This window comes from Epinephelus fuscoguttatus, linkage group LG2, assembly GCF_011397635.1.
Source record: "Epinephelus fuscoguttatus linkage group LG2, E.fuscoguttatus.final_Chr_v1".
NCBI lineage: Eukaryota > Metazoa > Chordata > Actinopteri > Perciformes > Serranidae > Epinephelus > Epinephelus fuscoguttatus.
The window spans coordinates 38,178,173-38,235,562 of NC_064753.1; the positions used below are offsets into that span (position 1 = coordinate 38,178,173).

The 57,390-nt window shown below is 40.3% G+C and overlaps 4 protein-coding genes across 5 annotated transcripts; 2 read left to right on the forward strand and 2 right to left on the reverse strand.

The window, feature by feature from the left end:
- The first annotated feature begins 2,847 nt into the window (after positions 1-2,847).
- On the forward strand, positions 2,848-7,375 carry LOC125902841 (uncharacterized). Its single transcript, XM_049599477.1, has 4 exons — positions 2,848-2,927; positions 4,690-4,867; positions 4,949-5,190; positions 5,481-7,375. The coding sequence occupies exons 1-4, from the start codon at positions 2,904-2,906 to the stop codon at positions 5,784-5,786; spliced, it is 750 nt and encodes a 249-aa protein (XP_049455434.1). The 5' UTR covers positions 2,848-2,903; the 3' UTR covers positions 5,787-7,375.
- A 335-nt stretch (positions 7,376-7,710) lies between these two features.
- On the reverse strand, positions 7,711-9,916 carry LOC125903309 (hyaluronan and proteoglycan link protein 3-like). The gene is made up of 5 exons (XM_049600161.1): positions 9,787-9,916; positions 9,472-9,694; positions 9,235-9,380; positions 8,384-8,686; positions 7,711-8,127 (listed from the first exon to the last, which is right to left on the reverse strand). The coding sequence occupies exons 1-5, from the start codon at positions 9,914-9,916 to the stop codon at positions 7,838-7,840; spliced, it is 1,092 nt and encodes a 363-aa protein (XP_049456118.1). The 3' UTR covers positions 7,711-7,837.
- Positions 9,917-13,049: 3,133 nt separating this feature from the next.
- Positions 13,050-27,419, reverse strand: LOC125880612 (EGF-like repeat and discoidin I-like domain-containing protein 3). 2 transcript variants are annotated; one of them, XM_049563224.1, is made up of 10 exons: positions 27,181-27,419; positions 23,253-23,378; positions 23,037-23,168; positions 17,655-17,768; positions 17,076-17,257; positions 16,830-16,985; positions 16,077-16,221; positions 15,118-15,302; positions 14,865-15,020; positions 13,050-13,987 (listed from the first exon to the last, which is right to left on the reverse strand). In XM_049563224.1, exons 1-10 carry the CDS (start codon positions 27,254-27,256, stop codon positions 13,844-13,846), a joined length of 1,416 nt encoding a protein of 471 aa, XP_049419181.1. In that variant the 5' UTR covers positions 27,257-27,419; the 3' UTR covers positions 13,050-13,843. The 2 variants fall into 2 exon arrangements, with proteins under 2 accessions (XP_049419181.1, XP_049419175.1); XM_049563218.1 differs by having other exon boundaries at positions 13,052-13,987; positions 15,118-15,320; positions 27,181-27,418.
- Positions 27,420-29,876: 2,457 nt separating this feature from the next.
- On the forward strand, positions 29,877-56,109 carry LOC125880687 (monoacylglycerol lipase ABHD2). Its single transcript, XM_049563397.1, has 12 exons — positions 29,877-30,078; positions 32,163-32,240; positions 32,673-32,714; positions 32,994-33,209; positions 37,366-37,541; positions 39,581-39,748; positions 40,352-40,535; positions 42,432-42,524; positions 43,875-43,976; positions 44,167-44,236; positions 44,338-44,422; positions 52,192-56,109. The coding sequence occupies exons 4-12, from the start codon at positions 33,001-33,003 to the stop codon at positions 52,398-52,400; spliced, it is 1,296 nt and encodes a 431-aa protein (XP_049419354.1). The 5' UTR covers positions 29,877-30,078; positions 32,163-32,240; positions 32,673-32,714; positions 32,994-33,000; the 3' UTR covers positions 52,401-56,109.
- The last annotated feature ends 1,281 nt before the right edge of the window (positions 56,110-57,390 follow it).

Consider the following 57,390-nt stretch of genomic DNA (forward strand, 5'->3'; position numbering starts at 1 on the left):
CAAAGACACGGCGGTTGGAACCAGAGATCTCAAATTTGGACTCATCAGACCAAAGCACAGATTTCCACTGGTCTAATGTCCATTCCTTGTGTTTCTTGGCCCAAACAAATCTCTTCTGCTTGTTGCCTCTCCTTAGCAGTGGTTTCCTAGCAGCTATTTGACCATGAAGGCCTGATTCGCGCAGTCTCCTCTTAACAGTTGTTCTAGAGATGGGTCTGCTGCTAGAACTCTGTGTGGCATTCATCTGGTCTCTGATCTGAGCTGCTGTTAACTTGCGATTTCTGAGGCTGGTGACTCGGATGAACTTATCCTCAGAAGCAGAGGTGACTCTTGGTCTTCCTTTCCTGGATCGGTCCTCATGTGTGCCAGTTTCGTTGTAGCGCTTGATGGTTTTTGCGACTCCACTTGGGGACACATTTAAAGATTTGCAATTTTCCGGACTGACTGACCTTCATTTCTTAAAGTAATGATGGCCACTCGTTTTTCTTTAGTTAGCTGATTGGTTCTTGCCATAATATGAATTTTAACAGTTATCCAATAGGGCTGTCGGCTGTGTATTAACCTGACTTCTGCACAACACAACTGATGGTCCCAACCCCATTGATAAAGCAAGAAATTCCACTAATTAACCCTGATAAGGCACACCTGTGAAGTGGAAACCATTTCAGGTGACTACCTCTTGAAGCTCATGGAGAGAATGCCAAGAGTGTGCAAAGCAGTAATCAGAGCAAAGGGTGGCTATTTTGAAGAAACTAGAATATAAAACATGTTTTCAGTTATTTCACCTTTTTTTTGTTAAGTACATAACTGCACATGTGTTCATTCATAGTTTTGATGCCTTCAGTGAGAATCTACAATGTAAATAGTCATGAAAATAAAGAAAATGCATTGAATGAGAAGGTGTGTCCAAACTTTTGGCCTGTACTGTATGTAGCTATAAAATGACACAGTCTGCTCCTTTCTTTTTCCATGTAACTTTTTTCCCCCGTGATAAGTTGCATTGACTTCAGTAAGCCTTAAATAAACCTTATTAGTGTTTCCACTCACACAAATATTGTGTCACACACTTTCAGTCATGGGTGTGGAGGTCGGAGGATGAATCTGTTTCCTTTTCCAGTTGTTGTGGCTCCATTGTACAGTCTTATTCATGTGTGTAATGACTCAATGTTGCATCAACACTTCACATGACACTCGCTCACTGCTAATGCAGCTCTTCAGTCTGTCTGTATGGCCATTTTGTGTAATCTGCTTATCGTAATAGCCCACATGAACTTAAATTGCCCGTACTGAAATTCAGTGACCGTTCAGCTGTGACTGGTTTTATAAGTGGAGATTTTCTCGCTGTTTTTCCTGACATGAAGACCTGAGATGCTGAATCAGCTGCAGAGCAAATATTACACTGTCCCACATATGAATGTCTCATAAACCTGAGAGATCCTGCAGGGTCTGTGAACATACTGCAGTGACTGTACACTCTGTTCTCCTCTGCTTTTTCCCCCCTCAGTGTTTAAACATCACATTTCAGCTCAGATTTTTTGGCATTCACATTTCCATCATTCTACATTCTTCACATTTAATCTGACTGTCTTTCCATAAAGGCAAAATTTTCTGCATGACTGTAACTTATTCACACTAAACTCGTGAAAATTGAGGACATATACTGTCCAATTTGGCTGTGTTATACAGTTGGTGGATCATGTCAAATCAAGTTGTTGATTAGGACATAAAACCTCAAGTCACTCTAGGGTGTTGTGATATAACAGAGTGAGTTAGTACAGTTTAATAGTTACTGCACATTTTGTTCTACTCTCATTGTTGACTTGAAGCATCCAAACATCTGACTGCCATCTGCTGGCTGTGATGAAAGCTCAGTTTGAGAAGTTAAGGTCATGTACAGTATGTCCTCTCGGCCAGGTCTCCATTTGGATCCAAGGACAGTTGGACTCATGTGCCTTCATGCTATGTTGTTTATGTCTTTTTTCTGTCCTGAGCTTGAAATCTCATTAGAACATGATCAAAAACTTAGGAAATTCCCTTATAATGTTATCAGAAGTTAACTTTCAATAACTTTGTGAGGGCATTTCACTTTTCAGTAACATACATGCTTGATGGCAATGACATTTTAAGGAATAATAAAAAGAGAAAGAAAAAGAAGAGAATATTGTGTGTGTAAAAAATGTTCAGACTTCATTTCAACCTTGCTTTTATTGCGTGTAGCTTTGCCAACATATTGGTTTGGCATGACAATGATGTATGTATTATAACGTGTATTTTCATTTAGATTTATAAAAGTGTCCGGATTTGAATGGCATAATGATGTTCACAGTATCAAGATATTTTATTTGATATTCTTTAGTTTTGGTTTATGTTCTGTATTTTTCCTTTGTCAGAGTCTGGGTGCTGCTTTCATTCTGATTCAGATTTTAAGACGGAGAGAGCAGCTTTGCACATGCATGGAAAAAACACAGGAATTAAATAATGAAAGTCTCTGAAACCTCTTCCCTCTCTGAGTCACTGCATTAGGAATAGAGGCATTACCAAAGTCTTTTTTGTCACATGCATTAACAAAGAGCAGCACGTGAGTGTATGACAATAAAGAACAAGAACGTTTTGAAGTGCAGTAAATATCATACAAACATGCATTTAGGACTAACGTTACAAAGAGAAAAAACACAAGATAAATGAGAGTAGCGAGGGTATTATATAACATACATTTGGAGGCGTAACTGCTTTTCCATTGAAAGTTTTAGCAATTAACAGTTTATTTCCCTAGCTGTCCAGTTGGCGGCGGTAATGCGCCTGTATGCTAACTGTGCACCCGCCAACAAGGAAGAAGAAGAATAAGAATAAGACGAAGACAGCAACAGAACTTTGTAGATGCTTTGAACTTTTCTGCGCGAAAGATGAACAAGGATCTACACCTTAAAGTAAGCTAAAACATGAATAAACGACAACTATTATGAACTATTTGCAATCATATTAAATCACATAATTTGTGAGCGCTGTGTTATTTAATTTTACAGCCATGTAGTAGACTAATTACCTCAGAGTAGTCTTACTGTTAGCTAATTGTCTAGCTAGCTTTGTCTCGTATGTAGCAAACTAACTTGTGCTAACGTTAATCATAATAACGTCTGTTAACTTGGTGTTAAAGCAGAAATTTTACTCCAAACTGAAGAGTAATTTTTGGAGATCCGGAGAAATAACTTTACCCTTCAGAGGTATCAAAGTGAAATACTTTTTACGGCTAACGTTAAGCATTTTAGAGTTAGCACGGCTAACCGAGCTAACAAATGTCTATTTAAAAATTAAATCCGTGTATTAGTTTGTTTGCACTGACTGTGTTAATTAATACTGTTTAAAATAGTAGCTAGCTCATATTGTTCTTTTGCAGACGTTTACATCATCCCAGATTAATATCATAATATGTCAGTGTATTTCTGCGATAACGATATTCTTGACTATATGACAAATTAGTAAAAAAAAAAAGTATTATTAATTTAAGAACATACATTTGCAACAAAATAATTGATATAGTTTTATATGTCAGCCTAACAGAATGTCTTCTAATATTTAGTAAGAACTAAACAGAAATTATTTCTCATTTCTTTAGTTTGTAAACAACAACAGTAACTCAGAGTGATATTCAGATTCTGTATACAATATTAATAGGTAAAAAAAAAAAAAAAAAAAGACCTCAAATTACACATTTAAACAGCTCCCAAATACTAGAAATGTACCCTGGGATCTATATATATAAATCAACAGGTGGTTTCTTTCTTTTAGTAAAATCCTACATGATTGAGTTGAGTTGTTTTTTCCACTTGGACCTTTATGCTCTGCCATTTCTCCTCTAATCATCACGCTATAACCTGTGACAGGCTGTTATGCTGCTATGTCATGTTAGTTGATCTTGAAGAAGGCCCAAAGGATGAAACGCCATCAAAATAAAAAAAAAAAGAAAATGCATATGGAGCCAGAGTGTGCAACACTTGATTCCTGCAATTAAGTCTATTGCCAGTAATCAGCACCCCAATATAATTCTTGGTGTGCGTTACTTTTATATTTAAAAAAAAAAAAGGCTGTGATGCTACCATAACTATTGCACCTTCACATATATGTAGTTTTTTTCATGTAGGTTTACATCACCAAAGGTTGATGACAAAATCACCTGAGACACCGACTCCAATGTGTGCGTGGTGAGAGAGGAGAGGGGGAGATGCTGTGTTGTTGCCGAGGGAGCTGCTTTGAGCAGTAACTCGCTGAAAGAGTCTGAGAAGTCCGGGGCTGTTCATAAAACACTCAGGACTCCACAGTTTATTCCACACTACTGAAACTGCTCCTTGTTTTGAAACCACCGCAGAGTCAGTAATACATTCACTTTCAGCCGTGCTGGTTGTTGCCGTGGGTAACAGTATGACGTCTATATGCCAACAAGTCTAACTATCATGAGTATCACGATATGAGTTTTTCATATCATATCAACAATATACTGCTATTATCGTGAACTAGATGATATGGCACACTCCTAGTTTCCAGTTTAAATCACTTGCATTTTAACTGTGCTGTATTTCACTCCTAAGAAAAGCAGTCAACAAGACTTTTATTCGTCATTCCTCATAAGTGGTTAATGGACAGTGGATGCCTCTGAGGCGGTTTTGTTTCTAATGACTTACTTATCTGTTCCAGGTTCATGTGTCTATCCAGAAAGGATGCTCCCTGCCAGCTCTGCAACGATGCAACAATTGCTGCTTTCCTGCCAAATATCATTGTCCGTTTTGTTTACCATCCTTTTTCAAACCCACCAAACCCTCCAGAGCTAGGATTCATCTGACCAAGCATCTGAAGAGAGCCATTACTATTGGAGGTAAAGTTTTTCTATTTTCTATGTCAGCAAAATAATTCATCGCCTGTTCATTCATAATTAGATATGTTATTCATATTTCAGAGTACACAATCCACAAATGTGCACTGGAGTGCAGAAACCAGCCACATTACCACTGTTTGTACTGCACAGCCACACTGATAAGGACAAGTGATTTCACTCATCATCTATCATTCTGCGGCAAGGGGAGAGCTGAAAAATTACCTCAAATAGTACAGACGGCCACGACACAAAGAGTCGAAACTGAAGGAATGATTGCCCCATCGCTGACCCCTGGACGGGATGACATCCCTTCATTTGTCATAGTAAGGCTGTTATCATGTATAATGCACTGTTAACACCTTCAGTGATTTGTGTTGTCTTCTGGTAAAAGTTTCAAAGTAAAATGTTTCAATGCTTCAATTCAGTGGTGTTTAAATGTCAATATAACATATTCAGTGTCTACTAAAATTACATTACTTATGTATCTTATTTGCCTATAAAACATAATCTTTGAATGTTAGTGTGGATGGACGAAATCTAGGAAAATATCTGTAACCACATTTAGTCAATATTTGAAGTGTTATCAGTCACAAACTGCATTATCTTTGAACAGGAGAGCAATGATGACAGTAGCGATGGCAGCGACAGCGACAGTGAAGACATAGCCATCATCTTGGATTCAGATGACCCAAACAGCCAAGGAGCGAGCAGCAGCAGCAGCAGCCGCCGGTTAGCGACTCCCATCGTCGACTCTTCTAAATGTGACCGAACTGCACAGACAAACATTGAGAAACCACAGGACTGTGATGAGTACTACTTCATGAGCCTTGTGAAACTGTTTAAAAAGTTGTCCCCTCAGAAAAAGTCAGAGGTCAGGATGAAAATTGAGAGGCTCCTCTTTGAAGCTGAGTTTGAGTAGGAAAAGGTTTACACACTCACACTGTTACTGCTTATTACATGTTTTATTCAAAGAATTGTAAGGAGCAGAGTTTTAGTATCTTTACTTTAATATGCCTTTTTTAGGGGGGGGGGCAAACCATGGAATATTTTTGATGATATCTTTGTACTAGCCCTCTACATCTTAGGGAACATGGTGACTACTCACTCTGTTGAGACAATCCGTTGCCTTCTGGGACCTGTTTCACCAAATTTGCAGCATGCAAGAGGTGATTTGCAACATGACTGAATATTTTATTATAAAAAAAAAATGTCACACATATGACCCATACTTTGGCATGCAAAACCTCAGGAGGACTAGCAAATTCACCTGGAGTCTGTTAGCAACAATCATTTTTGAAATGTCTTGCCCATAAGCAGTGTTCACAAATCACCTTTGTGACAGGGGCCTCTGGTTTATTTGATATACATATAGATTTTATATACATGTTAGAAGTGTCTTTAAAGTAACTATGCAGTAAAACTTCCCAAGAAACAGCAATATATAGACTCACACAAAAGTAATCCCTCGCAAGCATCACTTTTTACCCACTGGCAGTGTATGGTGGTGTCTGTATCTGCAGAGAAGCTGCCCTCTGCCTGTATATTCTTATTTTCTTCTTATTTTGGTTTGTTTGGGAAGTTTCTGGGTGTCAGCGTTTGGGTAGCGGTGTGTAGCTACCAGACATGGTTTGGAATTCTGTAAAGGAGAAGCAGCCAGGTGACACTGCTGTCTTCATCTCCTCTGCTCTGTGGATGCGAGCTGCACCTCTGTTTGTCTGTTTAATCAAGGGTGAAGTTTAGACGCACACACAGCTGGAATAGCCAAGTGGACAGGATGAAGCATGTGCGTCAGGTGAATTCACACACAATGCAGCACCTTTCCAGCAGGGTTGTGCAGAGGTGATGGTGTGTCAATTTGTATTTTAGAATCTGTGAAACAATCAGAAAATATTTTATTTCTCTGATTCACTGCTTTGTTCTCGTTATGCCTTTCTCTTTCTTCATTCATGATCACTGCTGCTGTCCCAGTCACATTCATACAGTCTATGGTCTCATTGAGCCGAAATTGAATGATGTGTTTACAAACAGTAAGCGACAAATCCTGCATAGTATGCCTTTAAATGTGACAGTGTGAAGGTTGGACTGGACTAAAGGACAACAACTTACACTGGATGAATATTTAGTCCACTCTGCTGCAAACAGGTGCTTTCTGTGATTTGTTATTTCTTTTTATGGAGCATTAATCTGTATGAAAACACTTATTATGCTTTAAAGTAGTTACGAACAGAAGAGTTATATTTGAAAATGTTTTGTATAAAAGGGAATAGTTAACACATTTTGTTAAGACTTAAGACACTGTAACTGACACTGTAAGACAAAAATATGTACTGTATGGTTAATAAAGAATAACCAAAACCTACCTCAGACAGATGCATAGCAGAAGTCCTGAGTATTAATAATACTCGGGCCAGTTTATCCGAATGCACAAACTAAACCAAGCTGCCATTGGTCATGTTATAATATGAATTGTTCCTGTTATGCAAATAAAGTTCCTGCAAGTTGTGTAAATGTGGGTGTTCAATTTCTATTCGTAGAGACAGAAACATGAATCTTCTGTACAAAGGTTTTAATGTTCAGGAAAAGCTTTGTTATACAAGTTAGATTTCTAATTATGTAAAAATTGAGTGATGTGAAAATCACCTGAGGTACATGGTTATACAGTAGATTTTTTTGAGAAACAGAATTATCTCAACTCAAGTCTGCAGAGTAATTTCAATAGCTTATAGCATCAACAGTGAGTCAACATCGTAATAACGGCATTACACATGTCCAACAAGAGAATTTCATACAGAACATAATAGAAAAACGGAATGAAACCACAAGAAAAAAAAATGGGGCATATCTGAAAAAGTAGCCTAAATATAACTTTGTGCCGTGTTTTCCTGCTTTCCTCTTGTGTTCATCATCTTCAGTTTCCATATTAACACATGAAGCAGCTCATGAGGAAACATATTTGACGGTTATCTAGATTCATTCATCAGCCGACTTGTAGCAGTAGACTCCATGTTTATGGTGAGGAGGTGGGAAGCCAAAGCTGCGCACCCCCGGCTCAGAGGGACCACAGTTTCTTCTTGGTCTGGTGATGGGGTACCGAACACTTCCATCTGCCAGCCAGCCGGCGTCACAGCGGTCCAGGCCTGTGAGTCTCCAGGCGGCATAGAGCTGCCCGACTTTGGCGACCTCGGCTCCGTCCTCCTGACACGCCTGCTGAGCCTCAGTCAGGTTCATCTTGCGAGAGGGTTGAAGATAGTAGACTTTACCTTTAACAAAACACATTTATTGTGATATTTAGAGAACTTTCTGCAGGTTCTGACACATTTTAGTGTTTCAGACAGACATTAGAAAACATTGTGCTCACTGTCAGGGCCCACTGGGACACTCAAATAAAGCCCTCGTTAATATTATTGTTAACACCTGTGCTCTCCCTGCTATTGGAAGTCAAACTCTGCTGTGAAAAACCCCTCCTCCAGGACCAGATTTTGAACCTGTGACATTGTTGGTCTCACACTACCTCACCTCTCAGCAAAGAGGAGAAGCAGAAGACATCATAGTGATGAAGCTGCAGGTGCCGCCTGCCGTAGCTCCGGACACCTGGGGCGAGGCTATGCCCCCCACAGGGCACTCTAGGCCGGGTGATGGGGTACTGGACTGTCCCGTCAGCCAGCCAGCCTGCACTGCACCAGTTAAGACCCTCTTTCCAGGACTGGAAGAGCTGTGTGAAGGTGGCCAGCGTGGAGCCCTGCTCCTCACAGGCCTGCTGGGCTCCCAGAAAGCTGAGCTGATAATGACCACGAGGGTGCTGGTAGGGAAACACCACACCTGGGTGGATGAATTAATTAGACAGTGTTACACAAAGGTATGTGGGCTTCAATGGTTACTCACTGGGGCACTTGAACACAGCAGGGACATTGTTAATGCTATAAGTAACACCTGTGCTTTGTCTATGATGAGCCAAAATGTCTGCTGTGAAAAAGGCCTTATAATAATGAAATAAAAGAGCCCCTACTTTTTACAAAATTTTATACTGAAGTACTTCTGCTTCTACTATTACTACACACACTATCAGTGATAACAATAATACTTCTAATAATGCAAGACATGAACACATCTCTATGTCAGAGAAGAATGGAATATGTTAGCTGCATGGATGGATTACTGAACAGGCCTAGTGTGCACAGGTCCACGGACAAAAAAGGACCTTCAAGAGACTCAAAATAACTGCAAAGAGGTGCAAAACAACCACAGGGAGACACAAAATGCACTCAAAGTGAAACAACTTCATCCATCCATCCATGAATTGTGAAAAGTTTGGACCCTTGTCTCTGAGAATAGAAGTCATGGTATCAGTGTAGGTGGACATATTGTACCTCGTAACTCCAGATAAACTGAAGAGCTCCTGTCCTCCAGTCCGTCCACCACCTCACAGCGGTAACGGCCTGTGTCATTCAGCTGGAGGTCAGTCATCACAAGTGCAGCATCTCCTGGGAAATCCTGTCTGAGCTGCACACGACCACTGAACGACAGATAACAGACATACTGGCAATTAATAAAAGACAGACAAATTCATACAAACATCAAAAACATTGTATACAATAAGTTACAACCTGAAGGCCCCAAAACTGTGACAGCGAGGGCCCAAAGCCACCAGCACGTCTGTCTCATGTCCCCCAGCAGCAGGCAGCCAGGACCACTTGACCCGCACATCTCTTTGCGAGCTCAACTCAGGCTCATACCAAAACCTGCATGGCATGGTGGCACTGCCCCCCCTGACTGCAGACACTGAGGGCTGAGCAGAGTCCACATGGAGCTCCACACCACTGAAATGAACTGTAGATAATACACACCTTACATCAGTGACCTGAAGCCAGATAAATACACCTGGGTTATATCGGACATTATTTTATTTATCATGTGCATACGTTCTTTGTTGCCATTTCCACTGAGGAAGTCATGGTAGAAGAAATTGTTCTGTGTTGTAGGGGCAGTCAGGGCCAAGCCCGAGAGCCTCAGCAACAGCAGCAGCAGAGTTTGTAGACAACACATCATCATCCTGGCTGTGAGGACGAATCCTGATCCTTAAATGCTCTCTGTGCAATCCCCAAAGCCTGTGGAGAGAAATCTGGTTGGCACGTTAGTGCCTCAAAGCACAGTGGAGTAATTACTTTTGTATGACTGCATTATTTTTGCAAGAGTTTTCAATTGACACACAACCCTGCGAATTTGTACCTCTGGGAGTTATGGCAGGACAGGGCCAGTAGAGGGCAGTATGACACCATGTTAATGAGCTCTGTCTAATGAACAGGACTGACAACTTTGGTGCGCTTTTAAGACAGTGAAATAAAGGTACAGATTTATTAGGTTAGAGATTGTTTTTAGGCTGCAGCCATTTCAGTAACTGGTATATTTTGTATCTTTAGCATATTGTATACGTGCAACACCCGTGACAATGGATAAATATATTTTTTTAGTTTGTCATGCAAACAATTATGCCTGGCCCATAGGCTTGCAAAACACCATGAAAATCAAACAAGCCAGAACTAGAATCCAACGTAGGCCCAGCAAAGCCACAAACGCATCCTAAATAACTAGATCATCATTGTGTAAGACAGCTGGATCACTCACAGAGACATTTACTGCGCAGCACTGAAACATCAAAATATATTCGAGCCCAATTAAACATGTATCTTGCCTTCCTTTCTAGGCTTTTGCCACAAAAGTATTCCAGCGTTTGCTAATCTGAGCACCAGAATATAGACGAGCCATTTCATGACACATGAATCCTCTTAAATCATATTTTGTACAGTATCAAACAACATGGGGCTCATTTTCCACTTCACCAAAATCACACACATCACACACTTTGCTCCAATATGTCGAATTACCCAGCCTCAAGAAAAACATGACAGTTGTTGATTAAATTTATCTCACTTTTATCTTAAATTTATCTCACTTTGACGCCAGGTGAGAACAAAGAACTTAAAAAAGTCAATTGAAAAATCGTACAGTGAATTCAGATGCTCTTTAGAGCAGGTGATTCGCGTTATAAAGATTACAGACCTTATTTGACGCCCAGTCATTTTTAGATACGTATTTTCTTCACTTACCGTTAACACTTCGATATTCTGCCTGCGTAATTTAAAACCCCTCGAAAGGAAATCTTTGATGCTGTTGGAAAGAAATCATCTGTGTGTCCAGGAGCTCTGATGCACTCAGTGGGATCCTTGTCAAAGAACATGAAGCATCAATAACAAATTTGGTCTCCTCTTTGTCGATAATCAATCAGGTGCAGCTATATGGTCACAGTTAATAACTTTTCACTGAAGAGTAGCAGAGCTGCTGCTGTCAGGCTACCTGCATGCAGCCAGTGAGTGAAAGGAGGACGGAGGTGCCAAGTAGAGAAGTTCCCACTTCAGTTCATCAGTATTGTACATTTATAGTTTAAGTCGACCAATGCAAATTAAAAATAAAAAACTTCTGGTGTAGCTTTGCTTGATTGTATTTTTTTGTATTTTTTTTTTTTTTTTTAATTTTTCTTTCAATGTTAATTTTAGCAGTTTCCCAGATTGTTTTTTGCAAAATTACCAAAAATTCACAGATTTAAAAGTCAAATTATTTAACTGAAAAGTTGAATCTCAAACTCAACACCATGTTATTTATTCTACCAATCACTGATTTTTTAAAAACTTTATTTTAGGGTTTTCAATATCAAACAAAGGCTCAGAACATCATTTTAACAATTCAGTCACAAATATCTTCACAGGTAGAAAAACGGAAAACAAGTCATAGGACTTCAACATTACTATTAAAATAAAATACATATACACAATGATAGAAGGTACACTGCTACTCAGCTACCCTAAATCGATATACATTACTTCACAGCCCAACATTTGATAGGATTTTGCTTCAGGGACCTTAGTCTGAAAAGATTACGATTATTAGATATGATTAAGACTTACATCTTAATAGTATAAATATTATTTTATCAAATGATGTTATACACAGAAAAGCTGCTGCCTCTACACTGAAATCACAGCACGTTGTCCACCACTCAGCTCTAATGTTCATTACAGGAGATTCTTACAGCACCCATCCCTGCCACCTTTACTGAAAGGTTGGCAGGCCACATTTGGCTGTGAGGCGGGAACAGCATTGGTATTTGTTCATTTATAAAGCTCAGACCTCACATAATCTTGGTACTCGCTCACAGAACAGGCTTCACATTCCCTTCATCAGAAGTGAACTAGGAAGAATGCCATTCTCTTACAGTGCTCCTTATACATGGGATAATCTGCAAAAGACCTTGAATTTAGACACTCTGCCACTCTTATGGCTCTTTGAATGACTTATTTCTGATCTTGGACCAATATCTTGGGAGAAAACTTTGCCTCCCTCCTTAACTCTCAGAAAGCAGATGTTTGTTGCAGAGCATCCACACTCTATCTCTCCATCACTCCATCACTCCAGCTGGTAGATGTGTTTTCCTGTGAGCACTGTGATCTTTGACAATGCTCTGGTAAAACATACATGAAACACACATCCACATACAAAATGCACAGACATACACAGTGAGGACAGACGTGTTAGAGACACTCCATAGTCCACTGTATTCATCTCATAGACATGAAAGCAGTCGCCAGGGGCCAAACATACCAGGACTGTGAGCTTAGCAGGGAGATGAGTATCTAAAAAGGTGCAATTACTCTTGTAAACAGCAGGCCCGGAAGTCCAGCATGGAGAAGACTCACAACATCTCGGTGTGGGTGGGGCAGTTTATTCTTCATGTAAGAAAGCAGAAGGTAACTTACAGCAGGTTCTTCTTCGAAACATTTGAGTTTAATTCTCTTTTATTCAGAGAGCTATAAGTTAAATATACAGGTCCTTCCTTTGATGTTAGCTTGTGGCAGCAATATGCTCCTGAAGATCTACTTTGTGGACCAGTGTGTTCATGCAGAAACCAAACACCAGCAGCCACTCCTACAGGGACAGTGTCTGATCAGATAAGACTGGGATATAGACTGTTATCAGCTCATAGTAAAGCACAACAAAGACTTGTTTTCTATCTCTTAACTGGTAAGAAACACACACAAAGATTTCTTTTTTAACATTTAATAAATGATCTCAGTTCAAGACCAACAATGAACAATAATAATAAAAAAGAATGTAAAACAATGCTTATTTTCTACACATCTTTCTTTTCACATTTGTTGTAAAAAGGATTAAATTACAATTAAATTAACTGTAAGGATGACGTGGAAGAAACTGCTAAAATGTGTAAACATCCAATGTCACATGAATCTCTTCGTGCAATAAGCTCTACAGTTTGTAAGTCCATCATTTAACAGATCAGTGTGCTGCAGTTTAAAGCTACTTATTATCTCTTCCAGGATAGTTTTAGATGTCAAAACATGCTAAATATTGCGCAGGCCCTGCGTCGTAATGCTAGTTTTTGCTCCAGTAACAGTTGGGTGTTTGTCATCTGTCGTCTGCAGACTGTTAAAACCACAAAAAATAGCAGGGCTGTTGACCTGTGTGGGATTGCAAAGAAAGGACTGAAAAAGTTGTATACCTGCAATTTAGCTTGAGCACAACTGGAGGAGGCGAAGAGCACTGTTATCAAGTGTCCAGACTTTAATTTGAATTCTTAGACGGAGCAAATATGGACTATAATACGGGCTAAAAGCAAATCTAAACAACTTTTGTTTATATCCGAAGCTGTTAAAATTCAAATCATTGATACTTCATAGAAGATTCTTTATGAGCAATGTAAAACAATGTTATTAACATAAACATAAAAAAGTCAGAAAGTGCTACAAGTGTTACAGTCCAAGCAGCCGACAGGATCTTCATCCAGAGGAACAAACAGATGTGCAGAACAGATGATTCTGTTCCAGATCCGTTGCTCTGCTGCGGTTTGGGGAGATGGAGCGATCAGATGAGGATGGAGCACTGTTAGATGAGTGAGTGATGAGTTTATTAGTCATCGCAGCCCAGCAGCTCCATGCGTAGAGTGATGCGCTCATGCCACTCCCAGGGGACGACTCGGACGTATTGGGCGTAGAATGGAGGCTCGAATACATTCTTCTTGTGGGTGTTGTTGTCCACGTTGCCTTGGAAAAGCTGTAAATAAATGTTAAAGTTGTGTTCATTATTTTTTGAGCAGAAGCTGCTGTGTATAAGCACGTTCAAAGGTGATACAGGTAATTGGAAAATACATTCGCCACATGTGTTACTGACCAGTTGTCATCAGGGGCTTCTGACAACCTTACAACTCAGATCCTAACAGCCCCACCCAGATGCTCAGAGCATAAAGACAAAGCCTGGCTAACATGCATTATGTCAAGACACCACGTGAGCCCTGTGCTCAGTAAAAACATCAAAGCTTGTTTTCCAGTTTTATTGGATCATCTGAGTGCAGCCAGACATGTCCGAGTGCTCTCAGAGAAAGAGGCTGTGATGAGGAAAACATGAAGAGAAAGAGAGAACAGGAAGGGAAGCTAGCATTTTAAACTTCTTTTTCAAAAACTTTAGGCTTTGCGTGTTGCTTTTTAAAGAGTAAATCAGTAAAGAAGAATTAAATTATTTTAAATTATTGCAGAAGTCCTGAGAGGCAAGTCAGGAAAAAAGGTGATCCATTTTCTGAGTCTGATCTTAATAGTTTCTTTCTCTCCTGTGTTGATGAGGGTGGCAGCAGCTCAATTTTGCGGTGGCAGTAGCTCAAACCATAGGGACTTGAGTTGGGGACTGGAGGGATGCTGGTTCAAGTCCCATCCAGACCAAATATGGAGTGGGGAATGGTAGCTGGAAAGGTGCCAGCGATATAGAATAATTTACATCAGCTTTAGAAAATGGATTTTTTTCTCTCACTTGCCTCACAGGGTTTCTGTATTATTCCACACTCTAAGGGCCTTTATAAAAGCTCTGCATTTAATTGAGACTCATTTACTCAGACATATACAGTATACTGTGTTAGAGAATGTATTCACATAAGTCTGACCTTATCATTGCCAGTGTTCTCCTCCTTCACCATACTCCACGTCTCTCCATCGTTACTGTAAGCAACTTTAAACACGGACACAAACTGCACCACCCCGAAGTCTTTGGCCCCCTGAGTGATGATGCCTGTGAGGCGCTTTGTCTTCTCCAGATCAACCTGGTGAAGAAACAAAGAGTCACACTGTTAAACACAGCTTTCTACAACAGACATATTTACCAATAAAAACATGTTACAGCTGAGGGTGGCCCCTCACCTGGATCCATTCTGAGCGGTTGCTATGTGCAGGAGACCAGGCGTTTGTCTTTCCCTGCTTATCCAGTCGGGCGAACTGAGGGTGCCACGTGAAGGTATCGATGCCCCACGTGCGGAAAGAGCTGGAGGCTGAAAGTTGCCCATCTGAGATGAGGCGAGACTTCATTCCCAGAGGCTCTGAGCAACCTGCCGTGTTTGAATAAACTGTGAATCGAAAGCAGACAGGAGGACGGAGGGAGGGGAGACCAAAGCGACAGAAAGGGAAGAGGAAAGAAGAGAAGAATACACCCAAAGAAATTAACTTCACCCATCATCCATTTAAAGATCATTAGAAATATTTGAAAGGCTGATTTAAAAGATTTTCACACCCATGAATGACCAAGAGGAAGGAACAGAAAGAGACGCACAGAGCAGAAGAATGCATGCAATAAAGCGTATAAAGCTAAATATGCAGAGTGTAAACATTCACCATGTTTCTGTGCAAACATTTTAGCTGTTATGTTCAAAGAAGACAAAGGAAAAACACCCACAAATTTGTGTTTCTGTCTTTGCATGATTGCTATAAATTGCTGCTTTTATTGCTGCACGTTGAGGTCTAACCACAGAATGCTGTTTATGCTATGCATTTTCTATCTAACCACGGCTGGATGGAGGCCATGTTATGCAGTTGAAATAAACCCGGTAACCACAGCAAGAAGAAATCAACACAGTAAAACAGGAGACAGAAGGAAAGCTAAACAAAAGACTTTCCTCACTTTTCCCCGCTTCAGGAATTTGTACATATTTATACAATTTTTTCTGCCTGAGTTCACAGAGGCTATGGCTTGCTTGACTTGAACTGACTTTAGGTCATTCATCCTTTTGTATTGACTTCAAATTTGTTTTCCTATCCACCATCATTATCTGCCAAGCTTCTGAGCTTGCTGCGTGCGTTAAAATTTGTGTTTTCTGTGTGTTTACCATTGAGTTCACAGCCCACCAGCTCCATGCGCAGTGTGCAGGCCCTGCGACAGATCACAGGGATGATACGGATGTACTGGGCCACGATGGGAGGGTCAAAGAGGTTGGTCTTTGTGCTGTCGTTATCTGTGTTGCCCACGAAAACCTGCAGCACATAGACATGAAAAAAAACAGGTGAGTTATGTGAAGGAAAAGACGCTCGCTGCTAGTACATAAATAAGTAATATATATATTTAAAAGTCCAGTGTTTAAGATTTAGGAGGATGCATTGGCAGAAATTGAAAATTATATAATAAGTGTGTTTTCTTTAGTGTATAATCAGCTGGAAATAAGAATCATTGTGTTTTCGTTTCCTCAGAATGAGCACTTATGAGCATCTACACAGGGAGTGGATCCTTGTCAATAGAGATCGGCATGTTGCACTGCCATGTTTCTACAGTAGCCGAGAATGAACAAACTAAACACTTGCTCTAGATAGGGCCATTCATGTTTTTGTGGCCCATCCACGACGAGAACATCGAAAAATTATGTTTTTTTCAGTGTTTTTACCGGTTTGAATCACCAGGTTTGTTTGTTTTCAAGAGAAGGAGACCTCTGCGGATAATTCTGCTCTCAGTAAACGCCTCCTGAACAATGAACACAGAAAGAATTCCAACCAGGAGAAGTTTCAGCTGGTTGTAATCTGCAATCCTCACCACTAGATGCCACTAAATCCCCCTAAATCTTACACACTGTTCCTTTAAGTTCACTTACCATGTCTCTTCGTTGTCCATCTGCTCTGTAAGTGGTATAAAGGGTTCCATCAAAACTGCTTGCCACCTTGAAGGCCTTGATGTACTCAGATGTGCCCATGCGACTGGCCCCCTGAGTGATGATGCCCGTCAGACGCATCTTCTTCTGCATGTTAATCTGTTGTTAACCAGTTAACAAATCATTAGTTGGATTCACAGTTGTTATTCATCAGCTCTCAGGATTTGAAAGTGTTCACTTCTCTCTTACCTCGATCCAGGGGTTCCTGTCGTGGACGGCTGATGTCCAGGCGTTGACGATGCCTTGGTTGTTGAGTCGAGCCAACTCCGGACCCCAGCGCTGAAGGCCCAGAATGCCGTAGTGCACAGAGGAAGCTGAAATCTGGGACTCCACGATTGCTCCTCCCTCCATCCCCAGCAGAGAAATGCAACCTGGGACACACAGCCATTCAGATGTTATCAAGGATGAAAGCACTTTAATGGTGAGTCTCTACAGTTTAAACAACAAAAATTACAACTATTTTTTTGTTGACCATCCACTGAAAAACCAAAAATTTATTGTGGTGCTAAATCTTGTTTCAGTTTAAGTGTTTTATTTTTATTTTATCTTTCACTTAAAAGAACAACCACTCTTAAAATAGTAATTATTACATTTTATACACACATAATATTTTGTCTTGTGGCCAATTCCAGAAACACAATATTTGATATTGTTTACAATTTTTGCACAAACTTATTGAAAAAGGCTTTTGAGGAAGAGCAAAATACATAAGCGTATACATATTTGAGACAACTGTGTGAAATATGACATGGTGATTGGTGAACGTACGTAGCTGGCACTGCTTTCCCACATATGGCGAGGGGCACTGGCAGGTGTAGTCTCCATCGAGATCTCGGCACATCCCTCCATTCTTACAGGGCTGGTTGGCACAATCGTTCACATCTGAAAAAGATAACCACTCTCTGAATTATTTTCAACTCCTCAGACTAACTTTAATAAGGAATTACAAAAAAGCTGATTGTTAGAGACGTGGTGCACACCTGCCCACAGCGAGGCTGCGGCAGGTGGAGGACCACAATAGCCTCACTGTGTCTCCAACATACAGTTGCTGACAAGTAGTTTCTCTTAAATCAAACATGATGACAGAAATGCCCCTGAGGGTGACGCTGTAGAGACGGGAAACTCTTGGCAGCCAGTTTACAGGCCACAGCAGGTTAGAGGTGAATGGTCATAGTTGATAATTGTATTTTGTGTCATTACTTGATAAATGTGAACAGTTACATGAGATTTTGGGAGGCTATATCCATGGAGTTTGACCAGTAGTTAGCCCACAAACTAACTGTGTACTGTGGGAACTGAATAATAATAATAGCTCTAATATCCACAAAGGACAAACGCACAAACTGGGCTATTAAGAATTCAATTTATATTTCAGCTGATAGTGAGATTTGACAATGAATGTAATATGTGAGGTTTTCCAGCCTTCTCTCCTGCTTTTAAAAATCCAGTTTTACAGATAAAAGCCTTCCTTTCCTTCACAGTAGCCATGGCAACAGTGCAAGTCTGGATAATTTCCTGTATCCCCCTCTGAATGCTGCAGATGTAATGCTCATCGACCTCCACAAGGTGGCGTGCTCACACAGCCTGTCGAGCTATGATATAAGATGTTTAGCTAGGTTAGTGGGATGTATGCATTTTCTTTTCTTTTCATTCATCTTAAAAAGGACTGAAATATTTTCACAGAGGGATGCTGAATCAAATGGTTAGAGAAACTCATACAATCAGATTCACATAAGAAAAATAATACCTAAACAATAATAAGTCATTGCTATTGAAGCAGGTACCGAAAAAGTGCAGGCTGTAACTTTATTGCACATACCTTGCCCTAATTCGAACACTATTTAGACATTAGACCAAAAAACATAACAGACCTCACGGTCACTGTGGTTTTCTATAAATAGCTGGGGTCTTTCAAGGACACGGGGTGACTGCAGGTAACTAATAAGACAGAAAACCAGCAGTGTTGTTACTAGAGGAGCTCTATTAATGTGTATCTTTGTATATATACAGGATGGTCTGGTCAAAGATAGTAGTTCTCTCTGGGAAAATTTGTAATTTTAACTGGATCTTAATGTATGCTTATGAAGCACTTGAAACCCACAGCTGAACACAACAAGCCAACTAAATCTACCAATGTATGTATGTACATATTGGCTGTAACACAGAGCTTCAATTTGTATCTGTTTACGTCACAAAAGTCTGCTGATACTGGAAGTTGTTATCTAATCTGCTACTTTTTATTCATTTATTTGCATTAATATGTTTTCTATATCTAATATATACACAAAATCTTAGCTGACATTTTTTTTAACCATGTACCTGAATTAATCTAATCATAAAATATATTTGGACCCCACTTAAATTAAAAAAAAAAAGTAATCCTAAATTCCTGAACTGAGTCTAAATATGTAACGGTTAATTGTCATTGGAAAATAAAAGTAGAAATAGAGCTGGACTTTTGTGAAAAAGCACAAGTCATAATTTCATTGGCCCATATTACATGCTTTTGTTTTAAACTGAAGGTGTAGGTTGTGTTTATAATGGCTGGAGACCAAAGAAAAGGAAGCTACTGACAAAACAAACAAACAAAGTCATAACAGCTCATGCGGCCCTTCTGTATTATTATCTTTGTGTGTGCATGCAATGGGAGGAGGTCAAGATTAAAATACATTTACTGTCTTCCATCAAGTCATGCTGGGCCCTGTTTTAATTTCTGATCACAAGGTAAAAACACCACCTGTGGAACATCAGTCAGCTTTATGCTACACTGACTGTCAACAATACACTGAATTTATCCTCTGCTGAATGTCTGAGTATTTAACTTTAACCTACTTTACACCTCTGTGTTTTTAGCCTGTAGCCTTTTTGTTTCCATTCTGGTGCATCTGTGTCATGAAAAGTCCTGCTACTTTGGTTTCTAGCAGTACAGACAACAGTCACCTGGACTGCTCTTGATACAGAAGAAAACATATTAATCTGATGATTATGAGTCAAAGTCTGACTAAGTTTAACTCTGTACAAACTACAAAATAAATTCCACAGCAAAAACACACATTAAATGTAATGTTTGTCCAGCCTCATGTCACCGGTCTTTTTAGCTCTACCAGACTTCAGAACTAAAGCAGATGACAGGTTGACGTAATGCCACATGGTTCGCTTTAATTCTTGTTCCCGTTAACACTAAGAGGATTGGTCACATCTTAGAAACAAATGCCTGTTTGGCTGTGACAACAGTGGCACAACGCAGCTAATAACACTGAGAAACAGGTGATCCTACCAAGAGGAGGGGCGGGAAAGCCTCACTGATTTGATCTGAGACGACTGCAGAGTAACTTTACCTTAATAACCTCTGCAATACTATTTAACCACTATCACTGCATTAGTTCTAACTGTGATGTTATGTCTGGATTTACTGTACACAGTGGTGGAAGAAGTGGCTAAAATACGTTTTGCTGTTAACCCTCAGCAATCCACAGCAATGCAGAGGTGAGCTTCATGGGTGATAGTCCTGTCTGTTTCTGCAAACAGGGAGTACGCCGACCGCCATCTACTGTGTGAAATACACTGACTATAGATAAGTATCTCATACAGCCCTACTTCAAAGGTCCTGAACTATCCCTTTAATGCTGCATTTAACTGCTCATTTTTAGTCTGGGGCCGTTAGTAGCCGTTTTGGTAAGGAAATGGAACCAGGGCGAGTGAGACAGGATCCGGAATTCGATGGATGTGCCTTTCCGTAAAAATAAAAGTACCAAGCTAATAAAAATGCGGTGATACTTTTAATTTAAAGAATATAATTTACAAGAAAAGCCCCAAGCCATTAAGTTAATCGATTTTCTTACACCCCTCATCACCCCAAATCGATGGTGCGCCAGAATTTAAAGTTTTACTATGGTGAACACTTTTAGTTTGGTGAATTTGGTGAATACCGCATCCGCTCCCTAGACTGGAACCAGAATCCAGACAAAATTCAGAGTGAATAGACACCAGGCTCTTCGCTTGAAGAGCCTGGGGAAGCGAGGCTAGCTCATTTTAGCTCTTTATATACTCCAGTTGTTTCAGCAATGTCTCATATTTTATGAGATCATCATATGTTTATAGCATGGCTGTCCTCTGAAAACCATGTATCTCTTAAAAGTCAGCTTTTCATGGTGTCAGAGAAACACCTGTTTTCAGCTTTGTACATTTTCAAGCTGATCCAAGAGGGTTTTTAAAAAGTTTATTTAGCTTCAGAAGTGGGAGAATTTTCTCAAGGCAAGGCAAGGCAATTTTATTTATATAGCACCATTCATACACAAGGCAATTCAATGTGCTTTACAAGAGAAATACGTTAAGATAAAACATTAAAGGAACAATAGATCATTAAAAACAAAAGCTAAAAGCAAGAAAAACAGTGCAGAAAATGCATTTAAAAAGCAAACATAAAGCAAAAGCAACAGCAGACAAATATAAAAACAATAGCTACAGATTATCCTAACAATAAGTTACATATCTAGTTCAGTGGTAAGCTGCAGTAAATAGTAATGTTTTAAGCCCTGATTTAAATGAGTTGACAAACAAAGGACACACAAAGGAACATGCCATCCTTCAGCTGATCAAGAAAATCAATAATGGCCAATCCGGAGGCCTGCAAGCTAGCTCATCTCACCCAGGATATCGTTTGGTTATATAATAAAGGGAGCCAGTTAACAGTGTGTGAAGTATTTGTCAGATAAAATATTGTTTTTTTCCCCTAGTTCTCATCACACAGTTGTCTCATGTTATTTTGAGCTGCAGCCATGGAATCAGAGTGTAAGCAACACTGTCAGCGATCACTGCAGACCAAAATAAACTCTACATAAGTTAAAATACACCTAAAATCATGCGTTTATTGTTGTTAACAAACTCTCTGTTTGTTGGAAGCTTTGTTTTAAAACTAGTGGAAATAGTGCTCTGAAACAATGAAATGATCTACAATTACTACTGACATGTAACAATATGTAGGTGTTTTTTTTTTACCTAAGAATCTGGACTTACATCCATGGGTACTTTTTCTTCAGTGATCTGACTGCTTGTAATCTGAAAAGTAACTAAAGCTGTCAGACAAATATAGTGGGGTAAAAGGAACAATATCTGTACAAGTGCGTCAGGTTTGTACTTCAATAATTGAATATATGTACTTAGTTACATTCCACCACTGACAGTACATGATGTATGCGACAGGTTCCACCCGATTTCTGCACCTCGACACCAGCCCGGCCTTTGACGTCTGACTGACTCAAAATTAGAAAATGTTTTGGGAGTAGACGACCAGACTGCATGAAGACTGCAATTGGTGGTCAGGCTGTGGGCTTCGAGTGGGAGAGCTGTTCATTCACAAAAAATGCCTCTTCAGTAATAGTATGAATTAAGTTTAGCTTACAGTAGTCATATACACAAAGCTTATAGTTATTTTAGTTCCATATTATGGGTGTGAGTCAGAGTTCAGAGGATTATGATAATCAGATTCACACTTGGGGGAAAAAATCCACCATTTGCTCCCTTTTCTAAGTCTTTCCTCTGCAGATAAACGTGAACTTTAGCAAAAATTCCTAGTCATTACATTAAGAGGATATGATGGAAATCACTCTTATCAAATTCTTCATCTGATTTGGTGGAGCCCGAGCACAAACAGATGCAGTGTTGAACCTGCGTGGAGGGCGTCTGCATGCTAAGAGACTTGGAGTGGTCTTTCACTAATTAGCCAAACAGAATGACCGCAGAGCCCGCTGAATGAGGCCCTTTCATGGAACTGCTGAGCTGACTACACATCTCTTCTAGCACCGGGGCTATGACAGGATGGAAAAACCTCATGTGTTCACACTTACAGAGAAATCTGCTGAACGTGGAGCCTACTCTGCTACTTGTATTACACTGCCTGTCAGACAAAATTTGACTTGACTTTCCCATTTTCTCGCTTTTTCATTCAATTTTTTTGTTATATCTAGATGCTGTGCCTTTTATGTAGGCCATACAACCTTCCCTGAATGATGGATCCTTCATGTCAACACTAAATAAGTAGCACAATATCAGTGTACAAGTATGCACTTGACTGATGGTAAAATTCTGATATATTTATGTTGTCTAGCTCTTCAAGTGTTCAAGGTAAGAGAAGCAGCTCATGTAACTTACTGATCTGACAGTGCACTCCCTCGAAGCCGGGCTGGCACTTGCAGACGTACTCATTGAAAACATCTCCCCGTCTGGTCGGAGCAATGATCTCGCACGACCCATCGTTCTTGCAGGGGTTAGGACTGCAGGGTCCTGAGAGAAGGAGGAAAAAAAGAGATGAGTTTGAAGTGTATGATTAACTGTGCCTATCCTCCAATATGTTGCACTTTTCCGTACCTATCTCTGTCAGGTTGCAGGTGTCTCCACCGAAACCATCCACACAGATGCAGATGAATGGATCCTCTCCTATCCCTGTCACACATGTTCCTCCGTTAAGGCAAACGTTCACTTCGCAGTAGTCACCTGAGGAAATGAGAAAAACAGGAAGTGGAAATTATAAAATCAATCCAACAGCTATGAAAAATCAATCTTACAACACCTTAACACAGTGAAAAAAAATTGCTCTGCCAATGGAATTCACATTTAACCCATTTTGTTGTCCAATGGTGGTGAATGTAACCTGTTACCATGGATACCAGACATCAGTTTCTTCACTGCCAACAGTACAGTGCAGCTACAACACATGTTTTGAGTGTTATGCTGTTTCTTGAATGGGTAAACTAATAGCCTCCTGATCTTGTTATGTTATCACTGTCAACCCATCTAAGGTCTAAGCCTCAGCTGAACAGAACAAGCTCCCACTCCTTCTCTGGACGTTGTCACAACTAATTCTGGTTTTGCAAATCAATTCAGTATGTGTAGTAGAGGAAAATAAAGTTGGATTGGGCCGAAAACAAAGAGTATCATAAGAAAATTATTCAGGAAAAACATTTAAAGTAGCTGTAAGAGCATATCTGTGATTCAGAGTCTGAGCTCGGAATGTCTGCACACAGCTCTCAACATGGAGATGGCTGCACCGGCAGCTAGCAGCTAACGGTGCTAACAATGGCAACAGTGCTGACGGAGCTATTAGTGGCCCCTTTACACTGCTTGTACAAGGCAGAAATGTTGCACTGTTAGCTGGCTCACTATTCTGCATAAAAGGTGCAATCGCAGAATAGGGGGAACAGAGTTGTCTCGCCTTTAAGCCAGCAACAGAGGTAGCAACAGTGACCTCTTTTTAAAAGGGACAACCAACAGGACTGGATTTGTGTGACGTCTTGACAACAAGTTCTGTGTGCAACACAGCACAAGGAGATTTAAAAAGCAGCTGTTAACAATTAGCAACTAACTCAAAGAAGGAAAGCAACTGTCTGGAAACTGTGGAGACAATGAGGTCTGGCAACCCCTTGGACTAAAAAAATGAAGCCAACACAGAAGCGCCAAAAGCTGCAGTTCTCTGGACAGCCATTCAAGGCTGGCTCCAGAAGTCAGTTCAAGACCATAGACAGTCATTTCAATATGCCCAGCTTTACAGCAGAAATAAACATATTTAAAGCTGGAACTTTTATTAAGGCTTGAAGTTACACATGATAAAGGCTGGCTGGTATTAGTGACAGGCTGTCTGCCAATAGTGTTCTCTGCTTCTTAGTCAGATCCACCTCTCGCTCCACCACAGTGCCAGCCTCTCAAATATGGTCACTTCTGGCTCTAAAAAAACAAAATGGCGACGGCAGAGATGCCAAACTCGATGCTTCACAACTGGAGTCCACAAACCAACAGGTGATGTCATGATAGATACGTCCATTATTTTTACAGTCTACACACACAGGGACTCACATGCACTAACATGCATGCAGAGCTTACCACAACAAAGAACAATCAAATAGTGCTTTGCTGCAATGTTAATGCTCTGGATGTCATATACAGCTCCTTTAGAAGGTGCCATCTTGCAATTTAGAATTGCGTTCCCATCAAGTTGGGGTATTTACAAGAGGCTGATTTAAAAAAAAGCTTCTCATAATTCAATTCAACCCTGGTTAATAGCCATGCCTGTCAAACTCCACATCTCCAGTTTGTTTTCTGCTAAAAAATTTCAGTCTCCAAGCCCAAGCCAAAAAGATCCTGATGACATTAACAGGCGTCTCACAGGCTGAACAGTACACTCTGTGACAAAAACAAAGGAATGTCGTGTAAAATTGGTTGGGTGACTCTTTAATATCACAATGATATTGTTAAAATAAAGTGCTGAGTTTGGGGTACATTTGTGCCACTGTTTGATCTCTTAGAGCTCAACCAACACACTGAGTTTTAATCAGAATCTCTACTGAACAGAGAAAAGGAGAGATCTGTGTTTCCTCTTTGTCACTGGAGCATCTGAAACACCAGTGGTGCCGCGGCTTCAGCTGTGAGGCCCAAAGTGCTGAGTCACAGATCCTGGCTGGATAAGGAAAATGATGGCATTGCCCTCAAGTGGGAGCGGCAGGACACAGATTTATGAGTCACACTGGAACTGTCAAAACTACAAAACCTTAATTTATAATCTTTGTGTTGTTATGTTTTTGACCAGCCAGTTGAGTCACTAGATGCCACGTCAGAGTTGTCATTAAAGCTCTGGGCAGTGCCAGGTGGAACTACTGGACTTTGATGTTATTTGTTTTTGGCGTCTATGAGGTAAAAACCTGTAGGACATGTGTAAATACAGCAGACTTTCCCTTTCTATGCCTCATCAATGAGGCTCAGATTTATGACACTGAGTCTATACTCAAACAGTTTCATACCAAAACTCATCTGACAGTCACACCTTGAGGAATTTGGCAGACTGGCTTTGCTATGGAAGTGACATGTTGAAACTTGAGAACAAATCTGAGTGTTTTGGCAGACGATTCAATTCACAAGAGGGAACAATTTATGCAGAAGAATGTGTTTTATATGGTTTCATAAAATTGGAGTGGAGACAAAATCCTTGTAGGCTAAGTGTCCTACAAATAAGTGTTGGAATGTAATTAGTTTGTCTTTTACAGCTCTGTATTTAAGGAATGGTGTCTTTATGAGCAAGAAAAGAAGCCACGAGAACCGTTAGTGTTTCCTACTGCATAGATACTGAAAATAATATTTGGTAACAGATATATTCTAATGGAAAATCTGCTTTCATACAGCCAGCATTGACAACAGAATGTCTCTACGTGCAGGATTAAGAGCTTGCAGGATTAGCCAGGTTGCACAGATGCATGCAGCTCTCTCAGGAATGAGCAGTTACACAACATGACGGTGCAGCAGCTCCCGAGAAGCTCAGGACACGCAGCACAACTGACTGACAGGTGGGTAACAACGAGCAAACCAAAATAGACCCTGATGAACATCATGGCAGCAGACGAATGACCGTCACATACTGTCATAAAACACATCTGAATCGAGGCATTTTAAGTGCTCCCAAATGGGGGCACATTTCCAGGTTGCATTAAACTTAGGTGAGTGGACAGCTGGTTCAGGTTGGCTCCAGACAGGAGCACATATGGTGTTATTCTCCTCCCCATCTGCACTTCCTCTTGGTGTGACCACAGAGACGTCCTCAGGGACAGTAATATATTAAAATATAAGCACAAATAAAATGTGTACAAATCTGTTGTTTACAGGAAATCCCCCCTGGAGATAAATCATTACATTTCACTGCTGCAAATGACACTTCTTTGTCAAACCTGTCTCTCACAGTATAATCAGTGTGTAAAATAGTAATGACAGAGTCTCATGTGTAATAACAGGGTGGTCTCACATTTAATTACCTGTTCTACCATAACAATAAAAAATTGCCATGTTGGAATAAAGGATTTACAAATTACATACTGACTTTTTGCAGGGGAAAACATATTTTCATGACTGAACACTGAAGTCAATTCAAAGATGATTTAGTGATGAGAAATGATAGAGAATATTATAATTATTATCTTAAACAGCTCCCCTTTTTGTCATTCATTAAAGCCCACTCTTTTCCCACCACCAAGAGACACTGACACACAGTAGGGAAAACAAAACCAGACTTCAAGACTCAATAAAGCCAATAGCCCTGGGTAAACTGACAGCGTAGGAAGAAAGTGGTGCGGAAAATAAGACTATGTGGCATATTTCTGTGTCAAAGTCGTTTTATGGACTGCATGGAAAGAAAATGAATGAAGTCTGCAGAAACCTGTGAGGATCTATACAAGTCAACAACACAAACAAACAACGAGTTCTGTATGAAAGCGATTAACCAGATTTATGTAAGTGGTTTAAAAAGAAAAACACTTACCTCTGACTGAACACACGCAAAGTAGAAGAATACATGTTGTTAAAGTCGCTGTTAATACATTTCCGGGACGTTTCATATTTGTTTACCCTCACTTTTTTTGTTTGTTCCGCACTGAGTTGTTTGTTCGGAGCGACGCGGCGTCTCTAAACTTCTCACCAATGCTGCCTTTACGTGCTGTGGGAAATATCGGAATCCCTACTGGGATTTAAAGGAAGGACGAGGTGATGAATGAGGGAGCTGGATTTTTAATACCCGAGTTAAGGACATGTGACGTTGTAGGGGCGGAGAGCTCGAGGCCAGGTCAGTAAACAGACTGAGACAGTAAGATGTTTCCCAGCATCTTAATTCATGGTATTGTTTGATCTTTGTGCATTTCTTTATTTTTACTCTTTAATTTAGCCTAAAGGTGTCTTGCATTTTTTTGGTCATTCTTACAACTTAAAACAAAACCTTCAAATTCAGTTTATCTAGGATGTTTATTTTTGGCCTTATTTTATTTTATTTTCCATATTTTTTTTACTTGTATAAGTTTAAATATCTTAACCTAATCATACACCACTTACAGTCATCATGCACTAAGTTATTTCTCTTTAATATAACTAAGATCTAGTAACTGGGGGTCAAAAATTAAAGTCATTGCAATCGATCACACAGTCTAATTAGACTAGTTGTCATTACCCATCTTAACGCACGATAAACAATTGAGTTATTAAATTGCCTGTTTTATCATAAGCATTTGAAGGCACCACTTCTCCCCTATACTGCAGGGTATAAGGAATTTGAATGAGCCCCTGTCTATCTATATTTTGCGCACTGATTCAAAGAGAATATGAAAATACCTGCATCTCATAATGACATTTAAACTCACATTCATTGAATTATTGTCATGTTTCACCTACAGCGTTATCGGTGAGATCCCACCCACTCCCAACATCCAATCTGGAAGAGAAGCGTGAAAATTGGGGGGATTTAACAGTTTGGTACTTTGCATTAATCCCCGTGGGAAAACTCTGCATTTTACCCTTGCCAACTATTTAGAAACACAGCAGGCAGGCACAGCTCTGGGGCCACTAATTCCTTTGGTTAGGGAAGGATTACTAATGCCACACATTAGGATATAATAACTTTGGATTAAATGGAAAGAAATATAATTTGAAAGTTTATAACTGTTAGACTAGTTATTATATTATAATGAAGTTGCACAGGTATGGTTCATCTTGTTGCCAGCTGGAGGAATTTAACTCTAATGTCACATTTTTTGGCAGAAGGGTTTATGACGGTTATAAATAGACATATTTAGGTCATATAGCCAACTGCAGGCTATATGGGTAGCATATAGACCTATGCGCTGAGAGTGTAGACATAGAGAAATTGCATTGTTTTTCTATTTTCTTAGGGAACCTATGCATGATTAAACTGGCCTGGGAACCACACGAATCTGCTGGCTCATTAATATTTGCTCTAGTAGATCCTAGATAATTGGCATTTGCGTATTGGTGTGGTGGTGTTAGGGTAAAACTTGAGGCTACATCACCCAGATCAAGAGCCTCATTAGAGAATCTGTTCAACTCTGTCGCCGTCAGGTGGATATTATAGGGTACTGTAATGGCAACAGGGGCTGCATGTTCTCGAGTTTGTCCAAGTAGGACTTTACTTATGGCCATAGAGCGTTTAAGACTAATTGGTGCCTTTAAAGCTATGATGAATTAAATATCTAGCTAAACAGCAGTATAGCTACTTTACACACAGTCAGTAAAATACAAATGGATTTAAGGCTGTCTGAGTCACCAAGTCTCTCCTAAAAATGTACTTCTGCAGGAAAGCATGTCCTGATTTTATCTTGGGTGTCTATTTAATTGCTATCTCAGTGATTTCAATTCTCATATGGCCTTCTTTTATTTTATCTTTGACCTTGGTGACATTTCATGACATTTTAGTTTGTTTCAGTCTTGTGTTTTAAAGGTGTTAAGTTTTATTGTAAAGTGCTTTGTAACTGTGTTTTGAAAGGTGCTATATCAATCGTTTTCTTTTTAAATCAAGAATATTTTATATTCAGTTTTAACAGGATTACACAAAGTATATTCACAACAGGTACTAAACGTAAAGCAGATGTATGATGGGGAACAAAGCTTGAAATCAAATCACAATCCTCCCCATTACCTAATCCCAAATAGGCTCAATATTAAAAGAGAAGAGGAAGGATGTCTAAGTAAAAGGCGGGATCAGAATGCTGGTTAAAGTTTTTTTTCCCACCTAATTGCCATATCTTAAAATGTATGAGGAAGTGTGAGTTAAACATCAGCTGTGTTTTTTTTATTAAAAAATTCTAAAGATATTTTGCAAGCCAACAAAATATGACATTACCTGCTGGTAGATGCCAGCACATGGAGGTCTGTGTTGTGTAACATGTTTCAGCTCACGTTTCTGTCACGTTCAGGAAAAGACTTAAAAATGTGTTCAGTTTCCGGTAAAGCACTGCAACATTTATCTCTTAGACACTGTCATAAAAAAGGAAACACGTTTTAATACAAAAAGATATGATATGAACAAAGGATATATTAAAAAACAAAAGAAATGTGAATATGTGAAAATGACATTCTCATATAAGGGGCGTGGCAGTTGAGCCATCTCGTTACGTCATAGTTATATTAACCAATGAGAGAGCCGGTATGCTAATTCCAGATTCTTCCAGGACATGTCAGTGCTGCTGTTGCTGGTTCAGCTAGTGTGGCTAGCTTCCGCTCTGTGAACCAGAGGGCGTCCCACACATCCAACAGCTATGGTTTAAAGGCACACAAAGCAACACAAACACAACAAACAGACGACATGCCACGAATATAAAATAAGAGGTGTCGCTTTTGAGCAGCAAGGAGGCGATTCATCTCTTCTTTAGCCGAGGTAAGTGAGCTAAAGATGCTGCTGCTGTGTGGTTTGGTATCGCTGCTCGGAGGATGCTACCTCATTAGACCGATAATTAACGGCAGAGAAATGGACCGTTGGGCTCTCTCTGATGCTGTGCTTGTTGATACAGGCTTCATAGCAGTATTTTTTAAGTAGAAAACAGGTCTAACTGTGCTGCCTTTTTGTCTGTATAGTGATTTAACGTGAAGTTACTGCGCAAAAATATTCAGGGTGGCCAGCAAACTCGTCAAAAAGGCGACATGGTTTTCATTTTCTGGACCAGCAGGGTGAGCGAAGATGCGGCGGGGATTGTTGGCCTGCTCCCAGACAAACATAACACAGATGCACAGGGTAACTTCTTATTTTTTCGCGTTTAGAAATGCGCCTATTTATAACCATTTTCTCGCCATGTTAGCTAGCTATTGGGAACTAACGTCAGTGTGCGCCCTTGTGTCTGTAAATTCCTCTCTGGCTTGTTGTGAGTCGTGACAAAGAAGGAAGAGCTAATGTTAGCAGCTGCTGTGATCCCAGAGAGGATCGTTATATTAAGTGACACGGCGTGGCTTTAAAATACACACACTTTCTCCAGGCATTAGCTAACACAACTGCCAGATATAGTTACCTTACACAATGGATGTGTTTACAGTGGATGACACGGGTATTAGCTGTGTGTGGATGGTTATTTAATTAACCCTAATTGTATGTATGATCATTGTGGCACCATGGTTGCATGGAGCTGAGTTGTGTTTACAGGTGGTGTTTGTATAAATCCATTGCTTATAGAAGACAGAGGCTAAATTTGGCAGATAATTATCTTGAAATCAAATTGTATGAGAGCAGTGGTAGCTTCCTCTCTGTGGTAAATGGAGCAGACACTATCAAGTACTCTGACATGTGTATTATGTGTTATTATTAACATGATATATGTGATTATTTACAAGACTGGCAGAATCCAACAAACACTTTATGGCTTTATAGGAACAAAAACATGTTGGCAGATAGATATACCTGCCTGTGATACCACATCAGGTGATATGAGGTTAATGACACTTGTGTTAAGAGATAATACAATCAGACAAACTGAATGTCTTGGAGTTTTATGATTGAGCTGAACAAGTTATTAAAATTAGAATGACCTGAATGGAGAAAAGCAAATAACTGATCACATTTGAAACTTAAAATAGTGTTTTACCTGATGACTAAAAATGAATCCATTTGCAATACCAGTGATGTGAAATATCTTTCTGAATGGCCTGCGGGTGGAGTTTAAATTCTTGTATTTACTATACTTTTTGTACTTTGTATACCTATTTGTGTACAATTTATCTTTTACTATTTGTCACCTGTGTATTTCTGACTTGACTCTGAGTGTTTGCGTGCAGGTGTACAAATGGCAAATAAAGTGTTCTGATCTGATCTTATCCAATACCAGAATCCATAATCAAGTGAATTACTGTGATGATGTGTGGATGAAAAAATAATACAGGTCGAATTCTTTGGCTGGTTCAGATGAGTTTACTCAGTGGAGGTTCACAGCAAAGGATGTAGACTTCTCTCTGAAGATTAACATCAGAGCAAGGTTTTATAACATTACATCAAGGCTAGCTTAAAACAATGGGTTGTGGGCTTCGCTAATCAAGAGGTCTGTGTGACTACAAAGGTGGATAGAACTCAGGAAACCATGGACGGGCATATTAAGAATACAATCTGATATAATCTGCCCTAATCTCTCCAAAACTTCAGTGACAGTCTTCCTGGATTGGAAGTTAAAGAAACACACACACAGGTATCTGTTGATCAATGTTAAAAAGTTTCTCTCAGCACAGAGCAATTGTCATACAGAACAGCCGGAAGTTTATCAGTGAATGAGAATGCTGTGAAGACATGATAACACTGAAACAAGATAGATAATACTTTTCCTTCTACGCATGCTAAATGGTGCGTTTTATCGAGAGTCAGATTGTGACAAGACACTGAAAAGGCATCATAATGCGGGTGTGGATGATACTTTTAAGTGGAAAATAATGCTGGTCGTTTACTATTAATCATGGGCTAAATGCATTTTCTGTTTCTCTCTTCAGGTTTGACCACATCACTGTGACTTTGCCTCTTCACGTTTTCAGACGTTAGGAACAAGAAGGCCTACTTCAGGATAAATAGTAAGTTAAAGACACATATAATTACAGCATTTTTTATGGCAACTACCTGATCATAACAATTGAAACACTGTCATCTATTTTTGTGAAATCCTGTATGGCAACTTCTCCTTTTTGTGGTCTCTGGTCTTTTTGATTCTTTACAGTTCTTGTTTTTTTCTGTTATTTCACAGCTCAGATGACTTTGTTTTGAACATATGTAAATTTTAAGTAAATATGTCAAGGTACAGCTGCATTGGTGCATTGCTTTAGAAGCAATGTGCGCAGCGTTTCTGCTAAATGTAATGACTTATTTAAAGTAATGTCAGCACCTCTTTCTTCTCCGTCGTGAGACTTTCTATTGGCACTTCATAAGCTGTAATGTAATTAAAGTGAGTGTATTAAATAAGTTATTGCTTTATCTGACCGAGTTGCCCTCACTCTATATTCCCACAGATCTGTCGCTGCAGCGCCTTGGGCACCAAGAGGAATATTTAGGTCAGTCTGACATCATCAGATATGTCTCTTTTCCACGTCTGTGCTTTATTCCATCTCTGACCTAATCTCAGTTACCAGAAACTCAGAAAAAAATTATTATGTACAAGTCAGGGATGCTTTTTATTAAATTAATACTTAAGGGGCACAAGTTTCTTTTAAGAATGCAGTTCTTAACTAATTGGTTGTGTATTTGTAAACATAATTGTTACTGAAATTTGAAATTTAGGTTCATTTGGGAAAACATTCAAACAAGTGTGGGCCATTGTTTTTGCTTTTCAGAATAATCATGAACTCCCACGAGTCAGACGTGCACACCATCTCTCCGGAGCTGCCAGCAATGTTCGACGGCATGAAGCTGGCGGCGGTGGCCACGGTGCTCTACATCATCGTCCGCTGCTTGAACCTCAAGAGCCCCACCGCTCCCCCAGACATTACCTACCAGGACACGCCTCTCAACCGCTTCCTTCTCAAGTCCTGTCCTCAGCTGACCAAAGAGTGAGTTGCCGTTCTCAGCTCTGTGTCTGTCACTCAAGGCATTGCCATGGAAATGGCGCTGCTTGTTGGCCATCTGGGGCTGGGAGTGAAGGTAGCAGTTTGTCTGGCGGGGGTCCCATCTGTCATCAGTGTTCCTGAGTGTGTCTGTACCAGAGATGTCTGGCTTCACCGTCAGCTCTAGCATGAATTAAACACCAGGCTGTGTTTTCGGGATTATCCCAAAGGTAGACTGAGTTTGTCACACTTGCATTACAAATATAGACTCGTTCACCGCAGGGCAGAAACATTTGCATATATGATGATCCAAGTCTCCCTCTCAGGTCAACTCTGATGTCAGTTATAATTTGAATCTTCCATCTGGGGTAATGATAACGATGCAAACCAGTGGTTGTTGGTGTGGGTCACTGGGAGGCAGGTCCTCGCTGTGGAGGCTAAACCAGGTTAGCAGCTGGGCTCTAATGTCCTGTAGGCTGTGGAAAACCCTTGACCTGTCTTTTAAGCAAATTACAAACTTAATTGTTCTTCCTGAATGAGTGTCTCTGTCCATGTCCTGTGGTCTGCTGGTGTTGCAACACTTTCAGCTCTGTAGGGTGTTTTTCTTTAGCCTTCATCACGAGTGTCTGCTTATATAACCGATTGTTACCGAGCCCTTTGCCTTTCAGCTGCAGTGTCAGTGAATCATAAGGCCACACTGATGTTTACATTTGTGTCTGGCTTGTTACCACTCCCTCCTGAACGACTGTATTTTGCTCACAGACACGTATGCCCCTCTGTGAAGTTTAACTGAGATAATTCAAGTCCTGGGCCCTGTTTTTCTTACGCGGCTAATGAAGTTATCTAGTTTAGAATGTTGACTTGATGATTTGACATGAGTATGGATTTTTTTGTTCTTTGAAGCTGGCTTAATTTTTATCTAAGACTGTCATAATCACAAGAAGTCCTTGAATCCAAACCTGCAAAAGGGCAGGCTTATAGACAGTTTTCTGGATCATCATGACCCAGACAGTGAACTATGAACCACATGAAGTCATTTTCAGATATGAATGACTTCCTTTCTTAGATTCATAATGAAAAAGTGTTGATATAGTAACGATTTTTGATGAGAACATACAGGTCATTGTAAAATTACAGTGATATAAAATAGAAAATTGAACTATACTTAAAAAAATCCAATTAATAAAATAATAAAATAAATAAAATTAAAAAAATACCAATAGAGTGGTATCTAATTTGACATTAAAATAGAAATTTGTCATATGATAACTTAAATGTATTGAACTTAAAATACCCTTATTTTGCCTTTATTTCAAAATAAGAGCACACTGTCACCCAAGATGACTTCATCCAGCAATTACAAATAAACCCTCAGTCTGCTTTCAAAGAACCAAATTAACTGGATGAGAATAAACAGGATTAGTTTACCTGATATCAGCTTGTTAGCCTGAATTAGTTAAGCTACATTTGAAGAACATGGCCCTGGATCCTGTCAGCATTGTTGATATCGGCATTATCTGTGTTGCTGAGAAGTCACGTTCGTGACCCTGTGGTGGTGTTGTATAACAGAGATCAATTACACAACGCATAACATAGGAGGGGTGGTGTGAGGTTAACAGAGTCAACAGCAATTTTGTTCAACTGTGTTTGGGAACATGCACACAGGGGTGTTGGCTCACAGAGAGGACAATACAGAACAAATAACTTTTTCTTGAGGTACATCTTGGTGTTAGCTTAATTTTTATTTTCTACATGAACTTATTTTGCCTTCATCAGTTGGATCTGACAAAGAGATAAGCCTCAGCAGATTGAAATAGAGTCCAACAAAAACAAGAGTCAAGAGGGAAATGAAAAGATAAATGAGAACAATAAAGGTTGCCTGTGACTTTACTTCTGGACTTTGATCTGGACTTCACATATTTGCTTCATCAAACCACACTGACACATCTGTTTCCCTTTCCCGTTGCCTAATAGTTATGAGGGACAGCAGCTCACATCTCTGTGTTTACCACTTTCTAAAAACAGATTCTGAGATTCAAAGGCAAACAAAAGACTCTTGCTGTCACTCCCAAGAAACAAAGACCCTATAAGAAATTAATTATTTAATCACGCAAGTTTAATACAAGGTTTGCTTACATCAGTGATATTTGTAAATTGCACATGATCAGTGGAGGGACACAAATGCTCCTCAGTTAAGATAAGATACACCTTTATTGATCCCACAATTGAGAAATTCCAGTGTTACAGCAGTCAAGGGTAAAGAGTCAAATTAAAGATTTCAGTATTTAAAGACTTAAAAAACTAGGCATGCAGAAAAAGTACAAAAAAATACAAGAAACAGCAATAAATAATAATAATAATAATGAGCAGTGGATAAAAAGTGAGCAATGGATTTAGTTATACGTACAGTATACACGTAGGTGTAGATTTTGGGGGGGGGGGGGATGTCCCCCTCAGTATTTAGCACATGTGCATTTGTCCACCCTATTAAGAAATTAAAGTAGCAGAAGACTTTTATTTTGACGAAATTAAAGACATTTACACTATAAATTGATGCAGAAAACTCTCAAAATGGTGAATAAAGTTCACCAGAATGGAAGAAATGAACCCTTTTGCGGCTCAGGTTTCTTGGGAGAGAACCTCCAAACCCCTGTTGCATATTTGTCCTCCACAGTGTGGAAACAAAACCAAAGCCCTTGCATATACATTGCTGTAATATGCATTGTCAAAAAGTTAGTAATTGGGCCTGTTAATGGGGATTTTTTTAAAAAACTGTATCGTTTAGAAAGAAAAAACACCATCACAGAAGCTGTTTGTGTTTTAAGTTGTGTGTCGCCTCCCGTTGATGAACTGGACTAACCTGGCAGCATGCTTATCCTCCTATCCACATTACAACAACGAGGTTATCCTCTTCCAGTAGTCATTGATTAAGCCTGTAGAATACCTTCTAGAAAACTGTGGTTAAGCTTCACCTTACAGTGCGTGCTGGAAGTGATTACATTATCACCAAATGGAAGTACTACTGCTTTCTGATTGACAGGTGTCTTATGTAAGAGCGTGTTTTCAAGGTGTAGTAATTAAGTAATTATTAGGAGGCACAGTAAGAGATGAGGCAACGCATGTGTGAAGGGCTTGTGTAACTGTTGATGTAATTGAAGCTTCCTGCTCTCTGCTGCTACTTATTGTCCATGTTTTTTGGTCTATGCACTGTATATATAACTAGTGTCCAAGTTGCATCTGTGCTTTAGTTCATAGTCATGCTGATGTTGTTTGTCTTACCTCCGCGCCTCCAAGATGGCCCACTCCTCACCTTATTGTTGACAAGATTTCAGATGTTATATAATGTAAGAAAAGTGAGAAAGAGGCACTGAAATATTTGCTAACGTGTCATTTCTTGCAAATACCGGGCAAGTCGGATTTGTACTAGAAAAAAGTTTGTGTCTGTAGATGGAGCCTGATTTGTCTTTAACTAAAGTTGTGAACTAAAATGATCCTAAAACCCTATTTAATAGAGTCTCTCTATATGAATGACAGTGTTACATGAACTGAACATTAATTAATGGTGGCGACATTTCATGAAAAGCAGACAAATGGTCGTTTGGGCTGTAATTCCTTCAGTTCTCATCAGCCATGGTGACAATATTGCATTGACATGGCTTTCCTTTACATGATTGGATAGACAGCTAATAACAAAAGCACCATAAAGGTTTTTTTCCTGTCAAGTTGTTCACATGCTTTTTGTCTCAGCATGTAAAAAAGATGATGATTCATGATAGTGCCCAACATAAGGCACAATATTTGAAAGAAATATTACGTAATCCAAAGACTTGACTCCTACAGCTAACTCCTACAGAGTTGTAACTGGAGCTCAAGTAGAAGCTCAGCATAACTTAACAAAACATTAAACAATCTGACGTTAAACATTGATGTCTGTCAGGGGTATGGAGCAATCTTGCTGCAGCAGTATGTATGCAAACCATGTGCCAGTATGTTCATGTCTGTGTCATAAACCACGCATGCAAATGTGTCTGTCTGCTGAGGACAGCATTGTCTTACTGTCTTTCTGGGCACTGACCTTGTGCTGTGTTTGAGTGCCTCTGTAGAATGAGGTCATGTTTCCAGATCAAATTTAATAGCAAAGTTCAATATTTGTGTTTTCCAGGTACATTCCTCCCTTACTGTGGGGCAAGAGCGGTCACCTCCAGACAGCGCTGTACGGTAAGCTTGGCAGGGTGAGCTCACCTCATCCCAGTGGAGTCAGGAAGTACTTACCCATGCAGGACGGGGCCACTGCGACCTTTGACCTCTTTGAGCCAGTGGGAGACCATCGAACAGGAGGTGATGCATTTTATTAAGTGTTTAATTAATTATGTTTTGTTGGTTGCTGCTGTTCGGATGATACACATTAGATGATGGCCAGGTGGCTTTTTACAGCCATGCCAAACATAGTAGTGTTATATTTTTTATTTCTTAGTTGTATATTATAAATCTGTTTCTTTATATTGTTGTGATTCTACTACAGCTGCTTTTCTGTAACCTGTCCTGGAGGAGGGATCCAACCTCTGCTGATCTTCCTAAGGGTTCTCACATTACGTTGTTTCTGATAGAGTATTTATCCAATTTGAGGGTCACGGATAGAGGGTGTTAACTTGAGAAATACTGAAAACAGGCAACTGATGTAAATTTATGAGCGGTATTATATCGATTTTTAAATATTAAAGTTTTCCAGTTCAGTTTACAGTAAATCAAATGGCTGAGCGGTAGTGAAATGGAAGTCAGAGCGTCTTTAGCTCCTGTACTGACATATTTTCCAGTGAAATGGAATATTTCATCCATGTACAGTCACAAGAGGGATTATAATCAAATTCTTAGCATTTGATTTGACCACTGAAAATGGGCAGGTTTAGAGTTTAGCAGAGCTACAGCCATATGTATAAATAAAACATAGATACAGGATCCCAAAATGGTGGCCATTCATTCCAACAGAATTGCTCGCCTGGTGCATCTTAAAAAATGCCTCTAGCTTCTGGGTTTACTTCCGCAGTATGCAGCCCATGAAATATACGCAGTACTGTTTCTACTTTTGGCCTCGCCTGTGAGTTACTGCTCAGCTCATTGGCTTTGCATTGTAATGACTTCATTGGTTTTTACAACGCTTTTCTCTTCCCAGTGTCTGGGAAGTTTTACAATTAATAAACCTCCATGGATCAAAAATTCATAATAGAAAGAGTCATAATTGACCTTGTTCGCAGTTCGAGGTGTCCTGCCAACAGTTTTACAGACTTCTCTTCTCCAAGTGTGGTCTATGGGAAAAATGCTCTTTGGGCCGCCAGGGATTTTTACACTGCAACATAGGGAAAAACTGGCTGCAAGGCTGAGCAGTGTTCCTTGGGACCTGGCTACAGTGGACTGAAAATCAGACCTCAGTCACATTGTTTTGGAAATGAAAACAAGTTTGATCGTTGAAAAGTTGGAGTGGCATAACAGCGAGGCCCCGACAGTGTAACCCTGACAGTACAGTAGTATCTATCAGGGAGAGACTAACAAAGTCTGTAGTCTGTATTCATGTTGCGTTAACGTTACTTGCTGAAGCAGTCCACTGTAAAATCCCTTGCACATAATCTGCAGCTGTCACAGATGCCCCTTTTCCTTAAGTGAATAAACTCCCGCTAGCAGGATAGTATTCACTGTATTTTGGGGGAATGAAGACACACTGACGTTGCTAGCTAGCTAAGTAGCAAACTAGCTCTGTGCAGCTAAGAGTTTCTGATTGATTTATAGGTGACAGTCGTAATATTATAGGTTGAAATTGGTTTGTACTCGCTTATATAAGCACACACCATATTTTGTTTTACAGGAAGAAAACATGGTTGAATTTTGATATCAGGATATAAAGAAACTGATTTATTTTTTTGTAATTTCTTGGCATATATTGTTCAGTGGGTGCACAAAATGTCACGGGATGTGATCTCAAAGGGTTTAAAAGGCACTTCTCATTTCTTCTTGACTTGAGGTGATTTGATCTTTAAATGAGGCGTAACATGTTTGCAATGCAGTTGTGTGAGGATGGTTTTAAAAGTGGATTCCTTTCTTTGAATATCTCAGCTGAACCCTGACCCCACCCTCTTAACTCTGGTCTTGTGATCCTGTCAGAAAGCTTAAGACTCACATGACATTTGATTCCTTTAAAAAAAAAAAAAGCGTTGCTATGTCTGTCTGTTCTGTTTTGCTAAGGCTGTATATGACAGACAAAAAGCCTTATCTTTTATATTAAATCAACTGTAGTGCTTTGCCTTGCTCCTTTCTAATCTAATGGCATGTTGTTCAGGAGAATGACTGTGCTAATATCTTCTTGATCCTTCTGCCTGTTTCACCAGATGACATCACCATGGTGATATGCCCTGGTATTGGTAACCATAGTGAGAAGCATTACATCCGAACCTTTGTGGATCATGCCCAGAAGGAAGGTTATCGCTGTGCCGTGCTGAACCACCTGGGAGCTCTTCCCAACATCGAGCTCACCTCTCCACGCATGTTTACCTATGGTGAGGCCAAGGAGCGGACTTAAGTTTCACTCTACTGTCACATCAGTATCACCTTTTCATAATCAGAGTAGCTAGAAATGAGTCAGTTTCTGAAGATGGTAAACAGGATTTGATTTGGTCTGATGATTGGAAATACTGCATCGTTATCTTTGGCTCAGTCTGCTGCTCTCATCCAATTGTCTGGTTTGAGGTTGAGGCTTAAGAAGCTCTGATCAGAAGCTGTTCTCACAGCAGTGAATGCATCTGAAACATTAATTCAAAGCAGTTCACAAAATATCCTTTGGTTCCACCTTAAGTTCACTTGGATGTAATCTGGTTTAGTTAAAGGTATTTTAAGGTGTTTAATGTAGGCAAATCTTTATAAATCATTTCAAGGTAAAAGCTAAAAGGCTATAAGAGCTGGTGGGTGAACCTGAAGCTCCCAGAATTAGAGAGAAAAAGACATTTAAGACCTGAGCTTATTTAAAGAGTCTGAAAGAGACACGAATTTAATGCCCCGAGCCAAAGGCACCTTCAGCTGGAGCTGCTGAGCAGAGAATAGACACCCCGTCCTACAGAGGTGTTGCGTATCGATTGGTAGCTCAAGCACTGTTTCCCTCACAGGTTGCACATGGGAGTTTGCAGCCATGGTCGGCTACATCAAGCGGACGTATCCTCAGACCCAGCTGATCGTGGTGGGATTCAGCCTGGGTGGAAACATCGTCTGTAAGTTCCTGGGCGAGAACAGGACAAACCAGGAGCGAGTGCTGTGTTGTGTCAGCGTCTGTCAGGGGTACAGCGCTCTCAGGTGGGTCGTCATCCTCTCATCTCTTAATTAAAATGCGTTGTATCATCAAAGCCCCTTAATAACACTGGTACTTGATGTTCACACGTTTCTAAATATAAATGAAGCTCAGCATAATGCTACAAAATGATGAGTGCTTGCATTATATAATCACATGTTGAGCCTCAAGACTACTAAGCATCTATTGTCAGCTGTTTAATCAGTCAGCTAGTCTGTTTACTATGGACCGTATCACAGTGTTTGCTTACAGTAACTTCCAGGTTGAAAACCCCCATGTCATGTACATAAAATGAAATGGCGCTGCTTGAGAATTGGTGAGTTTTAGCCAGCGAAAACTGTCAATAGCAGTTAAAGTGTATGCTAAGCCATTACCTCAAAGCCACCAGACTCCACCGACAAAAACAGCAATTTTACTTTGCTGAACATAAGAGATATGGGTCTGCTGCCTTGATTGGTTAGTGTGTAAGGTGAAGTGGAGAATATATTCCAAATACAGTGGACAGCGAAACTGATATTGATTTTTAGATGGCTAAAATACGTTTTGCTGCGACTCCTGCCCACAACAGTACATTGTTTAACTTCCATGTCCGTAGATGTGGTTTATCAAAGATGCTAGCAAAGCAACATGATGCATAAAATGAGCACAGCAGAAATGTCAGATAGGTCGGACCACTTTGTTTAACTATATATCTTAAAAAGTTACAGTTACACCTGAAAATGATGACAGAAAAAAACAAGTTTGCCGATTTTGACGTATCACTGCAGTTGAAATAAATTGTTTTATTTCTGCCCGTCAGTGATTGTTGTTGTTAGTGCAATGTCATGATGATTAGGTTTGTCTTTATGTTAACTGGTAGATAGCAGCCATGTGATAGTCTGGCAACTGTTCAGTGTGTACCCCACCTCTTGCCCAGTGTCAGTTTGGATAGGCTCCAGCCTGTCCATGCCCCCTAACTGGATAAGCAGTTACGAAAAGTGAATGAATTAATAAATGATAGATCTGTATTTATACACAAGCAACAAGACAGACATGTTTTCAAAATTTGTCCCGAGGGGCATTCTCAAAGTGTTTGTTTCTGCTCAGTCATGGTTCATCCACTCATTTTTCCTCAGTTTGCTTTAACTTTGCAGTGTGGCTGGCTTGTGTGTGTTCTGGCTGTTGACTTCTATAATATGCGTCTTTGTTTGAATCCCTTTCATTTGATCAGAAGGGCATAAAGAGCAGCAAGTGTCTGCCAGTGAAATGCAACAAACTGAACCAGCTGTCTGACAACATGTTTAGAATAAACATTTTGTGTACATAGTCTGACATTTTTGAATCACCCAGGACAAACAAATGTATTAAGGTAATGTTTCTACACCAGCAGTACATGTGGGTGTAGAGCAGACTCTGTCGCCTGTGCTCATGTTGGACCGAGCCACACCTTCTGTGCTTTAGATGCAGCCAGCGTCTGTTGGCAGAGATGACAGGCTGGGTCTGTTAAAGTTTGGATGAAGGCAGTGGAGAAAGATGTGTGTTGTAGAGACTGGCCTTTTGTGAAATTGGATGCAGTTCTTTCCCTGCGTTCCTTTAGAGCTGTGGCTCTCCCTCGTTTTTAAATTCAAAATCATACTTTGAATTATTTTTATAGATGAAATTTACTTCAAATGGCACTGAGATGCCAAAAAGCAAAAGAAATGCATTCTATCTAATGGTCAGTTATTTGTTAAATGTCTTTAGTTGTTGTGTTGGTTTAGTCTGTCTCTGTCAGTGAGCTGCATGCTAATGCCTGACACCATTGCTGCTCTCCACCAGCGTGACTCTTTGTCCAGAGGATTACACAGGACATTTAGTGTGTTGTTGGAATGCAGACAGGCTGCACAAAGCTAACTTCCTGTGTGTTTATCTTTTTCTCTCAGGGCACAGGAAACATTCCTACAGTGGGACCAGTTCAGACGCTTCTATAACTTTCTCATGGCCGACAACATGAAGAAAATCATCCTCTCACACAGGTATCACTGTCAAACAAGTTTTAGTTTCCCCTCCATTAAAGTTCTGTCCACGTGTTGTTTGTTAGTGTTTGCCAAAAAGCAGTACTCTAACTTCACACCTTAAGTTACATAACAGACAACATGGTTTGTCATTTCTCCAAATGTTCCCTGAGCTTCTCCATAAAACTGTCTCACCTTGTTTATACAGCAAAGAGTTTTCTGTGACACTCATTTTGAGATTGTACAGGACTCTAAAGGCAGACCACGGATACATTAAAGATCTGTGCAGGTTAAGACAGTTACTTTAGTCCTGCTCTCAGAGAATATGGTTTAGATTTTATTAAGAAATTGAAAATAATGAGAAAGGGAGGGGGGCAGAAAAAGTAGAGGATTGTATATTTATTCTTTATTGCTGAAGGCAGGGTAGTCTGACTTTTTTTTTGGGAGAGTCGGAGAGGGTCTTTTAAATTTGCTTTTCTTGCCCCATTGTTGAAAAAAGTACCAAATACTAAAATAATGACAAGTCTTATGTTGACAAATTAAAGTTTAATGATCGGGTTAAGTTTACACAAGGTACACCATCTGAAGGAAGCTCTGTGCAACTTTCAGATTTAGATGGAGTGGAATAGTCTGCACACAGCTCTCTATGGAGGTGGCTGGCCGGCGGCTAATAGCGAACAGTGCTTACTCAATAAACAGAGCTAACATTGGGAAGAGTGCTGACAGCATTACCTGGGGGGAAACCGGAGGGTGGGTGCTATGTCTAGCAAGGGTGCCATCCTGATATTAGCTGTAACTGTCATCTGAGAGCAGTGCAGTGTGGGAGCGATTAGCTAGCCAATGGGACACACAAACAGGGACTCACATACAGGCACACGCGACTGGACTGGCTTAGCACAACAAAGAAAAGAGAAGCTTGGATTACAGCACACACAGAGGGAGCATGACTTCACTCAGGATGCCATTGTTTCACTGTGTCTTTACATAGCAAATAGTGGTTTGCTGCTCTATTAATGCTCTGAATGTTGCAGACAGAACCTTTAACCTGTCATATTTATTTGCGATAATGGTCAGAGGCTATTGTAGTTTTTTTTATAAATTGAAGAAAGGGTCAAAATAAAATATTAATAAACACTGAGGAGTGTCTTGCTTTTTAAAACGAGTTAAACGCATGATTCAGCCGCCTCCATACCCTAGTAATTTAAATGCAGCCCCTTACTGCATCGCATTAGTGGTCGAGTAATTTACTGCACACTGACCAGTCATTGATTTCAACATGTTTTATGAATAGTGTTTGTGTTTATGTGTGTGTGTGTGTGTGTGTGTGTGTGTGTGTGTATATATATCAATATATTTTTTTGTATATTACAGGCACAGTCTGTTTGGGGGAAGCCCATTTAAAAGGATAGATCTAGATCTTGGTCGGCTGTACACAGCGACGTCCCTCATGCAGATCGACGACAACATCATGAGGTATGTGGAGAGACGATTTTAGATTGCTCCCAGTGAAAGTCACAGCTCTCTGATGTTTTGACGTTGTAGATTGCAGAGTTGTGTTTTTTTATTTTACAGTAGTGTTCATCCCCTGAGAATATGAAATACCTGTAATGTATTCGTTACGTGGGATTATTTGACAGCACTTCCTGTTTTTGGGTTTCAACAGAAAATTCCACGGCCACAGCTCTTTGAAAGAGTACTATGAGAAGGAGAGTTGTGTACATTATATTCACAATGTAAGAACTGCTTGCACACACCCATCATCATCTCATCTCATGTTTCTCTTTTGTGTGTTTTCTCTTGTTTGCTGAATGGATTTATGTTGTTTATGTTGCAGGTAAATGTGCCACTGCTGCTAGTGAACTCTGCAGATGATCCTCTGGTTCATGACTCACTGCTCACCATCCCTCGCACACTAGCAGGTAACTAACAGCATGCGTCATAGCAACAGCAGCAGTACTAAACCCTGGTGTTAAAAAAACCCCAGCTATTTTAACCATGCTCACTGCAGCGACTAGAAACTACACTCTGATTGGCCAATTACATGTTAATATAGACACTGAATTTTTGCATATTTGATGTGATTCTGCTCTCATGTCAATGACATGGGCGAATGGCGAGTGAGGTGGTGGGCTTGCTGTAACAATGCTGTAGCTGCAGTAGATCCCATAGTCAAACTAGTAACTCATAGGGTGCTTTCACACCTGCCCTGTTTGGTTGGTTCAATGGAACTCAAGTTTGTTTCCTCTCTAAGTGCGATTTGTTTGAGCAGGTGTGAACACAGCAATTGCACTTGGATGTGCACCAAAACAACCGGACAGAGACCTTCTTGAAGAGGTGGTCTTGGTCCAGTTACAACTGCGAACTCTGGTGCGGTTTGTTTGTGGTGAGAACGTGCTCCGACCTGGATCTGAACCAACTGCAGTCACATGACACATTGTTTGGGTTAAACATGAGCATGTTACAGTCCTGGAGGATTATTAATGTGCACCTCCTCCTGTACTGCCTTAATACGCACATTCAGCACATCCAATGCATCAAAACATTGTTTTCTAGTTGGAGCCGCGCCTCGTTTTCAAACTGTATGGTTTGACTAAAATGAACAATGACAGCAATATAGTCCACGATGACCAGCGTTAAAATCAACCTGCGGAGCTGTCCCTCCATTGTGACATTAGAAAGTGTCACATTTATCTTGCAAGTGTACTCTTCTTCAATGTTTTGTTTACTTCCTGGATTTTTCCCACATGGAAATTCTGACCAATCAAGAGCAGTTTTCTCGCACAAGGCATTTATCTGGTCCGCTTGTAAATGCTGCCGTGAGAACACGAACCAACTCTAGGCAATTATGCAACTTTGTATTATTCCTTGATTCGGACCAAAGCAAGACAACTCTAGGTCTGAAAGCACCCTTAGTGACATAGCTCAATATGGGTCTTAGTTTGAAACAGGATAAAAACAACTATACCCATATTAGTTTGTTTTAAAAAGATTTCCGCTAAAAGAAAAAGTACTTCTGTTTCCTGTGGCAAGAAAATGCTATTCAAGCAGTTAAGAGTAAACTCGGTCCTCTTTTGGCAGCAGGAAAGCCTAGAATGTGCTTCCACATGTAAAATGTGAAGTAAAAAGAGAGAATATGCTGCACATGAGAGTTACTGAAGTTATTCTAAACAAAAAAAGTTGTACATAACTATACACTGAACTGTCTCATATCGTCATAACACTATGAACATCTTCACATCTGTCAGTATGTGCTTCACAAATGCACATCCTTTAGACTGATTTCTCTGTACATTAATGTGCACATTTTCTATACATACTATATACTGTGAACTTTTGCACATGTCTGCACAAAACTACTCCTTCTGTTGTAAAACTGCTCTGCTCTTTCATTTTAAAGCAGATATAGGGTTCATATTTTTAGCTGCGACCAGCAGTTGTCGGCCCACAAAATTTCCCCACCCTTTTGCGGCAACAGTTTTTGCCCTAGGAGGATTAAATTTGGCATGGAGGTCAAGTGTGTGTGATGGCGTGCATTTTGCCACATCCCCTTTTATAACTCATAAAGTGGTTGTTGTAAGGTGGCATCACTGGACTAGTGACAAGTGTTTGTGAGGCTGGGTTTGTTCGTTAGTATTTTGTCAAATTTCTATCTAATTTTTCTATTCTATATTTATATTTCTTGACTTTTCTCCTACTGTGTTTGTTGTTATGCACCAATACATCAAAGTCAATTCCTTGTATGTTAAAAACCCACTTCGCAATAAACAGACATCTTTGAAGATTGCTATGATTTGATTTTGATTAACACTGGCAATCTGAAAAATGACGACTGCTCCATTATATGGAGTATATATTATGTCAGGTTTCCCAGGCTTCCAAAAAATATTTACTTACAGAATAATATAATGTCCGTATTTCACTTTGTACAGTGCAGCTCTGTATTTGTCAGGTACCTGCAGGCAGATCATATTTGCAGTTGATCCTCTATTGACTCAACTGGTTTTTAAATACAGGCTCGTCCTCCTTGACTAATGGCTGCAGTTGACACCCCTGATTTAGTTTTCAGAAAACATGTCTGCAGTCTCAAAAGGCCCTCTGATGAGTTGGCTCCGCACCTTGAACAGGACAGGGTGTGGCACAGAGGTCACGTTCATGAGTAATGTCTTTTGGTGTGTTACAGCAGCTGCAACACTCTCTCACCCATACAGCTGAGTGTCAGTGTAACTCCTTCACAGGTTCTAAACACCAAAGATTTTGTTCTTGAGTAGACTGTGCAGTGTTTGAGCCTCATTTTATAAACAAGAAGACGCAGTCTACACTTTGCTTCTCCTCAGCGTGTGCTATATTTAAACTCACTGACCACTTACACTATTTTGGAAAAAGAAACCCCCTCATTTAAGGGTGTGTGTGCGTAGTTGGGTGGGTGGATGAGTCCTGACTGGAAGTATATGCGACTCTATCCTTCATGTGTCTCTTGAGTGCAACACTTACTGAAATGAGGATCAGCTGCCCTTTGCCCTAAGATGTGATACAGTGACTCAGACACTAGGGACTCAACAGAAATACGCCCATTGCGTTGGTGCTGTAATTAGCTTGGATTAACTATGTTTGCTGATATGAGTTTATGGCATACTATTTGGTCAGTTGATATCTTGTTGTTTCTTCATTGCTTTTATATATTGAATGTGGCTGTCGTACAGTATTAGATAACGTTTAAAAACTATTACTGCTGCACAGGTTTTATGCAGTGATACAGATAAGAAGCTTAAAACAATAATGTTGCACAGTGACATGCCCGTGGATTTGTCCTCAAAGTTTAAAGGTCTTTTTTTAGTATGAGCCGTTCTCCAGCCCGTTCTGTTCACACCTGTCACTCTGTGCCTGGTGAGACGGTGGCTCCGGGTCCTGACGAGCACTTCCAGCAGCTGTCATGAACAATGCACATTGGTGAAAGCCCTGCGGGATCTTAATCACTAGTCAACCGCATCAGGCTACCCCACTAACCCAGATAAGAGCAGAGGAATAAAGCGATCCAGGCCAATCCTTTTCAGGAGACCACTCTGCGTGGTCGTCCAGAGCTATAACACTCTGCGTAGGTTTATACAGCGATCAGAAAGAGATTAATGGTTTGTCTGCAGTGTGATGGAGGTGACCTACTTTGAGCTCAGGGTTTATTTGTTTCGAATCAAATAACATCAGTATGATTCGCTGCATTTTGCCACATTTATAGACAGTGGAAATACACAGGTGTTGAGTCAGTCAACACCTAGCAAGTTTTAAGATCTGGTGTGTAGGTGTAGCCCTCAGTCCTCTCTTGTCTGTTGTTTATACTTACATGGTCAAAAATATGTGGACACCTGAACATTACACCCATATGTAAATGTTGAATATCTTGTTCCAGAACTAGACGCATTGCCGTGCTGCTACAACAGCCTCCACTCTTCTGGGAGCCTCTCAGCAACATTTCGGATGCAGTGATTTTGTCCCAGTCAGCCACAAGAGTGTTAGAGATGATGTTGGGTGACACAGCATATCTGTGCTCCAGTTCACCCTAAAAATAGTTTTATGGAGTTGAGGGTCAGGGCTCTTTGCAGACTAATCAAGTTCTTCCACTGCAAACTTGAAAAAAAGCATTTCCATATTGACTTGTCTTTTACACAGAGGCATGAACAGGTGTGTTCACATACTTCTGGTTATATTGTGGAATTCAAGTAGGCAAAAGGCTGAGTGTGACAGCCTGATCGACCTGTCAGTCAGGACGAACCTGACTCAAATGTTTATATCCTATAGATCACAGAAGAACTGCATTAACTGTTCAGAACATAATTGTTGGAAATCGTTAACTGTTTTTTTTTTTTTTATTTAACAGTGAAGTTGTGTTTTTGTTTTTCCCTGACCTAAGCCTCAGTGCTCGAACTTACAGGGCTTGCACCTGCTATTAAAGGCATACTGTTCAGGATTTTCCTTAACAATGTATAGACTTAAGTAATCCCTCTCAATCATCATTTATGACCCAGTAGAAGTATGTGGTGGTGTATTTTTCTGCAGAGACGCTGCCTGTATTTTCTAATTCTCTGTGTTCGGGATGCTCATGGGTGTGTACCCCCACAGCGCTCAGGTGAGCTCAGGACTTCATAATGAAGTCGTGACCAGGTGCCAGACTGTAAGCAGCAGGCATCCAAGAGGCACAGCGCCATAAGACACAAAGACAGCGAGGAGAAACGCCAAACAAGAGTGAATCTGGGGTTGGCTTTTACTTCCACTTTAGCTGATGAACATGTCCACAAACTAAGGATAGACCGATACATCGGCCGGCTGATATATCGGGCCGATATTTGAGTTTTTTTACTTGTATCGGCATCGGCCAATACGCGCGTGGGTTCGTGGATTTATTTTTCCCTGGCACTTTTTTTCATTTGAAAGTATGTCATTAAGTTGAACAAAGCTGCTGAATCCTACTTGTACAGTAGTTGTTGTTTTATTTATGCTTCAGCTTAAATATTTGTTTATTTTATAAAGATATTACTGGAAGATTTAAGAGCACTGAACTCTTTTTTTTATTTGAATGTATAATAATAATAATAATAATAATAATAATAATATTCTACCTGTTCTACCTCAACTTTCCATCTTGTTTTAGTATTTTTTACTGTTCAATAAATGTTTCTTATTTTAAACTTGAGACCTGTAATATTTGTTATCATTGTGTCTTTTTTTTTTGATGTAAATTGAGGGAGCAAAAGCAGTATCGGCCCCAAATATCGGCTCAAGAAAATCGGCAGTCCATAATCGGTCATCGGCTAAGGGTGATGGAAAAAAATCGGTATCGGCATCGGCCCTAAAAAATCCATATCGGTCTATCCCTACCACAAACAGTAACTGACAGTCCTGCATAATGTACCTTTAAGCTAAGTCAGTCATGACTTGGCAGTCTAAGTCGAACCTGATAGTTACAGTGGGTGCACCATCAAAGGTTGTGCCTGCTTCTTGCTCAGACCAGGTGTAAATCTGATGCCTCATCAGGAGCATCTCGGCCATTTTGTTTGTATCAGCAGCCTGATGCACAACACAAGAGCCACAAACTCAGAACAACAACCCACATTAGCTTTCTTGCAAAAGTTTCCTTTTTATCTCACTAATTTAAAAACATAAACACATGTTTTGTCCTTCACCTCAGCTTGTTAAAGGAACGACCAAAAAAACGCTCACCAGTGAAAAGTGCACTGATAATGTCAGTTACCAAGCTAGATAGCTAGCTGATTAACTGCATTTACACTTAGCTGCAAATGTCACTTAGGTCCGCTGTTTGTGATCCTTACTCTTTAATACCACTGCTAACAATGCTCTGTCTATGAGCTGTGAGCTACAGCCAGGTTTGTTTACTTTTTCTCTCCTTTCACGTGACCTGTCGAGCTCCACCTGCCAACTACTGTCACTTAAATACAGACACAGCTCTTGTGTACAACTCGTATCAATTTTTGCATCCCAGTGTTTGTAAAATTTCCTTTCCTTTTCTCTGATGCTCCATAATGATGATGATGATGATGATGCTGCTGCAAATGATAAATGATAAGCTACACGTTAGCAAGACAGTGGGAGATTATTAATCGTGTATCCTAGCACCAAACTGGTAGAAATATAATACTAAGCAGGGGAATTACATCTCCTCTGTTCAAGGACCCTGAGACCTCTGCATACGTGATACCCAGTGCTTAATTTGAGCCGCAACGTACTGGAACGCATACCGGCCCCTGGTGCGTTCCGGAACTAATTTGCATGGGTCTAGAACTTTTCACATCTAAAAACTACTTACAGTATTGGCTGATGTCACTAGTGTTGCAGGGTGGAGTACCGTAGTACTACGGTGCCTCACTTACCACTACTGTGGGATAAGTTCAAAGTCCAATCACAAGAGGGTGAGTGTCCATGTGCTGTCCAATAACGGCGCGCGCTGGCCACCTGGCACTCAATATGCTGCTGTAGTGGTTTGTTTTCCAGACATGTGAGTATCTTTGAGCAGTGAAAGTTATTATTTATTTCTTTTTACTTGTCGGCAGTGATTTGTTTTCCACAGAGCTCTACGTGTGAGCATTTTACTCACATTTGCGACTAAAAGTAGTTTTGTGCGAGCAAAATAAATCATTCAGCTGTACGAGTACAGATTTCAACCAGCAGCAGAAACGAAAGGCGAATCCTGCCGGTTGTGGGTTGAATGGGGGTCACAGACGGGAATACGGTGGTCAAATAGCCTACGGCGGCTCCGCAGCGCAAGATAACGGCTTACCGGCGACAGAGAAGACTCCAGGTCCAGTAGCCTAATTTCCTCTTTCGTTGGCGTCATGACTGCCCAGTAGTACCTGGACACCCGAGCCGTGGTGGCACACAGGCATGTGGTGTGTCAGAGGAGAAACGAGCCGTTCACATTTCTCTCTTTGTGGCAGGTAACGGTCCACAAACCTCACTGCACTTTAGGGACTGTTCTTTACTTATGAAGGGACTGTTCTTTACTTGTCAGGGGAGGAGGGTGGCTGGTTGATTTTTATTTCATTTATTTATTTTATTTTGATCCCCCCTATGTTAATCACTTATTCATGCTGTTTTTGAAGCATGAATAAGTCAATAAGTAATTTATTCCATTGAAATATTGTTGATGTGTTATAGAAAAGTGATTTATCTTTTTATAAATGACAAAAGGCACATCTGCCTCATTTTTGCTATGGTATCGTGATACTACTCAGAACCGTGATACTTTCACTGGTATCGTACTGTGGGTCCCAATTTGGTACCATGACAACACTAGATGTCACAACCATTCCATTCAGAGTTGCGCAGTGAGGCGGCTCGGGTGCCACTTAAAAAAGTGTTCCCCCACTTTTGGGAGTGGGGGAACACTGCTCTCTCAGAGGCCCAAAGCGTTCCCCTACTTCTAATTTTACAAATTAAGCACTGGTGATACGATAAAGGCTCAGACCGCTAAGACTCATCTAGACCTGTGACATGTGACACTAATAACCTACTCATCTGCCAGTGATGTTTTTTCTATGTGCTGTGTTTGTTAACCTATTAATTCAATTTTTTCCTTTTGTGTTGTTTGTCAGTTTTGTCAACCGCTCAGCCATTTAATTGCACTCCATGTGTTCTGTCTCTCAGTGTTTACATTGGCATAGGATGTATTAGATGTGTTATTTTGGCTTGTTTGAGAAGAGAAAGGTGAACAGAAAAAGTACTGATGACAAAAAAACAACGTATCCTAGCAGTGCAGGCGTTGTTAGGCAATAGCCATACTGGCGTGGGCATTTACATGAATATGCATGCCTTGATTAGGTGTAATTAAGACTGGACCAAAGTTTGGTTGGGGCAGCCGATGTAAGATCTACCCTAAAGACTGATCTCAACGAAAATTGACTTAGCAGTTAGGACCAGGCTTTGTGAAGATGAGTTGTTGCAAATCGCTCCAGTTTTATTGATTGGCTCAAGCTCTCAGCTGTGGTAGTGTGAGCTTTAACACACCTTCCAGAAGTTGAGCCATGCTCTTATCTGTTTGACCACTCACTATCTGTAACTGGCATGTTATAATCCCTGGCAAACCCAAATATGGACGTGTCCAGTGTTGGTTTCCAGATACTGATGATTTCACTCCGTCCAGAGTACAGAAGCCTAATTACTGTGTTTCTGTGTCATCCTCCAGCAAAGAAGCCAAATGTGATCTTTTCCCTGACTCTACACGGAGGCCACCTGGGCTTCTTCGAGGGTGCAGTGCTCTTCCCCCAGCCCCTCACCTGGATGGACAAAGTGATTGTGGGTTATGCCAATGCCATGTGCCAGTGGGAGAAACAGAAACCGCCATGCCAAAGTGGCCACCTGAGTGAGAGCTCCTGCGCTGAGGAGAAAGCGTAAACCTCTGACTTCTGTGTCTCTCTCACTCTCTCTCCTTTACCTTCTCACCTCCCACCCTCTCCAACACCACTGCCCCTGCACAGAGGAGACACCTGAATTAAACCTTAAACTGCTCTCTCTTCTCTGCCTTCTCCTCTGGTGCTACTCACCGCTCCCGACCCACACATCCTGATCAAACACGCCTTCACCACAGTTCCCTCTTTATAATCACAATCACCTTACAGTATGTGAAGGAACAAAAACAACTAACTGCCTTTGTGCTCTTTTCCGTTGCGGAGACTTTGAATTCAGAGCAGGAACATTTTGTTTCTCTTCATGTACACAACAATGATCCTTGGTTCATGGAGGCGTTGACCAAATATGAGGAGAGATGAAGTCAAGCTGGCGTTTAAAGGAAAGTGAGAGCACCACTTCAGTGTAGTCCAAGCACACAAGAAGCCTCCTATTACAGTAATCAAGGACTGTGCTGCAGTCAGTGCCCATTTGCTGCACCTGTAAGAAGCTCACTGCTTATCACCGCCAAGGCCATATAGCCTAGTCTGCTGTCTTAACCAACACAGCGTCTCTGTAGTATGTATGTATGTAACTCACAGATGTAGTGTGTATGTTTGTGCGCGCCTGTGTAGACCGAGAGTTAAAGACCCGTGACAGAGCATGTGATCTTTGTGTTTGGTAGGTGTGATCCAGATCTCCGTTCATGGTCTGTCGACCCTTATTATGTCTGTTCTTTTGGGTGAACTGTTGCTCTGTTGTTTGTAGAAAATGTACAGTAGAAAAAGTAAGTGTTATGGTGGGATTTTACACATTATTTCCAGCTGATAACATCCTCTTGGCACTTGCGTTTGACACTTCAGTGCTTACCAGACATGACCAGGGATCAGTCCTAGAGGGGATCCGTGCACATTCCCACGGTCGCATTTTATCACTTTGATTCAATGCACTTTACACCCTGTTTGGCACAATCTTTATTTTCCTTCTTTGTTTTCTCTCTTCATTAGTCAAAGCGCAGGTATGGAGATAATTGATGGTTTAGCTCTCCTTGTGACCGAGAGGATGAACTGGAGGGAGCGAGGATGATAACCAAAAGTTAGATGACTCAAATGTTCCCTGTGTTGTCTGTTGTCTTTGAGCCCTCTTACTCTTTCATCTGCCTTTGATCAGCTGCAGGTCCAGCCAAGACTTTGTTATCCTTTTCTTACTGCACGGATGCTAGCTCCCCACCCTCTAAACACCTCATTTGGTGCAAACATCTGAGTATAATTATCCAGCAAATGAATCCATGGTGTCAAATTTTAAAGATGCAGCTGACTGACTGGTTGACGTGGTCCTGTTAGAGTTTTCTTCTTTATAATCTGAGCTGTGAGGTGTGATGAGTAGGAGGGCTGAGGATACCAACGCTAAACCAAATGTTTATTATTTTAATGGGTTGTCGTACTACTAGTAATCATGCTGGTGATTGTTATATTGTGAAATTAGATGGAGGAGACTGCATGCACGAAAGATGAGACGGATTATAATACAAGGGAATATTTCTGTTGCGAAGACTACATTGAAAAGCTTTTCTTGTTTTCTTGACTGGGCTGGGCGTTAAAGCTGTTAAAGTCTATCTGAGATGTGTCTTGATGAAATCATACTGCAATAATGGGACCTGTGGACTTTTCAAAACCTGAATCTTAATTGAGAGCCTGTTGTGAACGTTGTTGTAAGGGCTTAGGAAGGTTCTTCCAAGGCATTTCCAGCCATGTTATCTGAACACTGTGATGAGACAAATGGGTGGTTTGAAATGATGAAGGGGTACGCAGTGATGCACAGCAAAGCATCTTATTAAGCTGTGTCGGCCAAAGTTTTGTGTCTAACAAGACCTGGGTTTGATAGTGTTTGCAACTAATACAGTGCCGCGGGAATGAGTCTTAAAACCTGGAGATGAGTTAGCATTTTAGCACTCACAGTTACCTCGTCTCAGAGTCAATGGGTTTTTGCTTACAAACCTGAAATAAGCTTTTTGGTTAACACAAGCTTGAGAGACGTTCATGTTTTTTTCTACAACATAAAATACATCAGTAAATACCTTACTTGTAAAATTTAAGCCTTTATGTGGAAAAAAAAAAAGGCGGTTGCCAAGTAGTGGTTAAGACTAGAGAACATCATCATGCTGACCACGGCTTTAAAACCTCCTTGTGGTGGCGACATCAAGTCATGCGACAGTGGTGTGGTTCCTTCATAGCCTAACGTCAGCTTTTTACCTGTGGCGATTGCATTTATGCTTCAAAAACATAAAAGTACTGTTCATCTGTAAAGAATATCAAGCTGAACAAACTTTTTTAGTGTCATAAATGTTTGTTTGCCACAGATTTTATTTTCTGCAGTACTCCAAAATCCACTGGGAAAGTCCCACTGGATTTTGGAGTATTGCAAGATCATTTGTCAGCCTACAAATAAACAACATCTCTACACCACTCTATAGCGTTTATAGAATAATTATCCTGAGCATTAGAGATCATTCTTTACATTGGAACTAGTAGTTTGAGTTATATAATACTGTAAGTGTGATTCTCATCACCACTGAAGTTAAATCGGTTGTTCTTTGGCTCAAGGACAGTTTCACCCCCTCGGTTCACAGGGATCCATTGGTTTTTGAGATATAATTGGCTTAAATTTGACCTCCTTTTGTGGAGATTATTCCTTGCAAATACTATGAAATCCAGGTATTAATCTCACCCATGCTGGCTCGGCTCAGATTAAAAACAGGGATTCACCGATCCAATTTTATCCCTCTCAGCTCAGGGTATCTGCCAATACCAAGCACCAGTCCAATTCCAGTGCCCTCTTTTAAATCTGTACAACTCACTGTGTGTTACTCGATCATTTTTATGTACTGTAAGATAAAATGAGAGCAGGGATTGCGGTGGCAGTAAGTCAGCAGTCTGCCATGACTGATTTTATTACATTGGAAGTGGCGATACAAAATTTTACAGTGACACTGACAGCGAAACTGTATTTAATGTGGTTCAGTGACATCATGGCTGATTCTAGATCCACTTCATAAAGTGTTTGGTGTTTGTTTCGGTGCATCCCAGACTGAAACGTGTAGATATGTATGTCTGAGCCGCTACCTTCTTTCTTTGCAGTCATCATTCAAACCACAGATCACTGTCGCCATCTATTGTCAAGGAGACCAAACTACAACTGCAGACATCCTGTCATTCACCTGCAGTGAGATTATATTAATGGTTCACGGTTCACTCTGTCCACAGCTCTCATTTCAACAAAATCCGCTGTGCTTTGGATTTATTCTGGTTCGTAAGATAAAAAAATCTGATGACTATTGATGACACCAGCACAACCCAGTATCTGCAGTAAGAGCCATTTGTGTTCTTTTTAAGATTTTTGCCTCTACCCCAACTTTGCACAAAAATGCAGGTTTGGATGTATTATTTTGGATGTATTTTTTTCTAGTCAGTTATTTGGGGTATTTTTTTGTATTTTGTATTGTTATTTCTTTTGTTATTTGCTTGTGCAAATGCATCAGAGCGTGTGTGTTGATGAGTACACATACTGTACCTGTATCATATCACCACCTCTGATTGACAAAAACCAAAACTTCTTCACTTTAACAATGAAAAAGCTAAAGAAATATATAAAGATAGTGTATATTAGAATATTTGAGGGAACAGGTTTAAAAAAAAAAATAAAGGCAATAACCAACCAGGAGGGATTCTCTTATCTTTTTCATATGACAGGAAACAGTGTCAAAGTGTGTTAGACCAAAACGTCATATACATTACGATAATTTTCTTCATGGAGTGTGGGATCTGAAATGTTGTTTTACTGTGTTGATATGAGAATGTGCTCCTGTGTATTTAACCTAACCCCAGTGACTCAAGCATCTCATTTCTTTTAAGATTGTGGGCTCATGTTTAATTTGGAAACTGAAGAATTCAAATATACAAATCTCGAGTGACTTTAAATGTCGATGAAAAAGAAATACACATTGGATTGGGATGAACATTGCTCAGTGTTGTTTTTCCAAAAGTATTTTTATCAGCACAAGCAGGTGCCCGAGAGCCCGCAGTGAGTTAATCTACATTATACAGCTTTAATTTAATGTTTACAGACATTTTGATCCTTAAAGACGGTTAAGGGACACGCAAGAAGGGGCACACAACATGATGTACTCTGACATTGAACACTGGGTGTTTTTGTTGAAGAAAACCAGTGGTGTGTGTGATCTAATTATATGAGGAAATATGGTTATTGTGTTCCAAAATAAATTATTTTCTCAAAAGAAAAAATGTTTCCTGTTTTCTCTCCTTGACAGGTTGATTTTGAGCCTGAATGTTGTAGAACAGGCATGTCCGAGGTCCAGGCAAGGGGCCAATCATGGCCTGTGGACTGATTTTAAGGAACTGCAGTTTGTTGTTCACGTGATTGGTTAATCAAGATCACTTCGCATTTTTTCTGTTCATCTCACAATGGCAGGACTGTCATACAGTTTGTAGACATGCACCAAGCAGGAACTACGCAGGAGGAACTAATGTCTTTACATAATGGTACATAAGCAAATGACCGGTTTGCTAACAGCAGACATTTCCTGCTAGGTAGCAGACATAACCACAGCAAAGTAGGTGTGTGTGAAAATCAGTACATTAAGTATCACGATTTTATGTTTTGTGATAGTGTTAATTTTTATTTGATAGTTTACATGTGTTGTGTAGTACTGTAATCTGTCTTCACTCATACAACTCTTCCACTCCTATGTAACAACATATCACTAGCATGATACAGAGCTGTGATTAATGCAGATCCTACTGCTCTGAATGCATGTCCTGCAGGGAGGGCGCTGGCATGAGAGGGGGTACTTGGATTGCAACGGTGTTTGGGTGGGTGGTGTGTGTCAAGTCGCATCCACGAGAATACCACGACCAAATGACGCCCATTGGAGCATTGCACAGTAACAAGGGCCCATTTGTTCAAAAATTTTAATTTCAAA

Excerpts from the sequence above, each read along its gene's own strand:
- LOC125880612 (XM_049563218.1), bottom strand. The coding sequence starts at position 27,256 with ATGAAACGTCCCGGAAATGTATTAACAGCGACTTTAACAACATGTATT. Across the intron at positions 17,769-23,036 it reads GGGAGTGCACTGTCAGATCA|ATGTGAACGATTGTGCCAAC; the intron begins GTAAGTTACATG and ends TATCTTTTTCAG. Across the intron at positions 17,258-17,654 it reads GGGAAAGCAGTGCCAGCTAC|GTTGCATTTCTCTGCTGGGG; the intron begins GTACGTTCACCA and ends TGTGTGTCCCAG.
- LOC125880687 (XM_049563397.1), top strand. The coding sequence starts at position 33,001 with ATGAACTCCCACGAGTCAGACGTGCACACCATCTCTCCGGAGCTGCCA. Across the intron at positions 37,542-39,580 it reads GGGAGACCATCGAACAGGAG|ATGACATCACCATGGTGATA; the intron begins GTGATGCATTTT and ends CTGTTTCACCAG. Across the intron at positions 44,423-52,191 it reads CATCCCTCGCACACTAGCAG|CAAAGAAGCCAAATGTGATC; the intron begins GTAACTAACAGC and ends GTCATCCTCCAG.
- LOC125902841 (XM_049599477.1), top strand. The coding sequence starts at position 2,904 with ATGAACAAGGATCTACACCTTAAA. Across the intron at positions 2,928-4,689 it reads ACAAGGATCTACACCTTAAA|GTTCATGTGTCTATCCAGAA; the intron begins GTAAGCTAAAAC and ends TATCTGTTCCAG. Across the intron at positions 4,868-4,948 it reads GAGAGCCATTACTATTGGAG|AGTACACAATCCACAAATGT; the intron begins GTAAAGTTTTTC and ends TTCATATTTCAG.
- LOC125903309 (XM_049600161.1), bottom strand. The coding sequence starts at position 9,916 with ATGATGATGTGTTGTCTACAAACTCTGCTGCTGCTGTTGCTGAGGCTC. Across the intron at positions 9,695-9,786 it reads TGGAAATGGCAACAAAGAAC|TTCATTTCAGTGGTGTGGAG; the intron begins GTATGCACATGA and ends TATTATCTACAG. Across the intron at positions 9,381-9,471 it reads CACAGTTTTGGGGCCTTCAG|TGGTCGTGTGCAGCTCAGAC; the intron begins GTTGTAACTTAT and ends TCTGTCGTTCAG.